This window comes from Ascaphus truei (assembly GCF_040206685.1).
Source record: "Ascaphus truei isolate aAscTru1 chromosome 12 unlocalized genomic scaffold, aAscTru1.hap1 SUPER_12_unloc_2, whole genome shotgun sequence".
Classification (NCBI taxonomy): Eukaryota; Metazoa; Chordata; class Amphibia; order Anura; family Ascaphidae; genus Ascaphus; species Ascaphus truei.
This window is the reverse complement of record NW_027453838.1, coordinates 902,662-974,225: the sequence shown is the minus strand read 5'-3', so window position 1 is coordinate 974,225 and position 71,564 is coordinate 902,662. Positions and strand designations below refer to the sequence as shown.

General features: G+C 48.9%; 5 protein-coding genes across 5 annotated transcripts; 3 read left to right on the top strand and 2 right to left on the bottom strand.

The window, feature by feature from the left end:
* Positions 1-7,572: 7,572 nt before the first annotated feature.
* On the top strand, positions 7,573-8,540 carry LOC142473554 (histone H3). The gene has a single exon (XM_075580712.1). It carries the CDS (start codon positions 7,797-7,799, stop codon positions 8,205-8,207), a length of 411 nt encoding a protein of 136 aa, XP_075436827.1. The 5' UTR covers positions 7,573-7,796; the 3' UTR covers positions 8,208-8,540.
* A 5,955-nt stretch (positions 8,541-14,495) lies between these two features.
* LOC142473553 (histone H3) lies at positions 14,496-14,952 on the top strand. The gene has a single exon (XM_075580711.1). The coding sequence runs from the start codon at positions 14,522-14,524 to the stop codon at positions 14,930-14,932; it is 411 nt and encodes a 136-aa protein (XP_075436826.1). The 5' UTR covers positions 14,496-14,521; the 3' UTR covers positions 14,933-14,952.
* A 429-nt stretch (positions 14,953-15,381) lies between these two features.
* LOC142473552 (histone H1-like) lies at positions 15,382-16,135 on the bottom strand. Its single transcript, XM_075580710.1, has one exon. The coding sequence runs from the start codon at positions 16,099-16,101 to the stop codon at positions 15,445-15,447; it is 657 nt and encodes a 218-aa protein (XP_075436825.1). The 5' UTR covers positions 16,102-16,135; the 3' UTR covers positions 15,382-15,444.
* Positions 16,136-41,366: 25,231 nt separating this feature from the next.
* On the bottom strand, positions 41,367-41,762 carry LOC142473531 (histone H2A type 1-like). Its single transcript, XM_075580692.1, has one exon. It carries the CDS (start codon positions 41,760-41,762, stop codon positions 41,367-41,369), a length of 396 nt encoding a protein of 131 aa, XP_075436807.1.
* Positions 41,763-44,753: 2,991 nt separating this feature from the next.
* On the top strand, positions 44,754-45,196 carry LOC142473551 (histone H2B 1.1-like). Its single transcript, XM_075580709.1, has one exon. The coding sequence runs from the start codon at positions 44,798-44,800 to the stop codon at positions 45,176-45,178; it is 381 nt and encodes a 126-aa protein (XP_075436824.1). The 5' UTR covers positions 44,754-44,797; the 3' UTR covers positions 45,179-45,196.
* The last annotated feature ends 26,368 nt before the right edge of the window (positions 45,197-71,564 follow it).

The following is a 71,564-nucleotide window of genomic DNA, read 5'->3' as shown; positions in this document are numbered from 1 at the left end:
CTCAGCACACACAGCTTTTTTTCTATCAGCTAGTGTATGGGAAGTTTAAGAATGCTAGCAGGGGGGAAAAAGCAACACGTACGCTGTGGGTGTTTTGAGCACATACGTTAAAAAATGGGCTCAAGGCCTTAGTGAAACGCGTCCCCGGCCTCACTTTTTAACGGACATGCTATTTTTTAACATTAGAACACAAACCCATTGAGCTTAGTGCATAGCCCCCATACAATACAATGAGGCTGGAGCTTTTCAGGCTTTTCATTCTCTCCCTTCATTTACATTTCACAAAACAATCTAACAGCTGTTTAGATTACAGATATTCAAAGACATACTAACATATGTTTTAGAAATATAAACTATATTTTAAACATGATGGAAGTTATACGATATGTAGCAAGCTGTGCAAAAAAATTCAGTATAATAAGGCAGAACTATGCTTATAGGAGATCATGTTAATATGGATATTAAGTTAAAGGTGACACTGTATGCTTATATGTGTGTTTATTTCCCAGAATCCATAGCTGCAGTGGAAACATGGTATAACACAAGATAATGGTGATATGCCAGGTTACAGACAATATACTATATACAATATTTCCTCTACAGAGGAGAGTAGAAAGATATGCAGATTGATACATTGAATCAAACACTGAATGTTTTCAATTTAGAGAGATACCTTCTCCCTGAGATTATTATTGTAGATTGGTTGCAACATATATCACTGTTACACTAGTTTATAAGAGTAGCTAATGATAGCAATTGTATAGGAGATAGTTACTTAGTAGGATTGGTTAGTGGAGATTTTGACACATTTGAGCACTAAGTAGTTATTTGCATAGAAAATGATCACACTAGTGTTATTAACTTGGTCGCTTGAGCACCTGTTTAGGTAAAAGTAATCACCATGTTGGTTTAGGCACATAATAATAATAATAATAATAATAATAATAATAATAATAATAATAATAATGTTATTGTTGTTGTTATTATTATTATTATTATTATTATTATTATTATTATTATTATTATTATTATTATATGTTAGATTTCATTCACTGAGGTTGTCACAAACAACGTATTAATTTTATTTTACTTATTTCTGTGGGGAAAAAAATTATGGTCTCCAAAAAATTAGAGTATTGAATGTATTGATTCCAATACATATGTAATGCATTTTATCTATAAATAATAAAAGAACAAAACAGCATTGGATACGTTATAGATAATATATTAATTAGAGGAGGTGAACTATTGGAAAAAAACAACTGTTTTTCTCTTTACCACTTAAAGTAAAGATTGGTAGGTTCATGTGTAATGTTTGTTCATAGTAATAGTGTGACAAGTATTAAAAGTGAAGGCTTATTAAGAAAGGGATATTGAGTGCAGCTTTGGGGAAAATATCTCTTCAATTTGTAGTTACAAATAACTAACTGACTTATTCAGGATACATAAGAAATCTATAGTTTAAAAAAGAATGAACAGTATGAGAAGATACATTAATTAATAATAAAAAAAAACATATTGAAACAATGGAAATATATCCTTATCCAGATCTGCCTAAATGGTGAAATAGTTTGACAAGCATTGGAAAAAAGATGCAAAAACACAGCAACAATTAATGCATAATTAAATAGTCATCTTACATGCTAATATTGTATCTGAAAAATAAAAAACAAGTCTTGATATAGTTCAGCTTCTGTTTAAATGTATTAGATAGTGTGTATTTACATTGGTAATTTTAATATTTCATATGCAGTGATATAGTTCAATAAATAAGGAATGAGGATACGTTTAATAGATATCTTTAAATACAGGCCCCTGTTCAGTCTAGTTATATTACTCTAACATCAGATGTTCATCTTTATTTAGAAAATACATAATACATTATGGAATATTTAATTTGTGCTTAAACTATAACACATTGTGTATACACATATACAGACTTGGTGTTTTAATTAAAAGCAAACTACTGTGACTGGAGCATTAGAGGGAAGCCAAAGAGCCCGGTTAGGAGCTGATCAGATCACACAGAGCAGTGACAGCGAGAAGACATTGAGGGAAGCCCCATTTATAGCGCAGCACTGCCACCGTGTGGTGCTCTGGGAACTGCAGGCATTAAGGAAACGAGCCGCGCGGTTCCGCTTCTTTGTGTCTCTGTGTTCGGGTTTATAATAATAACACAATGTGAACATTAGAAGAAGAGGAACCAAGAAAGTCCCATTGAAGCAATGATCTGGGAAAGAAAACCCCTCATATTACATTTCACCGATTAAAGATCATTTGAATACTTGGTATAAGTACATGTTCCATGTCAGAGAGCTCTGTGCTGTATCTGTGCAAACACTAATGTTATCACATTAAATCTTTTTAATTGTCCCACTTACAAGCACTAAATAAATAATAACTTTATTAGGACGATATCGGTCTGAGGCGGGATTTTTGAACATCGCAACGGCTTTCACAGAACCAATCAGAGCGAAGGGCGGGACCAAAGCAGCCAATCACAGCGATCTGCAGTCCATAAATACGCAGCTGCAGCGTTTTTTTTCTTTATTGATTTATTGAGATTGATTGAACTGACCGGAGAGGCTGATGACTCCTCGAGTGGGTCACTTCCAATCACAGCGCCCGCCGCCGACACCACTTTCCGGAGTTTCAGTCGGGGATGTATTGACTGGCCCGTTTGGAGAGCCGCTGCTGCCACGTGTGGGAGAGCCGCCGCTGCCACGTGGGTCATTGCCCATCGCTTTGCTTTATAGCTTTATTGCACTGTATGCTGAGTTCTGTGTGCAGTACTGAGCCCAGAGCTGTGACTTGCTGTGACCCCCGGCCTTGCCCCCCCCCCTGACTAGTGCTGTGCCCCCCCCTGTTTAGTGCAGTGCCCCCCCCGTGCTCTGTGCCCCCCCCAGTGCTCAGTGCCCCCCCCTGTGCGCTGTGCTGCGCCCCCCTGTGCTCTGTGTTGTGCCCCCCCCCGCGCTCTGTGCTGTGCCCCCCTGTGCTCTGTGCTGTGCCCCCCTGTGCTCTCTGCTCCCCCCTGCGCTCTGTGCTGTGCCCCCCCCTGCGCTCTGTGCTGTGCCCCCCCCTGCGCTCTGTGCTGTGCCCCCCCCTGCGCTCTGTGCTGTGCCCCCCCCTGCGCTCTGTGCTGTGCCCCCCCTGCGCTCTGTGCTGTGCCCCCCCTGCGCTCTGTGCTGTGCCCCCCCTGCGCTCTGTGCTGTGCCCCCCCTGCGCTCTGTGCTGTGCCCCCCCTGCGCTCTGTGCTGTGCCCCCCCTGAACTTGGTGCCGTGCCCCCCCCTGCGCCGTGTGCTCTTGCTCCCTGCGTTGCGTGCTTTGGGCCGTGTGCTCACCGCCGTGCGTGTGTGTGGCTCTGATTTGGGCCGTGTGCCCGCCGCCGTGCGGGTGCGTGGCTCTGATTTGGGCTGTGTGCTCGCCGCCGTGCGGGTGCGTGGCTCTGACTTGTGCCGTGTGCTCGCCGCCGTGTGCGTGGCTCTGATTTGTGCAGAGTGCTCGCCGCCGTGCGTGTGGCTCTGATTTGTGCCGTGTGCCCGCCGCCGTGCGGGTGCGTGGCTCTGGTCTGCGCCTTATTATGGCAGAGGCAAATGTGCCACCTATGGAGACTGCAATACATGATGCTGCAGAAGACATGGACTACACTTTAGTGAAGAAGAGAGGGCGAGCAAACTCTGATAGCTCCAATGGTTCTTCCCCTCCATCGGTAGCAAAGACAAAGATGCAGAAGCACAAGAAAGACCAAGGCATCAAAACATCAAACCGCTTCGAGCCACTTGCTAATGCCGATGACTGCTCAGGGCCCAGGTGCAACGATGAAGAGACTGCACTCCCACCCAAAAAGATTCGCATACCACCGGTAATGGTTAGGAATATGAAGACCCACAAGGACCTTGTCGACATCCTCACCGAGCACTGCACTTCCCCGTTTGTAGTTAAACCACGGGCGAACCACGCAAAGATCACTACCACAACTGTGGACGACTACCGGAGCTTAACGGACTGCTTTGCAAAGCAGGGCATAGAATACTACACCTTCCCACTGACGCGCCTAAAGCCCCAGAAATTTGTAATTCGCGGCTTACCAGCAAACGCCTCCGTGGGGGAGATCTCCCACGACCTCGCGGAACATGGACTTCCAGTCAAGAGCGTAGCCCAATTGACATCCCCGGTGGACAAGACCAAGAAGTTCCCTTTGTTTATTGTCACACTGGCAGAAACCCCGGAGAGCCAGCCTGCAGATCTTACCAAGATTACCAAGCTCTGTAGCTGTGTGGTAACCACAGAAGCGCCAAAGGGCAGAAAAGGCCCAACCATGTGTTTCAACTGCCAACGGCTCGGGCATACCTCTGCATTCTGCCACCAGAAGCCACGCTGTGTGTGTTGTGGAGAGAACCACAACTCCAAGGAATGCCCACGAGATAGGAAGAAGGAGCCGGCGACATGTGCAAACTGCAAAGGCCCACACCCGGCAAGCTACCGTGGTTGCCCGTACCTCACAAAAGCAAAGCAAGAGGCACGGGAAAAGCGGACACCCCACCTGATGGAGCAGGCACCAAGGAAGACACCCACTACTCAATACCAGCTTCCCCGCCTGGCGCCGGAGAGACAGAGGACCACAGAACACCTGATCCCAGACCAAGGCACGGCATCCACCCAGAGGATGCAAAACCCAGACGGACAGACCTACGCGGAAACTCTCAGGACACCATCCACCAACCCCGTTGAGGCGGCCAACCCGGACCCCGCAGGCGGAACCGCAAGCCCAACAAACTGGCTAGAGATCATCCTTAAAATAGCGAGCGCTATTGCGAGAATGGATATTCACCCCATTGTGACAATGATAGCAAATCTCATCCCGGCCCTTCTCAGGAGCACAGAAACTAACCACCATGGCAGCAACATCTAAACGCAGTTCTGTCATCGTGATGTGGAATGCAAATGGTATCAGCAAGAAGACAGATGAACTCCTTCACCTGATGGAATCGAGGAATGTATGCGCAGCTCTGCTCTCGGAGACCCACCTTCAAGGAAACCAAAAACTAAGCCTGGCGAACCACAGGGTATACCGTACTGACCGGGCAACAGGAGCCAGAGGTGGTGGGACGGCTGTGATTGTTAACACACGGGTCAGCCATAATGAGATTGCACTACCACCCCTCCGGAGTATTGAAGCCACTGGAGTACAGGTAAAGACTGCAACAGGACCACTGCGACTAATTGCCACCTACTGCCCCCCTAAGGTGAAGCTACATTTGGGAGACTTGGAAGCTCTGCTGGACTCCACTGTCCCAACCATCATCGGGGGAGACCTAAATGCCAAACACCGGTGCTGGAACTCAAGGACAGCAAATTCCAGAGGACAAGCTCTTCTTGCTTACTCAAAGGAGAGTGACTTTGTAGTGGCTGGCCCTACAGAACCCACCCACTACCCAGGCACTGCAAGCCACACACCGGATGTCCTGGACATTGTCTTACTGAAGAACGTGAAACATTCTGTCCAGTTGGAAACCCTGGCGGAACTGACCTCAGACCACAACCCAGTTACCATTACTGTTGGCGACGAGATGGAAACCCACCAGCAAACACCCAGGTACAACTTCACCAGGGCGAACTGGAGCCTGTACAAAGAAGAGTTGAGCAACATCACAAACCCCCGCCCCTTGGACACCAACGGAGACATTGATGATGCTGTTAACACCTTTACTACCGCAGTCCAACATGCAATAGAGCACAGCGTCCCAAAACAGATGCCCAAACGCTGCTCCATCTACGACCTACCGAGCGGGATCAAGCAAGCGATTGCTGAGAAAAACAGGGCCCGACGCCAGTGGCAGAAGTTCCGCACACCTGACCTTCTGGTAAAGTACAACTCACTTGCCAGACTACTGCGACAGCAAATCAGCCAACACCGGGGGGAGAGGTGGGAGGCCGCAGCAGCCAAGCTGAAGGAATCCGACAACTCTGTTTGGAGAATGACCCGACGCCTGACCGGGAAGAAGGAGCCTAATCCACCTATCCAGGGCCAGACCCACCTGGCATGTAGCAACAAGGACAAGGCAGAGGTTCTCGCTGACACACTGGAGACAACTTTTAGGCCTAACCAAGCCAGCAAAATAGCACGGGAAGTTGAGCAAGGAGTTAACAGGCATCTTACCGAGCACCTACCAGAGACCGAAGCGGAAACCCTTGAAGGATGCACCAGGACTGAGATAACGCAACTTGCAGATAAGCTGGCAAATGGCAAAGCACCAGGAAGTGACGGAATTACCAACCTGGCCATCAAGAAGCTTCCGCCGGCAGCCATGGAATGCCTCACAGAAATCTTCAATGCATGCATGCGGCTCCAGCACTTTCCTCAATCCTGGAAGGAAGCCAAGGTCATTGTATTTCCAAAGCCTGGAAAACCACGGAGGGATCCTGCAAACTACCGTCCGATAAGCCTGCTCTCTGGACTGTCGAAACTCCTGGAGAAAGTTATTCTTACGCGCCTCCGCCACTTTGCCTCTGGTAAAAACATTTTACTAAAGGAGCAATTTGGATTCCGGAAGGACCACTCAACCAACCATCAGCTGCTGCGAGTCGTTGACATAATAAGCCATGGGTTCAACATCCACAAATCAACTGGAGTTGTCTTCTTGGACGTGGCCAAAGCGTTTGACAGAGTTTGGCATGAAGGACTACTGCACAAAATGATCAACCTGAAATTCCCAAACTACCTGATTAAGCTGACTGCAAGCTACTTGCGGGAGCGCACATTCCACGTGGCTGTGCGAGAAGAGCTCTCAACAACACGCCCCATCCGCGCTGGCGTGCCACAGGGATCAGTCCTGGGACCTTTCCTTTTCAACCTCTTCATGAATGACATCCCCACAGACCTCCACAAGACTCAACTGGCACTCTACGCAGACGATGTGGCAGTCATCTCCCAGTCCTTCAGAGAGAAAGAAGTAGCTAAGAACATCCAGAAAGCACTAGACATGCTATCAACATGGTACAGCGACTGGCAAGTAGGACTGAACTCCAGCAAGACTACAGCTACACTGTTTACCAAAAAGAGGATCAAGGCACACCCGCCAATCACCCTCAACGGAGAGGCTGTCAAATGGGAGCCAAACAGCTCTTACCTAGGTGTAATCCTAGATAGCAAACTAAGCTGGAGAAACCACATTGAGAAGATTCAACAGAAGGCAACAACCAAGCTGGCAGCACTGTACCCTCTGCTGAAGACAAGGACCATGCCCATCAAGAGCAAAGTCAATGTGATCAAGGCGATCATTAGACCCACAATGACATACGCCTCCCCGGTGTGGAGTGGTTGCCACCAACATCAAAGATCATCTCTCCAAAAATTACAGAACAAGGCGCTGCGGATTGCGTCCAACGCTCCACTTCCTACAAGAATAGCAGACCTTCACAGGGAACTGGGTATCGAGATGTTAGATGAACATCTAAAGAAGCTCAACAAGAAATTCTACAAGGAACTGGACCAGAACTCAAACCCGCTGATCAAGAAGCTTGCTGCGATCTCTGCAAACCCATTTGACCGCTACCCACGACCCATCACAGCGCTGAACCTGTGAAACCAACTCAACTGTGGCAAGTAACACAGATCAAGAAGCTTCCTAAAAAGTGCGACAATACACTCAACAAGAGAACTTGGAGTAATGAGGCTCAAGCCTCGGTATCCAATATCACACTGACAGATTTAATCTGTCAGTCAGAACAGAACGGTCAGTTTTTTTCTTTATTAGTTCCCGACCGGAGACGCGCACTGACACAGCAGCACAGGATGGCCCGGACCAAGCAGACCGCCCGGAAATCCACCGGAGGGAAGGCTCCCCGTAAGCAGCTAGCGACCAAGGCTGCCAGAAAGAGCGCACCGGCCACCGGCGGAGTGAAGAAGCCTCACCGCTACCGGCCCGGTACTGTGGCTCTCAGGGAGATCCGCCGCTACCAGAAGTCCACCGAGCTGCTCATCCGCAAGCTGCCCTTCCAGCGCCTGGTCCGGGAGATCGCCCAGGACTTCAAGACTGACCTGCGCTTCCAGAGCTCGGCTGTCATGGCTCTGCAGGAGGCCAGCGAGGCTTATCTGGTGGGGCTCTTCGAGGACACCAACCTGTGCGCTATCCACGCCAAGAGGGTCACCATCATGCCCAAGGACATCCAGCTGGCCCGCAGGATCAGAGGGGAGAGAGCTTAGGCCGGCTGCACCCTGACTTCGTTTACACCCGAAAAACAAAGGCTCTTTTAAGAGCCACCACATTTTCAATGAAATTGCCTGATCAATATGAACACACGGATACTGATCTCAATATAGAGAATTAAAGAAGTGTGTTATCCTTGTATCAACATATGTACTTGATGTGTGACAATATAGATAAACGCAAATTCAATATTTGTATTCATTGTCATGTGATATATTGACTTGCATGCATAGTCACCATTTCATGCTGTATATGGCTGCATGTAAAGACAAACCTGTAAATGTCCCCCCTCCCATGTGTCACTGGTGATTATACTGAAGTGTTAGGGAATAGCGTGTGCTTCATGCTTTCAATGTGATGTAAACACATTTATTTTATAACATGGTGATAAATAAGTTTTTCTGATGTCAACTACACTATTTTAATTTTTATTTTCTATAAACCGTGTATGTGAACATTGTTTATGTAGACACAAACAAAACCATAATGTCACCTAATATGTCAGTTTGTCTGAGAAACATTTATTCGTGAAATAGGTTGGGGACTACAAACTTACACATGCACCTTACAGTGCTCGCAGTATCAATTCATATACACTTATGCTCTGGCAGTGTAACACAAACTCCTGCATGGGATAAGTGGGAGAAACATTCCCAGTTACACACCATGTGCACAGCTCTCTATGTGGGGTTGTGGTGGCTCTTAAAAGAGCCTTTGTGTTTGTAAGAGGCTGAAGTTCTCGGTCTCACTTCTTAGGAGCTGCCGCCCTCTTGGGCTTTGCTGCTTTGGGTTTGGCTGCCTTGGCCTTAGCTGGACTCTTAGCAGCTTTTGGCTTCGCAGCCTTTTTAGCCGCCGGGCTCTTCACAGCCTTCCGGGGCTTGGCAGCTTTAGACTTCTTCGGGCTTTTTGCTGGCTTCTTGGCGGCCGCCGGTTTCTTGACCTTTTTGGGGCTTTTCTTCACTCCCGCCGGAGCCTTTTTGGGTTTCTTGGGGGACTTGGCGGGTTTCTTTGCCACTGGCTTCTTGGGTTTCCCCACATCCTTTTTCTTGGCCGCCTTCTCCTTGCTCTCCAGCTGCTTCTTATTCAGCTTGAACGATCCGGAGGCTCCGCTCCCTTTCAGCTGGATCAGGGTTTCCTTGCTCACCAAGCCCTTGAGAGCCAGCTTCAGGCGGCTGTTATTCTTCTCCACATCGTAGCCTCCTGCAGCCAGAGCCTTCTTCAGAGCAGACAGGGAGACCCCGCTGCGCTCCTTAGAGGCAGACACAGCTCTCACTATCAGATCGGACGCGCTGAGCCCGGAGCTGTGACTTGCTGTGACCCCCGGCCTTGCCCCCCCCCCCTGCCTAGTGCTGTGCCCCCCCCTGCTTAGTGCAGTGCCCCCCCCTGTTCTCTGTGCCCCCCGTGCTCTGTGCCCCCCCCAGTGCTCAGTGCCCCCCCCCTGTGCGCTGTGCTGCGCCCCCCTGTGCTCTGTGTTGTGCCCCCCCCGCGCTCTGTGCTGTGCCCCCCTGTGCTCTGTGCTGTGCCCCCCTGTGCTCAGTGCTGTGCCCCCCTGTGCTCTCTGCTCCCCCCTGCGCTCTGTGCTGTGCCCCCCCCTGCGCTCTGTGCTGTGCCCCCCCCTGCGCTCTGTGCTGTGCCCCCCCTGCGCTCTGTGCTGTGCCCCCCCTGCGCTCTGTGCTGTGCCCCCCCTGCGCTCTGTGCTGTGCCCCCCCCTGCGCTCTGTGCTGTGCCCCCCCTGCGCTCTGTGCTGTGCCCCCCCTGCGCTCTGTGCTGTGCCCCCCCTGAACTTGGTGCCGTGCCCCCCCCTGCGCCGTGTGCTCTTGCTCCCTGCGTTGCGTGCTTTGGGCCGTGTGCTCACCGCCGTGCGTGTGTGTGGCTCTGAATTGGGCCGTGTGCCCGCCGCCGTGCGGGTGCGTGGCTCTGATTTGGGCTGTGTGCTCGCCGCCGTGCGGGTGCGTGGCTCTGACTTGTGCCGTGTGCTCGCCGCCGTGTGCGTGGCTCTGATTTGTGCAGAGTGCTCGCCGCCGTGCGTGTGGCTCTGATTTGTGCCGTGTGCCCGCCGCCGTGCGGGTGCGTGGCTCTGGTCTGCGCCTTATTATGGCAGAGGCAAATGTGCCACCTATGGAGACTGCAATACATGATGCTGCAGAAGACATGGACTACACTTTAGTGAAGAAGAGAGGGCGAGCAAACTCTGATAGCTCCAATGGTTCTTCCCCTCCATCGGTAGCAAAGACAAAGATGCAGAAGCACAAGAAAGACCAAGGCATCAAAACATCAAACCGCTTCGAGCCACTTGCTAATGCCGATGACTGCTCAGGGCCCAGGTGCAACGATGAAGAGACTGCACTCCCACCCAAAAAGATTCGCATACCACCGGTAATGGTTAGGAATATGAAGACCCACAAGGACCTTGTCGACATCCTCACCGAGCACTGCACTTCCCCGTTTGTAGTTAAACCACGGGCGAACCACGCAAAGATCACTACCACAACTGTGGACGACTACCGGAGCTTAACGGACTGCTTTGCAAAGCAGGGCATAGAATACTACACCTTCCCACTGACGCGCCTAAAGCCCCAGAAATTTGTAATTCGCGGCTTACCAGCAAACGCCTCCGTGGGGGAGATTTCCCACGACCTCGCGGAACATGGACTTCCAGTCAAGAGCGTAGCCCAATTGACATCCCCGGTGGACAAGACCAAGAAGTTCCCTTTGTTTATTGTCACACTGGCAGAAACCCCGGAGAGCCAGCCTGCAGATCTTACCAAGATTACCAAGCTCTGTAGCTGTGTGGTAACCACAGAAGCGCCAAAGGGCAGAAAAGGCCCAACCATGTGTTTCAACTGCCAACGGCTCGGGCATACCTCTGCATTCTGCCACCAGAAGCCACGCTGTGTGTGTTGTGGAGAGAACCACAACTCCAAGGAATGCCCACGAGATAGGAAGAAGGAGCCGGCGACATGTGCAAACTGCAAAGGCCCACACCCGGCAAGCTACCGTGGTTGCCCGTACCTCACAAAAGCAAAGCAAGAGGCACGGGAAAAGCGGACACCCCACCTGATGGAGCAGGCACCAAGGAAGACACCCACTACTCAATACCAGCTTCCCCGCCTGGCGCCGGAGAGACAGAGGACCACAGAACACCTGATCCCAGACCAAGGCACGGCATCCACCCAGAGGATGCAAAACCCAGACGGACAGACCTACGCGGGAACTCTCAGGACACCATCCACCAACCCCGTTGAGGCGGCCAACCCGGACCCCGCAGGCGGAACCGCAAGCCCAACAAACTGGCTAGAGATCATCCTTAAAATAGCGAGCGCTATTGCGAGAATGGATATTCACCCCATTGTGACAATGATAGCGAATCTCATCCCGGCCCTTCTCAGGAGCACAGAAACTAACCACCATGGCAGCAACATCTAAACGCAGTTCTGTCATCGTGATGTGGAATGCAAATGGTATCAGCAAGAAGACAGATGAACTCCTTCACCTGATGGAATCGAGGAATGTATGCGCAGCTCTGCTCTCGGAGACCCACCTTCAAGGAAACCAAAAACTAAGCCTGGCGAACCACAGGGTATACCGTACTGACCGGGCAACAGGAGCCAGAGGTGGTGGGACGGCTGTGATTGTTAACACACGGGTCAGCCATAATGAGATTGCACTACCACCCCTCCGGAGTATTGAAGCCACTGGAGTACAGGTAAAGACTGCAACAGGACCACTGCGACTAATTGCCACCTACTGCCCGCCTAAGGTGAAGCTACATTTGGGAGACTTGGAAGCTCTGCTGGACTCCACTGTCCCAACCATCATCGGGGGAGACCTAAATGCCAAACACCGGTGCTGGAACTCAAGGACAGCAAACTCCAGAGGACAAGCTCTTCTTGCTTACTCAAAGGAGAGTGACTTTGTAGTGGCTGGCCCTACAGAACCCACCCACTACCCAGGCACTGCAAGCCACACACCGGATGTCCTGGACATTGTCTTACTGAAGAACGTGAAACATTCTGTCCAGTTGGAAACCCTGGCGGAACTGACCTCAGACCACAACCCAGTTACCATTACTGTTGGCGACGAGATGGAAACCCACCAGCAAACACCCAGGTACAACTTCACCAGGGCGAACTGGAGCCTGTACAAAGAAGAGTTGAGCAACATCACAAACCCCCGCCCCTTGGACACCAACGGAGACATTGATGATGCTGTTAACACCTTTACTACCGCAGTCCAACATGCAATAGAGCACAGCGTCCCAAAACAGATGCCCAAACGCTGCTCCATCTACGACCTACCGAGCGGGATCAAGCAAGCGATTGCTGAGAAAAACAGGGCCCGACGCCAGTGGCAGAAGTTCCGCACACCTGACCTTCTGGTAAAGTACAACTCACTTGCCAGACTACTGCGACAGCAAATCAGCCAACACCGGGGGGAGAGGTGGGAGGCCGCAGCAGCCAAGCTGAAGGAATCCGACAACTCTGTTTGGAGAATGACCCGACGCCTGACCGGGAAGAAGGAGCCTAATCCACCTATCCAGGGCCAGACCCACCTGGCATGTAGCAACAAGGACAAGGCAGAGGTTCTCGCTGACACACTGGAGACAACTTTTAGGCCTAACCAAGCCAGCAAAATAGCACGGGAAGTTGAGCAAGGAGTTAACAGGCATCTTACCGAGCACCTACCAGAGACCGAAGCGGAAACCCTTGAAGGATGCACCAGGACTGAGATAACGCAACTTGCAGATAAGCTGGCAAATGGCAAAGCACCAGGAAGTGACGGAATTACCAACCTGGCCATCAAGAAGCTTCCGCCGGCAGCCATGGAATGCCTCACAGAAATCTTCAATGCATGCATGCGGCTCCAGCACTTTCCTCAATCCTGGAAGGAAGCCAAGGTCATTGTATTTCCAAAGCCTGGAAAACCACGGAGGGATCCTGCAAACTACCGTCCGATAAGCCTGCTCTCTGGACTGTCGAAACTCCTGGAGAAAGTTATTCTTACGCGCCTCCGCCACTTTGCCTCTGGTAAAAACATTCTACTAAAGGAGCAATTTGGATTCCGGAAGGACCACTCAACCAACCATCAGCTGCTGCGAGTCGTTGACATAATAAGCCATGGGTTCAACATCCACAAATCAACTGGAGTTGTCTTCTTGGACGTGGCCAAAGCGTTTGACAGAGTTTGGCATGAAGGACTACTGCACAAAATGATCAACCTGAAATTCCCAAACTACCTGATTAAGCTGACTGCAAGCTACTTGCGGGAGCGCACATTCCACGTGGCTGTGCGAGAAGAGCTCTCAACAACACGCCCCATCCGCGCTGGCGTGCCACAGGGATCAGTCCTGGGACCTTTCCTTTTCAACCTCTTCATGAATGACATCCCCACAGACCTCCACAAGACTCAACTGGCACTCTACGCAGACGATGTGGCAGTCATCTCCCAGTCCTTCAGAGAGAAAGAAGTAGCTAAGAACATCCAGAAAGCACTAGACATGCTATCAACATGGTACAGCGACTGGCAAGTAGGACTGAACTCCAGCAAGACTACAGCTACACTGTTTACCAAAAAGAGGATCAAGGCACACCCGCCAATCACCCTCAACGGAGAGGCTGTCAAATGGGAGCCAAACAGCTCTTACCTAGGTGTAATCCTAGATAGCAAACTAAGCTGGAGAAACCACATAGAGAAGATTCAACAGAAGGCAACAACCAAGCTGGCAGCACTGTACCCTCTGCTGAAGACAAGGACCATGCCCATCAAGAGCAAAGTCAATGTGATCAAGGCGATCATTAGACCCACAATGACATACGCCTCCCCGGTGTGGAGTGGTTGCCACCAACATCAAAGATCATCTCTCCAAAAATTACAGAACAAGGCGCTGCGGATTGCGTCCAACGCTCCACTTCCTACAAGAATAGCAGACCTTCATAGGGAACTGGGTATCGAGATGTTAGATGAACATCTAAAGAAGCTCAACAAGAAATTCTACAAGGAACTGGACCAGAACTCAAACCCGCTGATCAAGAAGCTTGCTGCGATCTCTGCAAACCCATTTGACCGCTACCCACGACCCATCACAGCGCTGAACCTGTGAAACCAACTCAACTGTGGCAAGTAACACAGATCAAGAAGCTTCCTAAAGAGTGCGACAATACACTCAACAAGAGAACTTGGAGTAATGAGGCTCAAGCCTCGGTATCCAATATCACCACTGACAGATTTAATCTGTCAGTCAGAACAGAACGGTCAGTTTTTTTCTTTATTAGTTCCTGACCGGAGACGCGCACTGACACAGCAGCACAGGATGGCCCGGACCAAGCAGACCGCCCGGAAATCCACCGGAGGGAAGGCTCCCCGTAAGCAGCTAGCGACCAAGGCTGCCAGAAAGAGCGCACCGGCCACCGGCGGAGTGAAGAAGCCTCACCGCTACCGGCCCGGTACTGTGGCTCTCAGGGAGATCCGCCGCTACCAGAAGTCCACCGAGCTGCTCATCCGCAAGCTGCCCTTCCAGCGCCTGGTCCGGGAGATCGCCCAGGACTTCAAGACTGACCTGCGCTTCCAGAGCTCGGCTGTCATGGCTCTGCAGGAGGCCAGCGAGGCTTATCTGGTGGGGCTCTTCGAGGACACCAACCTGTGCGCTATCCACGCCAAGAGGGTCACCATCATGCCCAAGGACATCCAGCTGGCCCGCAGGATCAGAGGAGAGAGAGCTTAGGCCGGCTGCACCCTGACTTCGTTTACACCCGAAAAACAAAGGCTCTTTTAAGAGCCACCACATTTTCAATGAAATGGCCTGATCAATATTAACACACGGATACTGATCTCAATATAGAGAATTAAAGAAGTGTGTTATCCTTGTATCAACATATGTACTTGATGTGTGACAATATAGATAAACGCACCTTCAATATTTGTAGTCACCATTTCATACTGTTTATGGGTGCATGTAAAGACAAACCTGTAAATGTCCCCCCTCCCATGTGCCACTGGAATGAAATGAAACATTTATTCGTGCAATAGATTAGGGACTACAAACTTACACATGCACCTTACAGTGCTCGCAGTATCAATTCATATACACTTATGCTCTGGCAGTGTAACACAAACCCCTGCATGGGACAAGTTGGAGAAACATTCCCAGTTACACATTGTGCACAGCTCTCTATGTGGGGTTGTGGTGGCTCTTAAAAGAGCCTTTGTGTTTGTAAGAGGCTGAAGTTCTCGGTTTCACTTCTTAGGAGCTGCCGCCCTCTTGGGCTTTGCTGCTTTGGGTTTGGTTGCCTTGGCCTTCGCTGGACTCTTAGCAGCTTTTGGCTTCGCAGCCTTTTTAGCCGCCGGGCTCTTCACAGCCTTCCTGGGCTTGGCAGCTTTAGACTTCTTTGGGCTTTTTGCTGGCTTCTTGGCAGCCGCCGGTTTCTTGACCTTTTTGGGGCTTTTCTTCACTCCCGCCGGAGCCTTTTTGGGTTTCTTGGGGGACTTGGCGGGTTTCTTTGCCACTGGCTTCTTGGGTTTCCCCACATCCTTTTTCTTGGCCGCCTTCTCCTTGCTCTCCAGCTGCTTCTTATTCAGCTTGAACGATCCGGAGGCTCCGCTCCCTTTCAGCTGGATCAGGGTTTCCTTGCTCACCAAGCCCTTGAGAGCCAGCTTCAGGCGGCTGTTATTCTTCTCCACATCGTAGCCTCCTGCAGCCAGAGCCTTCTTCAGAGCGGACAGGGAGACCCCGCTGCGCTCCTTAGAGGCGGACACAGCTCTCACTATCAGATCGGACACGCTGGGACCGGACTTTGCTGGGCGGCTTTTCGAGGCTCCGGCCGCTTTCTTCGGCTGCTTCTTCTTGGCGGCGCTTTCAGCTGGAGGAGGAGGAGCAGGAGCGGTCTCGGCCATTGCAGCTGCAGGTAAAATATCCCAACACACTGACAGAAAGTTATACTGGGGGCGGGGACCTGCCGGGACTTATATAGAGAGCCTGCTGCTCTGTGATTGGTTAGTTATCGGAGTGAGCTTCTTTCTCATTGGGTATAATCACTAAGCCCCGCCCCTGACTCTCATCCTCCCGGATCACACACACTGCTCTGACTTTGTGTTTCTGAGGCTGCAAGAAAAGGGCATTTTATCCCCTAATTATTACTCACATCCCCCCTTCTTGCATGCAATTTATAAGGAATTATATTCTCTTCACTGCTGTATCATTTTTCTGCTGGGAAAGTACAAACACAATTAGGAATAATGGGTGAAAGTTCGGCTCTGTAGCCCGGGATTTGCCAGATTTCATTCATATCTGTCTATTTCTGTCACTTTTACTTTGCTCAGACTAAATGTGCAACCTCCATCCTCATACAGTGACACTAAGGACATATTATTCTACAGTATCAGTTTAAAATAATGTGCATATAAATATATAAACATGGTCTGGGGATTCACTATATATGTACAAGTAGCACAATAATTCCTGAGCAGCGTACATTGCTATTTCATGTTGTTCCATTTCCCCGGTACTAAGCTCTGTATTATTCCATTGTCAGTTATGAATATTGGTTATTAAATGGGAGATTCGAAAAGATTTGTATTCCTTCTGTTCTGCAAATGAATAGTTTAGAATTATATGTATGTAACATTATGTTTTCTAAAAACAAAATCATAGTAACATACACATCATGTGAATGACAGTAAATATATTTTAATGTAATAATCAAACATCAATTTTGTTTAAGCTTTATAATACAATTGGGAAGTGTTAAAAATATGTTTATTTGTCGGTTACAAAATATATATATATGTGATATTAATGGAAGATTAGGTTATTAGTCACCCTGTGTGTTACATAACTATGTAATGTCACTATTAGCACTATGTATAGGAACTGACATGTTTTGTGACCATTGTCACCAGAGACCAGAATTTTTAACATCTTTACATCAGGATCACTATCAACAGAAAATAATAATAATAATAATATAATAATAAAAATAATAGTACGTTCTTGTATAGCGCTGCTAGTTTTATGTAGCACTTTACAGGGACATTTTGCAGACACAGTCCCTGCCCCGTGGAGCTTACAATCTATTTTGTTGGAGCCAGAGACACAGGGAGATAAAGTGACTTGCCCAAGGTCACAAGTAGTTGACACTAGGTGTTGAACCAGGCTTCAAACTCACTCTCAATGCCAGTGTGTTTTACTCAGTGTTTACTCACGGAGCCACTCCTTCTCCCGAATGACACACTAGTTGAATAAACAAAAGTTTATTCTGGCAAGCCAGGAAACACACAACATACATGTGACGGTAGGGGTAGCCAGCCTCACATAATAAGGTAAAGCCTGGCTGGCTTCCCCTAACACCATGTTTAAAGGCCGCCTCATTTGGCCTGTGTATAATGTATTGTGTGTAAACCCCTTCCAGAAAAGAGCTAATCACTGATACACTCACTTTCTGGGAGTAAGTCACTAGCCTCAACAAGGTGCAGGGCCTGCTTCCGGAAGGCTTATCCTGACCGCTTCTGGTATCGTTGTTCGCAGAGCTTCTCTCAGCTGTGTCTCCGTAAAACTCCCACTTGCTCCGCTGACCGGGCTTCTCTGGCGCTTCTCAGCTGAGATCAGTGCTTGTGTATGCTCTATAACACAAAGCACTTTTTAAAAGCCTGCCAGCGCGTCTCCGATCGCCTCCATAGGTTGTCTGGTTCCCTACACCGGCCTCACTCCTTACATAGACCCTGCTGGATATCCTTAACATGGAGCAGGGGCCCTTGACCAATCACAACATGTATTGTGACGTTGCCGCCAAACACAGGATGAGCGCTCGCCCTGCTGCACAAATGGGGGAAGGGGATCAGCTTAAGTGCTCGAGACCAACCCTGCTATAGGTCCCCCCGGTCAGCCCCAAATATCCCGCTGGGAAGGCGCCACCAGGTCTGCGGGAAACAAAGTCTCTAGCCCAATGAAAGCCAGACCCCGGACCTTATATCTAGCCCTTTCCTGCTCACCATTTTTTTCACCATGAGCCTTAATGATCTCCAGGCGTGTCAGAACCTGTGAAATCACTAAGTGAATCCTGAAGTACTTCCATGCAGAGACTATGTCGAGCAAAGACTGAGAGCAGAGAGGAGCTAGATAAAGCAGGAAGGTCCAATTAGGAACGGAGGCGGGACAGTAAGAGCTACAGGGAGACACTGCAGATTGGTGCAGGCATAACAGACCAGGTGAGACTTGTTGGTAACCTGAGTATGCTTCAAACTCACTCTCAATGCCAGTGTGTTTTACTCAGTGTTTACTCACTGAGCCACTCCTTCTCCCGAATGACACACTAGTTGAATAAACAAAAGTTTATTCTGGCAAGCCAGAAAACACACAACATACATGTGACGGTAGGGGTAGCCAGCCTCACATAATAAGGTAAAGCCTGGCTTCTCTCAGCTCTGTCTCCGTAAAACTCCCACTTGCTCCGCTGACCGGGCTTCTCTGGCGCTTCTCAGCTGAGATCAGTGCTTGTGTATGCTCTTTAACACAAAGCTCTTTTTAAAAGCCTGCCAGCGCGTCTCCGATCGCCTCCATAGGTTGTCTGGTTCCCTACACCGGCCTCACTCCTTACATAGCCCCTGCTGGATATCCTTAACATGGAGCAGGGGCCCTTGACCAATCACAACATGTATTGTGACGTTGCCGCCAAACACAGGATGAGCGCTCGCCCTGCTGCACAAATGGGGGAAGGGGATCAGCTTAAGGGCTCAAGACCAACCCTGCAATAGGTCCCTCCGGTCAACCCCAAATATCCCGATGGGAAGGCGCCACCAGGTCTGCGGGAAACAATTGGCTCTAGCCCAGTGAAAGCCGGACCCCGGACCTTATTTCTAGCCCTTTCCTGCTCACCATTTTTTCACCATGAGCCTTAATGGTCCCCAGGCCTGAGCCTGGGGTGGGCATGCTTTCCCCCGATGGGGAACAATGACAGCCCTTGTGCTCTCTTCTCCTCCCAGCACAAGACTGACTAAATGTGATACTGTGAGGATTCACCGTTCTGCTGCTCCTGCCCCTTTAACCCTCACTTGCCCATTGGACTACCATAACACTCAAGAGTGGCAAACTGGGGTGGAACTTACGCACGGTGCGCGGGTTCTGTGCAGTCCACTTTGGTCTCTGGGCATGGGGCGCGTTCTTGCTCCTCCTGTCTTGATGCACAGCGCGCATGCGTGGTACACGGTCTTCCCAGTGGTCTGCGGTCTCCGCCCCTCTGTCCCGCCCCCGTCCTGGCATCACCCCTATGCAGCGTGGTTACGCCCCTCACTCCGCCTCTACCTCAGCGGGTCCTGCCTCTGGTACCCGGCCCTGTCCTGATATCACTGTTATGCGGCGCACTTGCGCCCCTCCTCTATCTCCACGGGTCTCACCTCTGGTTTCCGCCCTCATGGCGGTGCGGGTGTCGTGGCGCACGATGACAGCGCGTGACCAGGTCACCTACGGGTTTTGCGGGGGGCATGCACAAATTCTGACGCGGTAGCTATTGGCTGTGTAATAGGACACACCTGCATGATCCAGCAGCCTATCCTGTCCGCACGTCTGCTTCCTGGTTGCCTCCCATTGGTGGGAGGTCCTATAAATATGTTCTCAGAGCTCCCAGTCATTGCCGAGCATAACCTCTGTTTGTGTGACGCTGCACTCATCACCTAGTTCCTGTCTGCCTGAACCCTGCTGCCTGATCCTGCATGGATACTACTCTGTGATGCTCTCCTGCACTGACCTTGGCTTTGGCAATGACTACTCTACTCTCTCCTGCACTGACCCTGGATTTGGAACCACGGCGACGCCACTCTCTCCTGCACTGACCCTTGCTTGGCTCCACGACTACTCTACGCTCTACAACCCTGACCCTGGCTACGTACCCCAACAATCCGCTGCTCTATACTCCAAGATTCGCAAGTACCTCACTTACCCTGTCTTCAGTTACCCTGATCCGGCCTGTACGACTGTCCTATACTCTAGATGTGCCCTCGTGGTTGTGGTTGGCATTCTATACAAATCTCTACTTCAGCCCCACGGTCACGCCTCGTTTGTAGTGAGCTACGGGTTACAGATACTCCCACTTGGAAGTCTCTGCAAGGGGCGGGCTCATGGACTGTACCCATCTTGGATAGGCTTACACATGCCATGAGTCACCACCTTACTTCCTTCACTTACAAGTGTAATGGGGGGTCACTGGCTCATAGATTTACCTGTTAGTGCTCTGAACATAATAGGGACTTACATAATAGATACACTATGTGGGAAAGAGAGGTATTATGGGACATACCCTGTTACACTGGATAGGGGTAGTTTGGGCAGTTAACACGCAGGTGGCCCAGCCAATTACACAAGGAGCACTGGCCCTCGTGGGCAACCTCCATCGGCTCTACTTCAACACCCCAGGTTTTTGACTTCTTCCCCCCTGGTTTGGTGGCCTGGGGAGGGTCAGCTACCTTAGGTCTTTTGACCGCCAGCACTGGAGTAAGGGAAAAGAAACGCTTTTCCAACTGTGGCCGTGTGGCCACTGTAACGATGGATGGAACGTATCAACAATTTTATATTTTAGGGAAATAGATTGAGCACACAAGTTGAGCAAAATAAACTGACATTTATTTCCTTAATAGACAGACACACGACAACCTTAGAATATACTTGACAAAACACTTACTGAGGAAGAGAATGGGATAGAATGTCCAGAAGTAAAACAAAGCACCAGAATATTGTCTTTTAAAATGCTGTCCTTTTGCAAGGGGCATAAATTGCCAGCCCAATAAGTCTGTGAATATTGCAAAGTTCTTTCTGGTCCATTGGGGTTCGTTAGATAACCCCCAGCACTAACGGAATCCTGAAGAAGAGTTATGTCCTTGGTTCTGATGTAATTAACTTGTTGCGTTAGGAAATTGTTGCTGCTGCTCTTATCCACTTGTAGAAGCAAAGTGGAAATTTGTTCACATTGTAAAAGGGAAACGAAAGACAATGGGGATAGCTTAGGGAGCATGTATATAGGGTCGGCTAGCATATCTATAACATACCCGCCCAATCCCCTTCGTGGGAACCTCCATCCCACCAATCTCCATCTTGCTCCCAGTTTGCAGAGTGGGCACTACAGGGATTTCCAGTTGATACACCGCCTGTGCAACTCTGACACCTGGGCTGCTTACCATATGGGTACTCCCCTTTTTACCTGGTGTCTCCCAGGCTAGGAGTTGGACCCAAGGTGTTAACTAGCCCAGCTGACTAACAGGATCTCCTGGTCAGCGAGCATCCCGGCTAATTCACACTTTGCGGCTCTGGGGCTTTCATCCGCAACACTTCCCTAGACCCATAGCCATTGCCCTAACAGGGGGTCTCTGAAGTTTGCAGAAGGAAGTGCCCCCAGCTCATCGGTGTAAAACATGTGGTTACTGGTTGCATTACAAAGGCAAGTAGAAAAAGCCTCATCCTGCCTGTACATTTAAAACTGCAGCCAGATAGGCACTTTATTAAAAATATATGTTCTATTTGTCCTAAAGTCATCACTGGAGATATCGGCATTCGGCCGTGCCTGGGATGTCTGCCAGCAAGTAGGCAAGCCAGGTGACAGTGCGAAGGCTCCCCTTAGACCACCAGCGGGCCTAGGTAAGCCCTTTCAGCACAAGGCTGTTCAGTGGGACGGCGGCATTCACTTTCTGTAGCCCATCGCTGGGAGTTCTGCAGAGCCGGATCCTGCCTGATGTCCTTGGAGAAGCAAGGCAGGGAAGCTCAGTGTAGCAGGCCAGGCTCTGCCCAACGCCCTGGCAGTAGCAATAGGAGAAGGCTTAGTGGAGCAGGATGATATAGATCTGAAGCTCGCAGCTCCCCAGTGAGAGTGAAAGCAAAGCACGGCTCCCCGGTGAGAGTGAAAGCAAAGCACGGCTGACTACCCCGATACCGTGTGCAATGGCCACCTCTACCAGGCTTATTGTGCCCAATGTATAGGTTTTTTTCTTTGTGTAACCCTTCCAGAAAAGAGCTAATCACTAATGTCTGGAAGTGGAAAACTGTATAAAGTGGGGATAGGGATGTGGTAACTACACATCAACACACACATTTTATCATGTCGTGATGGTCTCCAGCTCTGCCTACTCGCCGCTGCGGGCGGGATCTCCGTTCTCCTCCGCTTCCCACGGCGGCTTCTGATCTCGCGCATGCGCGCGCACGGCAGAGGACTTTTACGTCCTCCCTCAGGGGGAGTTCCCGCCCCCAGCTTTATCTTATACTCCCAGACGGTTCCAGACGCCTATTTTCCACTTTCCAGGTGTGTCCCCGTAGCTGTGGGTGCAGTTTGTTACCCATCTCACCTCAATTTCGGGGTCCCTCCTTGTCCGTGGTGAGCACAGCGTAACATTATGCTCAGCCCCACAGACATGGACCCCGAAGAGGTTGAGCAACCAAGCCCCATGCAGCGACTTCTCCAGCTAGAGGCGCAGCTTGCCTCCATGACACAGGAGCTCTCTAGACTCTCCTCATTGCAGCCTTCCCCAGGCTCCTCTGCCATGGCAGCTGTGGCGTTTCCCTCCCTGGTTCTTCCCGTGGCTGTGGATCCTCATCTCCCGGCTCCCAAACGCTATGCAGGGGATCCCCACAAGTGCAGAGTGTTTCTTAATCAGTGCGAGAGGAGTACCCTGACGAAGCTGTTGCGAAACGCGTAGAGTTAGAGTTCTGAGAGATTCTGCGCCTGGAAGGACTGGCAAACCACTGCTGAGATCACTCCTATTCTGGCTTCCCGCCCTCACCCATGACGCGAAACCGGAAGTGACGCGACGGCATAGATTGACATTGAACTACACTGTGAGGGGAAAGTGAAGCACCGAACAGCAGCCTGCTTCTATCGGCGGTTCTCTCCACCACCCAACCTTATAATGGAAAATGTGAGTTTCCTGATAACCTGTGTATAATACATTTGTATAGTTCATACTATTTGCACTATTTGTGGTTTTCTTTATTTTTCATATCATCCACTTCACTGAGAGGATATAGACTCTAGTAACACAAAGGGCTCCAGTCAGAGAGAGAAGGATCTCTGACATGCAGTGATTTTATACGATTTTTGTGAGTTCATTTCTTATGTTTTACATTGTTTAAAGCAGTGAATTACCATCTGCACTATATATATTTATATTTTTTTACATATCACGAGATCCAGCGCTCCTCCTCAACCCCAAGAAAAAAAGTATTCGATACACCTGGTCGTCAAATTACGGCAGATTCTTCTCTCTTCCATATTTCCCAGGGTACTCGTCCTGTCGCCGAGTATGTTTTGGACTTCCAGACCATCGTGGTGGAGACCTCCTGGAATGATGGCTCACTATCAGCAGCCTTTTGGCAGGGTCTGTCGGATGCCATCAAGGACCAGCTGGCCACTATGGAGAGACCCACCAGATTGGAGGATCTCATTGCGATCTGCATCCGCGTGGACCAGCGGCTACGAGAGAGGAGACTTGAACGCGCTCTTCCTCGTACCAACTCCTCTCGATCTTCCAGCCGCAGTCTCATCCATCACGTCCCCCAACCCATGGATGAGCCCGAACCTATGCAGCTCAGAGGTCATTGTCTATCCGCGTCTGAGAGACAGCGCCGACGAGATGGTGGACTGTGCCATTACTGCGGTCATCCCGGTCATCTGCTGGTAAGCTGTCCTCTGCGACCGGGAAACACCAGGACCCAATAAGGTATGAGAGGGTCTCGTTGGGTATAATCTCTTCTCCTCTTTCTTCTTCTAAAGTACTTCCCAATTGTGTAATGCTGCCTATTTCTCTGGCCTGGAATAACTCCCTGATCCCCGCCTCTGCATTTATAGATTCTGGGTCTCAGGGGAACTTTATTGATCAGAGTTTTGCCTATAGGAATGGGATTCCCTTTCGATCTAAGGCTGTTCCAGTTGGTCTGGAGGCCATAGACGGGCGTCCACTCCAACCAGCCTCTATTTATCTGGAGACTTGTTCTCTATCCCTCTCCACGGAGGACTGTCACCAAGAGAAGATTATCTTGGACGTTATCCATACTCCGTTGGTAGATGTAATTCTAGGACTCCCCTGGCTGCAACTTCATAACCCACAATTAGATTGGGTTGTAAGGAGCCCATACGATGGAGCCCCCAGTGCCTTAAGACCTGTCTTCCCCTCAAACGGACGTTAGCCGGAGTGGAATTACCCGCAGAGTATAAAACTTCCCTTCCAACGGTCTACTGGGACCTGGCGGATGTTTTTGATAAGGTCCGTTCTGAAGTGTTACCTCCCCATAGAGACTTTGACTGTCCTATTGAGCTTCTTCAAGGTGCTACCTTACCCAAGAGCCGTTCTTACCCCCTATCCATACCTGAGACCAAGGCCATGACCGAGTATATCCAGGAAAATTTGAGGAAGGGTTTCATCCGCAATTCTTCATCTCTAGCTGGAGCTGGATTTTTTTTTGTTATGAAAAAGGATGGTTCCTTGTGCCCCTGTATTGACTACAGAGGTCTTAACAAAATTACGATCAAGAACCGTTACCCCCTGCCACTTATTTCCGAACTCTTCAATCGTTTACAGGGGGCAACAATTTTTTCCAAACTTGATGTCCGCATCCGTCAGGGCGACGAATGGAAGACCGCATTTAAAACCCGGGATGGGCATTATGAATATCTAGTCATGCCTTTCGGCCTGTGCAATGCCCTGGCGGTCTTCCAGGAGTTTGTCAATGAGATCTTCCGTGATCTCCTCGACAGCTTCGTTATCGTATACCTTGACGATATCCTTATTTTTTCCAAATCCCTCTCTGACCACATTCAACACACCAATATAGTCCTGTCCCGCCTTCGGGATAACAATCTCTATGCTAAACTAGAGAAATGTTCTTTTCATCTTTCTTCCATTCCCTTTCTTGGATATATCATTTCTAGCACTGGCTTCTCTATGGACCCAGTCAAACTCAAGGCTGTCTTAGAATGGCCACAACCCACTTCCCTGAAAGCCATACAGCGATTCTTGGGATTTGCAAATTACTATCGTAAATTCATCAAGATTTTTTTTTCTACCGTGGCCCCCATGACTGCCCTCACCAAAAAGGGAACTAACACAGCAGTCTGGTCTTCTGTAGCTCTCCAAGCTTTCGACTCCCTCAAAAAATATTTTGCTTCTGCTCCTATTGTGCGTCACCCTGATCCCGGGCTCCCCTTTACCCTAGAGGTAGACGCATCCGACGTCGGTGCTGGCGCCATTCTCTCTCAGAGACAGTCCCCACAGGCAAAACTTCATCCCTGTGGGTTCTTTTAAAAAAAAAATATTCGGCAGAACGGAACTATGACATCGGAAACAGAGAATTCCTGGCTATTAAACTCGCCCTTCAGGAATGGAGACATCTTCTGGAGGGAATGGAGATCCCCATTTCGATCTTTACTGATCATAAAAACATACTTTACATTGAGAGTGCACGTCGCCTTGGGGCGCGTCAGGCTTGATGGTCTCTTTTTTTTTAGAGATTTAATTATCTCATATCTTACATTCCTGGTTCAAAGAATCAAAAGGCAGACGCACTCTCACGTCAATTCCTGTTTGAATATAATTCTGTGATTATCTCCGAAACAATCTTACCCTCCAAATATATTGTTTCGGCCAATTCTTTTGATATCCTGGATCAGGTCATGGCAGCACAGTCTAATCTCCCGAGGGGCCTTAAGGTGCCGGTCGGCCGTCTGTATGCAGCTCCACGCTTCCTTAAGAAGATTCTTGAGTGGGGTCATTCTTCTAGGTCAGCCGGTTATCCAGGCATTAGCAGGACTTCTGACCTCATTGGTCGTACCTTTTGGTGGCCAACCATGTTGCAGGACATTTCAGCATACGTAAAAACTTGTCCAATCTGCGCCAAGGTTAAGACCGCTCGTAAAAAGCCGTACGGCCTACTACAACCCCTCCCTATACCAGAACGCCCATGGAGTCATCTGTCCATGGACTTTGTGGTGGAACTTCCAACCTCTAAAGGGATGAAAACCATTTTGGTTGTCGTGGATCGTTTTTCCAAACAGGCCCATTTCATTCCTCTCAAAGGCCTTCCCAATTCCCCTACCCTGGCAGACATTTTTGTTAAGGAAATATTCCACATTCACGAAGTTCCTCTTTCCATCGTATCCGATCGAGGTAAACAATTTGTCTCAAAATTTTGGCGAGCTTTCGCTCGCAGGATGGATATCTCCCTCCATTTTTCGTCCGGGTATCATCCCCAAACTAATGGGCAAACCGAGAGAACGAACCAAACTCTGGAGCAATACCTCTGATGCTTTATCGCAGACAGCTAGGACAATTGGGTAGATTTTCTTCCGTGGGCAGAGTTCTCCCATAACTCTTTAAAGAACAGCTCCACGTTGAAATCCCCTTTTTTCATTAATTATGGTTTTCACCCGGGTCAGCTGCCCATCACCTCAGTTCCTTCCGGGGTTCCAGCGACCGATGACCAAATGAAGGATCTTCAGGAATCCTGGAAAAGGATCCAAGAGGCTTTGAGAAACGGAACATATAGACAAAAGGCACAGGCAGATCGTCACCGTCGTCAGGCACCAGTCTGCAAACCAGGGGATAAGGTCTGGCTCTCCTCCAAGAACATTAGACTGAAGACTCCAAGCCACAAACTGGTCCAAGCCACAAACTGGCTCCCAGGTTCTTGGGTCCATTCTCAGTAGTAGAACGGATCAATCCTGTGGCATATCATCTGGAACTTCCCCCATCCATGAGGATACCCTCCGTGTTCCACGTGTCACTGCTGAAACCTGTGTCCCAGAGTCCACGGTTCCATAGGACACCTATTGACCCTAGACCAGTCATAGTTCAGGGTCAGGAAGAGTTCTAAATCCAGTCTATTGTGGATTCCAGGAGGACAAGGGGTTCGGTACAATACCTGCTTCGGTGGAAGGGCTTTGGCCCAGAGGAAAGATATTGGGTACCCTACCATCAAATACATGCCCCCAGACTGCTGAGACCCTTTAACTCCCTTTAACTCCAAATTTCCCCAAAAGCCATATTGGAGTAGTCCTAAGGCCGCTCCTCAAGGGGGGGGGGGTACTGTTAGGTCCGCGGGAACACCTCTCTATAAAGGGGCTCCCCCCGTGACTTTTCTCACCCCCGCTCCAGCTCTGCCTTCTCGCCGCCGCGGGCGGGATCTCCCTTCTCCTCCGCTTCCCGCGGCGGCTACTGATCTCGAGCACGGCAGAGGACTTTTACGTCCTCTTTCAGGGGGAGTTCCCACCCCCAGCTGAGGCCGCGCACGCCTCTCCCGCGCGGCGCACACGCCTGATACGCGTGCACCGCTCACAAGCTGCACATCTAGCACAGCTGTGGTGAGTTTCTCCCTACCACTCCCTATCTTCCCTGGGGCCGCTCCCTCGTTACTCCCCCTCTCCCTATTGGTCCTTCCTCCTACTTATACCTTGCTCAGCCATTCATTCTTTGGCTGAGTATAGCTTTATATGACCTGTGTTAACCACGGTCGTGCCTGCCTCAGTTCCTGTCTCTTTGTCTCCTTAGTGATCCCTTGCGTACCGAACCGGCCTAGCTGTGGATCCGCTCTGGTCTTCTACCCTTGGTTTGTATCCTGACCTCCTGGACTCCCCGACCCCTTCACCTCGGTTTGCGGATTCCGACCTACGTCCCGGCTCTGGACCCCAGGCTCTCGGTACCACCTATCTTCTGGAACCTCCCTTCTCGTCTGGCGAGTATCTTACTTTATCTTATACTCCCAGACATTCCAGACGCCTATTTTCCACTTTCCAGGCGTGTCCCGTAGCTGTGGGTGCAGTTTGTTACCCATCTCACCTCAGTTTCGGGGACCCTCCTTGTCCGTGGTGAGCACAGCATAACATTTATTTAACACAGATATGATCGCACAGATTAATTTACATTAATGTTTTACAAAGTACAAGTAATTTTATTAAAATCTATCCCTATTAAAAATGTATTCTATATTTTATCAGTGAGTAATTATATACATTTTGTTTACCCATTACACCTCTACAAGGGTTCACAACACAACACACACACCATACAGCAAAGTGGTTAGGGATAAATGCATGCAACTAATTTTTTTTCCCGCTGAGGACCTGATTTTGTGGCATTATGTGACTATGTTTAAATAGTCTGGGAGTGTTACCTTGCTAACATGCTTCCTCACCTTATTTCCCTTTCCAACATATGTTCTTATCAGGAATTGCACCTTTATAGCCAAGAAAAGTGCCTGGTGGCTGTTTGCCTTTAGCTGGATTTGCACAGCTTGTTATAGTTTAGGCTAAGCACTGCATGCAGGCGGCACGCTGAGAGGCAATTCAACCTGCGGGCTGTAGGGAGCGGGGAGCTTGAGCGGGGGGGGGGGTGTGGTTTGAGCGGAGTGCTCTCCGTGCTGACCCTCCTCCCCCTCCCCCTTATACCTCCCCAGTCGGTCCGTACACACACACACACACACACACACTAATATATATATATATATATATATATATATATATATATATATATATATATATATATATATATATATATATATATATATATATATATATATACACATATATAATCAAAAAAATAAATAGATGATACCGTTCTGTGGCTAACGAAATGCTTTTATTTGTGCGAGCTTTCGAGATACACTGATCTCTTCTTCCGGCGATGTTACAATGAATGAAGCAAAAGGTAAACTTAAAAACAGTGTCTCTTGGAATGTTATCTGTGCTGTTCCTTCCCCCGGTGTGGATGTGTTTTATGGCTAGAGGTGTCAAAAGGTTACTGTGAAAGCAAGTGAAGAAAGAGTGTGTATGTGTATCAGTGTGAATAAAAATTAATGGAGAGCCCACAGTATATACAGTGCTTTACACAAGAGTGTGTGGAGTGGGACTGGATATAAATGGTGTGGGTGGGTGTGGAAATGTGAGAGTTAGTAGCACAACTAAAAGTGTGTGTGGATACTTAGTGGTCCCTATTGGTGTATAGGGATGGAAAAACAAGGAGTATTAGTATGTGTGAGAGACAGCTGTGTGTGCATACATATAGCACAGTATGTACAGACATGGCCTTTAGCGCTTATGGGACGAGAGTTCACTACTGTCAGTAATGACTCATAACATTTCGATCTCTGTTTAGGCCACTGCTAAGTGTCCCGAACAGTTGCATAAATTTGTATTCATGCAACCGTCTCTCTTTCGGGGTTTTAAGATTACCTTTGAGTATGGCAACCCTCAGATCGTTCATCTTATGGCCAGAGTCCGAGAAATGTTCGCCAACAGGACTGGCTCTTGTACCGCGTGTGATGCTGTGGCGATGCAGGTTCATTCTCTTGTTTAGCCCCTGCCCTGTCTCACCTATGTAGTAGCAGCCCCCTGGGCATTTCATGCACATGATGAGGTACACGACATTGCTGGAAGAACAGGTGAACCTTCCTCTGATTTTGTATTCCCGATTCCTGTGTGGTATTTGTATTGTGTCCGCTGTGTAGAGCATTGCGCAGGTTTTGCATCTTGGGTCCTGGCATGGTTTTGTCCCGCATTCAGTTGTACTGCTGAATACTTTACTCCTCACCATAATATTCTTGAGATTATGGGGTTGTCTGTATGGTAATAAGGGTGCTTCAGGGAAGACCTGTTGCAGTCTTGTATCTTCCTGGAGGATGGGTTGTAGTTTCCTGGCGATCTTGCGTAGGGCTCCTAGGTGTGGGTTATATGTGACCACCAAAGGTACCCTGTCGCTTGTCTCCTTCTGCGAGAACATGCGAAAACTCAACAGGATCATTAAAACACTCCCGATCCGCACAAGAGAACACATTCTGGATTGCTCCCACTCCTGTGGGGTTTGAGACTGCAGCGCTTTCAAACCTGTTTGCTTTCTGAGACTCTGTCCCGCAGCACGGAACCGGTTTCACATCTCCCGCTGGATGAAGCTCCCAGCGCCGTGTGAAGGTGTCTCTGGCGCAGCCTTGGGGCGCACCGCTTAGTTCCCTGCACGCTGGGATCACACTGACCCTGAGCGCTGCTGGGTTCCCCTTACATACAGTCCCCGCTGCTATAGGGCATCGCTGTAGATGGAGCCGCGACCATCATGTGTGGATACTGCATGGGAGACAGGACGTGAGGTCACATCTGCATTGGCCAATCATGGCTGGGCGCGGGGTGGGTGAGAGTTAAAGGGCTTTTGGAGAAATATGAACGTCCCTGTGGGAGCGGCGCCTCTCAGTGGGAGCGGCGCCTGTCAGTGGGAGCAGCGCCTGTCAGTGGGAGCAGCGCCTGTCAGTGGGAGCAGCGCCTGTCAGTGGGAGCCTGGCAGCGGCTTCCCGGCCATCAGGAATATCTCCCGTGAGCATCGGCGATATCTCGGGATATAGCGCAATGCTGCACTTTTAGGGTGTTTGCCCGTCAGCCCGATCTCTTCCCCAGCCACTCTCCCTTTGTTCCTGCCCCTCTCCTCCCCCTCCACTCAAAGCAATAGCAGTTCTCCGGACATGTGGGCTGCTCAGTGGGATTCTCAGCCCATAGACCTTGGCTATGCTTTATATATGCACACACATCCGTGTACAGTTTTTGCCCAAATGTGTACCGGAGGTGCGGGAGTGGGTCATAGAGCATAAGCTGAGAATGCACCAGACGACCGCCATAATGGCAGATGAATTTGTAACCATGCGGCCACAGTTGAAGAAGTGGGTCCTGACCCCCGCTACAGTACCGGCGACAACACCACCTAAGGGAGCTGACCCTCCCAAGGCCACTAAGCTGGGATGGAATAAGTGGAGTGCCGGAGGTGCTGCAGCCAAAGCCTGCAGAGTTTGCCCATGAGCGCCGGTGCTACCAGTGCAATCGGCTAGGCCATCTGTGGGTTGACTGCCCCAACACACCCTGCTCCAGTAACCCTAATATGGGGCAATGCTCACAAGCAGCGAGACCAATCCCCTACGTGAGATTGGCCCCAAAAGCATAGCAAGTGGAGGCCGTGCAGAATGTGCAGCAGCAGACCTAGCAGCAGCAGTCAACGATGCAGAAGTGGATCTGGAGGGATATGGAATCGCAGCCATCGGGCTGGAATCCAATGATGTCCGCCAACAATATTTGTGCCCGGTTACCATAGGCCATCTCCGGGTGGCCAGCCTGATGGACACCGGTGTTATGGTAATCTGGTGCGACCTGATATGGTCAGCCCAGAGCACCTTCTCCGAGGCACAGGGATGCTGGTGAGAATGCCGGACGGAGCCCCCAAGTTATTGCAAGTTGCCCGGGTGTTACTTGATCAGGGCACTAGTAGAGGAGTCTGGGATGTCACAGTGTAACCCGGCTCGGACACCAACATCCTGCTGGGCAATGACTTGGGGCACTTTATTTGCTCCTACTCTGAGGAGAATGCACCAGTGGCTGCGGTCACCCCGAGCAAAAGTCAGGCAGTTGCCCAGGTGGAAGTGCCTTTGGCATTGCCGCACACCACCCAAATTATCTCTTCCCAGCTTTTGGAGCCAAAGAGAGCTGAAGTCCCGGTGGACACCAAGCAGGTAAGCCAGCACACGCCAGACATTTGTCCCGAACCCTGTCCCAACATTTCCTCTGAATGTTTGACAGAGCCAACCTACCAGAACTGAGCTAGGAGTTCATGGACATTGTGTGATCGGACCCCAAACTGGAGGGCATGATACTTCGGGCGACCGAGTCTGACTCCAAGGGTGTGTCCCATCGGTTCCTTTGGCACCACAGTGTCTCATAACAGGAAGAATCCAAGAGTGCTCTTGTCAGACCAGGGACATGAAGGCGACAGATAGTTGTTACTCGTAAGTATAGGGCACAGTTGATGCAGATATCCCATATGATCCTACTGGTAGGGGCATCAGATAGTCACTCATACTAGAGCCCGGCTACTACAGACTTTCTACTCACCAGGATCATGACAGGATGTATTGGCGTTCTGCCATAACTGTAATCCTCGCCAGCTAGTGGGCAAGTCGAGTAACCGCACAAAGGCTCCCCTGAGACCGCTACCGGTGATCGGTGAGTCCTTCCAGCGTGTAGCTGTAAATATAGTGGATCCGCACATGATCCCAGTTGCTCTGTCCTTGATTGAAGCACATAAATTGGCAGAGTCTTTGATTGAGATATTCACTAGGGTAGGTTTCCTAAGTGAGATCCTGGCTGATCCGGGGGCACAGTGCATGTCCGAACTGCTCCAATGTCTCTTGGCAATGTGCGAGGTCAAATCTCTCCGCACAGCCCCCTACCATCCCCAAACGAATGGATATGTGAGCGGTTCAATGGGACCTTAATGTCAATGTTGCGAGCATTTGTGGTAGCTGAAAGGGTGAGACTGACAATCTCCTTTACATCACCTGCTATTCGCGTATCTAGAGGTGCCAAAGGAGTTTACCATATGTTCCTCCTTCAAGCTCCTCTTTGGGTGCCATGTCCGTGGACCACTCAATCTGTTTCATAAGGGCTGGGAGGGGGAGATACTGATGCTTTGGTGCTACATTACGTGGTGGGGCTCAGGGACCAGATAGAGGAACACATGGGGTTGGCACAGGCTAAACTTGAGGTGCTTGTTCTGAAGCCCACTTGGCAGAACAAGCTACTTGCCGCCTGGGCGGGCCCGTACACAATTCACCGGTGGGTGCATGAGTGTAATTATGTGGTAAACCAGGATCCAGAGACAGGTAGGCACAGAACATACCATATCAATATGCTAAAGGATTATCACAAGAGTGGGCCGGAGGTGTTTGCTATTTGTAGCCCGCCGCTGGGGGATCCGGCAAGCCAGGCTCTGCCCGATCTCCTGGGAGAAACCTGGCAGGGAGGCTTAGTGGAGCAGGTGGAGATGGGTCCCCAACTCGCGGTTCCCAAGCGGGTGCGAGAGATGCTAGAGCAGTACCAGGTCATGTTTACAGATAATCAGGGCATTGCCCATCTAACCGATCACCCGGTCAACACCGGGGATTATTGGCCCCTCCTAAAGAAGCGTAATGGGTCTCTGCGGAGGTAAAGTGGAGCATTAAGGGGGAGGTTGAGGAGATGATGGTATTAGGGGTAATTTATCGTGCTCAGTGTCCTTGGGCTTCACCGGTATTCGTGGTGCCAAGAAGGGTGGGACCACTTGGTTCTGTGTAAAATACCGGCAGCTTAATACTCAGACCGTGGCAATTGCCTATCCCTTGTCCCACATGGATGAGCTCTTAGATGAGCTCATCGGGGCCAGGTATCTGGCCACCATGAATCTGTACAGATTCCATTGACCCAGCAGGCGTAGGAAAGGTCGGCTTTAATCATCCGTAGTTTGTAAGAATGTTTGGTCATGTCATTTGTGATGAAGAAAACGCCGGCCACGTTCTAGCGCCTTGTCAACCGGTTGCTGGAAGGGATTAAGGGCTATGTTATTGCTTATCTGGACTACTTAGCCATTTGTATTAATGACTGGTACACTCATCTGGTTAATGTAGCAGCAGTCCTAGATATGATCAGGGAGGCTGGCCTGACACTAAAGCCATCCAAGTGCCAAGTCGGCATGGCGGGGGTATTGTACCGCAGCTACCGGGTAGGCCGGGGACATCTCAAGCCTGAGCCCGCCAAAGTTGTGTCAATAGTGGACTGGTTAGTCCCCCACACTATAAAGCAGGTAATCACTTTTATAAGTACCACCAGCTACTATAGAATGTTTTTGCCCCAGTATAGTGCCCTGGCTCAAGCCATGACTGATTTAACAAAGAAGATGCTGTTGGTGCTAGTTGCCTGGTCTCCTGAGTGTGGGCAGCGTTACAGGCTTTCAAAAATGCTCTAGCCAGTGCTCTGATCCTGGTTGTCCTCGATAACATCAAGCGATTCTTGGTGCAAACCAATGCTTCAACTTATGGCATCAGTGCTGTGCTAAGCCAGGTAGGTGACTATTGCAGCGAGGATACGTTCACCTACCTAAGCTGCAAGCTGTTGCCTTGGGAGGTCACCTATGCCACAATCGAGAAAGAGGGTCTGGACAATGTGTGGTTCTCATGAAGTTATAGGTCATGTTTACGGGAAGCCTTTCACTGTGATCACTGATCGCAACTCCCTTAGCTTGTTGCAGCGGGTGTAAGGTAAAAATGGGAAGTTGGTGTGACCTCCAGAAGTTTAATTTTACCATTCAACACAAAAAAGTGCAATTAGCACAGCAACGCCAATAGTCATTCCCAGCACGACGATCCCAGCCCCGACAAACGGACTTTCAGGGTCTTCAGTCTTGGAGAGACACCTGATGGGGTAGCTTTCCCAGAGCCTTCATCTTAAAGGGGGATATTTGATGGTATGGGGTAGCCAACCTCACATAATAAAGATTAAGCCCGGCTGGATACCCCAAAACTGTGTGTAATAGCCACCTCGGTGAGGCTCGTTTGGCCTAAGTATAATGTATTGTGTGTAACCTCTTCCAGAAAAGAGCTAATCACTGTGTAATCTCTAGAAGGGGGAAAACGGTAGGAATTGGGAACAGGGATTGTATCTGTAAAAAAAAAGGCACTTTTGTGCCCTGTAGTAGTATGTTCCCCATACATTTAGTAAGGCAGCCAGCACTGCCTTTTGTTTTGCTAGCATTTCGGAGAAAAGCTGCTTTGTGACAGAAGGTGGGGTCGGTGTGAGTATGAGGACAATGGTGAGCAGGGAAGGGATGGTAATCAGGTCCGGGGAACTGGTTCTCGTTGGTGCAAATACTTTTTTCACCTGATAGGCTGAGGTGCCTACCCAGCGGGATGTATGGGGCTGGCTAGTTCAACCGTTGCCGGGTCTGAGTCCCATAGGCACAATTTCCATTGGCTATTTCAAATTTCCCACTCGCTAGACCCTCCCTACTCGAGGGGCGGTCAAGAGTGGCTAAGCCGGCCCCCTCCTCTGATTTGTACAGCCGGACAAGACATCGTCCTTCGATTGGCTGGTGGCTCCTGCTCCATGAAAAGTATAGGAGCCCGAGAGCTATGTAAGGGGAGAAGCCGATCAGAGTACCAGACAAGTTTTGAAGCTGATCGGACAGGCGACTGGCGGGATTTTAAATAGTGCTATTGGGACAATAGCACTGAGAAGGAGCTGTACAGGGCAAATCTACTGAAGCAGTCCCCTGCACCTAGTTGAGGCTAGATTCTTCTCCCTCAGACCCCAGTTGGCGAGTGTACTTTGTGATTGTGTATTTTTTTGTGTTTCCTGGCATGCCAGAATAAACTTTTGTTTATTAAACTATTGTGTCCTGTCTGGTGACTTTGATCTCGGGAGAAGTGTGTTAAAAATTCTGGTCTCCCGTGACAGGCTTCTTCCCCAAGCTGCGTGGGAAAGAAATGGAAGCCTATCAAGCAATGGTTTTGGAGGATGCTGGTGACTACCAGGTGGTAAAAGCACTGCTCTGGTCTCAGTATGAGATCACGCCCGAGACTTACTGGACCCAGTTTCATGCCATGCACAATGGGTCCACGGATTTGCACACTGACTCTGAGGCCCGGTCAGCCCATCATGCAAAGAGGTGAGTAACTGTGTGTTCAGTGAGTACCTTCAATGTATTCCTTAACCTAATCGTGAAGGAGCAATTTGTACTCAAACGTTTCCCAGAGGTGAGTGAATGCATTATGTCCAGTTGGAAACCCTGGCGGAACTGACCTCAGACCACAACCCAGTTACCATTACTGTTGGCGACGAGATGGAAACCCACCAGCAAACACCCAGGTACAACTTCACCAGGGCGAACTGGAGCCTGTACAAAGAAGATTTGAGCAACATCACAAACCCCCGCCCCTTGGACACCAACGGAGACATTGATGATGCTGTTAACACCTTTACTACCGCAGTCCAACATGCAATAGAGCACAGCGTCCCGAAACAGATGCCCAAACGCTGCTCCATCTACGACCTACCGAGCGGGATCAAGCAAGCGATTGCTGAGAAAAAGAGGGCCCGACGACAGTGGCAGAAGTTCCGCACACCTGACCTTCTGGTAAAGTACAACTCACTTGCCAGACTACTGCGACAGCAAATCAGCCAACACCGGGGGGAGAGGTGGGAGGCCGCAGCAGCCAAGCTGAAGGAATCCGACAACTCTGTTTGGAGAATGACCCGACGCCTGACCGGGAAGAAGGAGCCTAATCCACCTATCCAGGGCCAGACCCACCTGGCATGTAGCAACAAGGACAAGGCAGAGGTTCTCGATGACACAATGGAGACAACTTTTAGGCCTAACCAAGCCAGCAAAATAGCACGGGAAGTTGAGCAAGGAGTTAACAGGCATCTTACCGAGCACCTACCAGAGACCGAAGCGGAAACCCTTGAAGGATGCACCAGGACTGAGATAATGCAACTTGCAGAAAAGCTGGCAAATGGCAAAGCACCAGGAAGTGACGGAATTACCAACCTGGCCATCAAGAAGCTTCCGCCGGCAGCCATGGAATGCCTCACAGAAATCTTCAATGCATGCATGCGGCTCCAGCACTTTCCTCAATCCTGGAAGGAAGCCAAGGTCATTGTATTTCCAAAGCCTGGAAAACCACTGAGGGATCCTGCAAACTACCGTCCGATAAGCCTGCTCTCTGGACTGTCGAAACTCCTGGAGAAAGTTATTCTTACGCGCCTCCGCCACTTTGCCTCTGGTAAAAACATTCTACTAAAGGAGCAATTTGGATTCCGGAAGGACCACTCAACCAACCATCAGCTGCTGCGAGTCGTTGACATAATAAGCCATGGATTCAACATCCACAAATCAACTGGAGTAGTCTTCTTGGACGTGGCCAAAGCGTTTGACAGAGTTTGGCATGAAGGACTACTGCACAAAATGATCCACCTGAAATTCCCAAACTACCTGATTAAGCTGACTACAAGCTACTTGCGGGAGCGCACATTCCACGTGGCTGTGTGGGAAGAGCTCTCAACAACACGCCCCATCCGCGCTGGCGTGCCACAGGGATCAGTCCTGGGACCTTTCCTGTTCAACCTCTTCATGAATGACATCCCCACAGACCTCCACAAGACTCAACTGGCACTCTACGCAGATGATGTGGCAGTCATCTCCCAGTCCTTCAGAGAGAAAGAAGTAGCTAAGAACATCCAGAAAGCACTAGACATGCTATCAACATGGTACAGCGACTGACAAGTAGGACTGAACTCCAGCAAGACTACAGCTACACTGTTTACCAAAAAGAGGATCAAGGCACACCCACCAATCACCCTCAACGGAGAGGCTGTCAAATGGGAGCCAAACAGCTCTTACCTAGGGGTAATCCGAGATAGCAAGCTAAGCTGGAGAAACCACATTGAGAAGATTCAACAGAAGGCAACAACCAAGCTGGCAGCACTGTACCCTCTGCTGAAGACAAGGACCATGCCCATCAAGAGCAAAGTCAATGTGATCAAGGCGATCATTAGACCCACAATGACATACGCCTCCCCGGTGTAGAGTGGTGGTTGCCACCAATATCAAAGATCATCTCTCCAAATATTACAGAACAAGGCGCTGCGGATTGCGTCCAACGCTCCACTTCCTACAAGAATAGCAGACCTTCATAGGGAACTGGGCATCGAGATGTTAGATGAATATCTAAAGAAGCTCAACAAGAAATTCTACAAGGAACTGGACCAGAACTCAAACCCGCTAATCAAGAAGCTTGCTGCGATCTCTGCAAACCCATTTGACCGCTATCCACGACCCATCACAGCACTGACCCTGTGAAACCAACTCAACTGTGGCAAGAAACACAGATCAAGAAGCTTCCAAAACAGTGCGACAATACACTCAACAAGAGAACTTGGAGTAATGAGGCTCAAGCCTCGGTATCCAATATCACCACTGACAGATTTAATCTGTCAGTCAGAACAGAACGGTCAGTCAGAGTACCAGACAAGTTTTGAAGCTGATCGGACAGGCGACTGGCGGGATTTTAAATAGTGCTATTGGGACAATAGCACTGAGAAGGAGCTGTACAGGGCAAATCTACAGAAGCAGTCCCCTGCACCTAGTTGAGGCTAGATTCTTCTCCCTCAGACGCCAGTTGGCGAGTGTACTTTGTGATTGTGTATTTTTTTGTGATTCCTGGCATGCCAGAATAAACTTTTGTTTATTAAACTATTGTGTCCTGTCTGGTGACTTTGATCTCGGGAGAAGTGAGTTAAAAATTCTGGTCTCCCGTGACAGGCTTCTTCCCCAAGCTGCGTGGGAAAGAAATGGAAGCCTATCAAGCAATAGTTTGGGAGGATGCTGGTGACTTCCAGGTGGTAAAAGCACTGCTCTGGTCTCAGTATGAGATCACGCCCGAGACTTACTGGACCCAGTTTCATGCCATGCACAAGGGGTCCACGGATTTGCACACTGACTCTGTGGCCCGGTCAGCCCATCATGCAAAGAGGTGAGTAACTTTGTGTTCAGTGAGTACCTTCAATGTATTCCTTAACCTAATCGTGAAGGAGCAATTTGTACTCAAACGTTTCCCGGAGGTGTGTGAATGCATTATGGACGGCAAACCATCAATGGATCAGCAAACTGCCAAGATTACGGATGAGTTCATGGTGGCTCGACTCCTATTCTGGCAACAACCCCAACCGAGTGTTCCAGTTCCTGGCCACCAACCTCCTCGGCACACATAAACCCCAAGGTCCGATGCATCTTTGTGGAGCTGCCCAGTGCCCCCTAGTTCCAGAACCCGACCACTAAGTTTACCCATAAGTGGCAATGCTTCGGTTTCAACAGGCGTGCCACCTGAGGATGGTTTGCCCCACTGCACTTTGTACCGATCCACCTGCGATGGGACCCACAACCCAGCTCCTCAATTAAACGTCAGGGTAAGTCACATTCCCATGCTCGAGCAATAGCAGGTGACCCACCATATCACCCAGGCAACCCAGGTCCCAGTCTCCGAGGCTGCCGAGATTGCTGCCGGTGCTGCAACACAAAGAGGAGCCACCATTGGGCTAGAGCAGATCATTCTGCGGTTGAAATATTTGTGCCCTTATACCATCAGCACTATGATGGTGGCCAGCCAGTTGGACCCTGGCACGGTCATCACTCTTGTCCAACCTGATATGTTTGGGCCAGAGCATCTGCCACCTGTCCGATGGTGCCCCTAAGTCCCTGCAGATGGCCCGTGTTTTCATCGATTAGGGCATGGCCCAGAGCATCCGTAATGGCAGAGACCTCCCAGGCCATAACACCAACATGTTGTTGGGAACTGATTAGGGTAATTTTATGTGCCACTGATAGGGGTAGAGTGTGTCCGTCGAGTGTGCCCTATTGTGGGAGAGAAACGTGTTAGTGTGTTTCTCTGGTTGCCAATAACTATGTTTTTACCACACCCTCTTCATCTGTTCCTGCTCGTGGTGCGACGCTATCCTTGGCTATTTGCCAAATTTATTTCCCATTGTGGCTGTGACCTGCTGTCAGACTTGAGACCTTGCCACCTCTGACACTATGTTTGTTCAGGGTCCCAAGAATGAAACCATCACTCCCCGGACATTGGATTTCATTCCTTTGGATGTCCTGGAGGAGACCAGTAAAGTAAGCTGGGTGTAACCTGACCAAACTGACAACCCTATCCCTGCCAGTATGACTAGGGCCAATGAGCCAGAGCACAGTCGGCAGTTCCGCAATACCTTGCTGTCAGATCAGAGCTTAGATGGCATGTGGCAGCACGCTGCCAAACCGGTCATTGAGTCCAGATCCGATTGGCTTGTGAGTGCCGCCAGCTCCCATACAGGGAACAGAGCCCAGGGACTCCGGACTGACCATGGATGGGGGTATTAAAACATTCAATAAGTAATGTGTTGGGGCTCAGAATAAACTGGTGCACGCTTTGTACAGAGTATTTTCATTGCCTGCTACATTTAGCTAAAACTGATTGTGTGTTAAGTGCACATTTTTTTTTTTTTTCTATAATGAACAGGGACCAGAGACTCTGGTAAATAATTACATATTTTGCCTACATTATCCAGTGATGTACGCACATAGATGGGATTACAATTGAGTAATGGGTTAATATAAACATATTGAAAGTACCTTGTGCATGAGAAAGGTGAGTTGGCTAGAGTAGCCTTGTGTATTAACCCTGGTTGCGTATCACATGCTCACTTGTGTGCGGTCTGTGACAGATAGTATATGGGCCACATGCTCACAGATGGACCAGGGACAGGTTCTGTAATTTTTAGTTTATAGCACAGAGTATATTAGTGGTACAAAAATAAATTCTGATTATTGTTCTTGCTCATAAAGGAATTCATTTGATAAATTGTACCTCCAAAAAACTTGTGCTGTTTATTTCGAAGACCAGATGCTGTAATTATGTGTTCTGCCTTTTGGTTATTGAATCTTTCTATACCATTATGCTATTTTATTTTCTAACATGTCAACATTAATTATATTATGACTTGATTTTGCATGTTCGAGGGCAATCTGTAAACAACGTTGGTTGAATAAAATTATTTTTTTAAAATTGTTCTTGCATCAATATTACTCACTTGTCTTTAATGATACATTATATACATTTTCAGTATAATACACCTACATGGCTTGCGAATTTGTGTCCGATATAAAAACAGGTTTTAGCCTTTACAAGCCAAGTAATGAAGATACCGATTTCTAATCCAACAGCGCCACCGTGTGGTAAATTGTTTCAAGAATAGACTCCTAATACCAACACGTTGCGCCTTTTGTATAATCACAAACAGAAATAAACACTACTTTATAGTGTATTAGCCATGCTACACTACTTTGTTTTAATTTATTTAGCGATGAACTAGAAACAGTTTTTTGTTTAGCTTTATAGTTATGGTTCCAGCAAACTAAATGCACTTTAATCAATTAATCAGTTTTATGGGATTTTTTCCGAAAAATCATCATGTCGGTAATTAAAGTTCACCCCCAAGTTATATATACAGTAGGTGCCTTTATGGTATTAAATATTGATTTGCTTTCTGCAGTGTCGTATCAAACGCAGTACTGTTTCTAATGACAGAACTGACACCTCCACATACATGGACTTAATTATACATTACTTTACAAATGAAGAGAACTATTATCATAAACAATTAAAGTGACTTAGAATGGAGATAGAAATATAATAAAAAAATGTCCTGCAGGAAATGTGAAATACTATAACGCTTTTTTGATGTTGTGGGTGGCTCTGAAAAGAGCCTTTGTGTTGGGTATGTGGGGATCTCTGCTCCTGGTCTCGGGGGTGAAGCTCACTTGCTGCTCTTGGCCGGCTTGTGGCTCTCGGTTTTCTTGGGCAGTAGCACGGCCTGGATGTTGGGAAGGACACCCCCCTGAGCGATGGTGACCCCTCCGAGCAGCCTGTTCAGCTCCTCGTCGTTCCGCACAGCGAGCTGCAGGTGCCGGGGGATGATGCGGGACTTCTTATTGTCCCGGGCGGCGTTACCGGCCAACTCCAGGATCTCAGCGGTCAGATACTCCAGCACTGCGGCCAAATAGACCGGGGCTCCGGCTCCCACACGCTGAGCATAATTTCCCTTCCGAAGCAGCCTGTGCACACGGCCGACTGGGAACTGCAGCCCAGCCCGAGATGAGCGCGTCTTGGCCTTAGCGCGAGTTTTCCCGCCTTGTTTGCCTCTTCCAGACATCGTGTATCACTCAGACAGCAGCTCGGGTAACAAGAGAAGTGACAAACCCCGCCCCCTGTGCCCTTATTTATACACTCAGACAGCAGCTGAACTCCTCTGTGATTGGTCAGTTTTGAAAACAGCCAATCAGTTCCATAATCCTGAAACCACCAATCGTCTAATTTGAAAGAAAACTGATGATGTCATAAACGGTCACATGATAAAGTCAGCCAATAGACGAACAGAATGCTGGGGCTGCTAGTTTGCATAGGACTCCTATAAATAGAGCTGCTGGAAACCAAAACCAAAAACTAAGCCTGGCGAACCACAGGGTATACCGTACCGACCGGGCAACAGGAGCCAGAGGTGGTGGGACGGCTGTGATTGTTAACACACGGGTCAGCCATAATGAGATTGCACTACCACCCCTCCGGAGTATTGAAGCCACTGGAGTACAGGTAAAGACTGCAACAGGACCACTGCGACTAATTGCCACCTACTGCCCCCCTAAGGTGAAGCTACATTTGGGAGACTTGGAAGCTCTGCTGGACTCCACTGTCCCAACCATCATCGGGGGAGACCTAAATGCCAAACACCGGTGCTGGAACTCAAGGACAGCAAACTCCAGAGGACAAGCTCTTCTTGCTTACTCAAAGGAGAGTGACTTTGTAGTGGCTGGCCCTACAGAACCCACCCACTACCCAGGCACTGCAAGCCACACACCGGATGTCCTGGACATTGTCTTACTGAAGAACGTGAAACATTCTGTCCAGTTGGAAACCCTGGCGGAACTGACCTCAGACCACAACCCAGTTACCATTACTGTTGGCGACGAGATGGAAACCCACCAGCAAACACCCAGGTACAACTTCACCAGGGCGAACTGGAGCCTGTACAAAGAAGAGTTGAGCAACATCACAAACCCCCGCCCCTTGGACACCAACGGAGACATTGATGATGCTGTTAACACCTTTACTACCGCAGTCCAACATGCAATAGAGCACAGCGTCCCGAAACAGATGCCCAAACGCTGCTCCATCTACGACCTACCGAGCGGGATCAAGCAAGCGATTGCTGAGAAAAACAGGGCCCGACGCCAGTGGCAAAAGTTCCGCACACCTGACCTTCTGGTAAAGTACAACTCACTTGCCAGACTACTGCGACAGCAAATCAGCCAACACCGGGGGGAGAGGTGGGAGGCCGCAGCAGCCAAGCTGAAGGAATCCGACAACTCTGTTTGGAGAATGACCCGACGCCTGACCGGGAAGAAGGAGCCTAATCCACCTATCCAGGGCCAGACCCACCTGGCATGTAGCAACAAGGACAAGGCAGAGGTTCTCGCTGACACACTGGAGACAACTTTTAGGCCTAACCAAGCCAGCAAAATAGCACGGGAAGTTGAGCAAGGAGTTAACAGGCATCTTACCGAGCACCTACCAGAGACCGAAGCGGAAACCCTTGAAGGATGCACCAGGACTGAGATAACGCAACTTGCAGAAAAGCTGGCAAATGGCAAAGCACCAGGAAGTGACGGAATTACCAACCTGGCCATCAAGAAGCTTCCGCCGGCAGCCATGGAATGCCTCACAGAAATCTTCAATGCATGCATGCGGCTCCAGCACTTTCCTCAATCCTGGAAGGAAGCCAAGGTCATTGTATTTCCAAAGCCTGGAAAACCACGGAGGGATCCTGCAAACTACCGTCCGATAAGCCTGCTCTCTGGACTGTCGAAACTCCTGGAGAAAGTTATTCTTACGCGCCTCCGCCACTTTGCCTCTGGTAAAAACATTCTACTAAAGGAGCAATTTGGATTCCGGAAGGACCACTCAACCAACCATCAGCTGCTGCGAGTCGTTGACATAATAAGCCATGGGTTCAACATCCACAAATCAACTGGAGTTGTCTTCTTGGACGTGGCCAAAGCGTTTGACAGAGTTTGGCATGAAGGACTACTGCACAAAATGATCAACCTGAAATTCCCAAACTACCTGATTAAGCTGACTGCAAGCTACTTGCGGGAGCGCACATTCCACGTGGCTGTGCGAGAAGAGCTCTCAACAACACGCCCCATCCGCGCTGGCGTGCCACAGGGATCAGTCCTGGGACCTTTCCTTTTCAACCTCTTCATGAATGACATCCCCACAGACCTCCACAAGACTCAACTGGCACTCTACGCAGACGATGTGGCAGTCATCTCCCAGTCCTTCAGAGAGAAAGAAGTAGCTAAGAACATCCAGAAAGCACTAGACATGCTATCAACATGGTACAGCGACTGGCAAGTAGGACTGAACTCCAGCAAGACTACAGCTACACTGTTTACCAAAAAGAGGATCAAGGCACACCCGCCAATCACCCTCAACGGAGAGGCTGTCAAATGGGAGCCAAACAGCTCTTACCTAGGTGTAATCCTAGATAGCAAACTAAGCTGGAGAAACCACATTGAGAAGATTCAACAGAAGGCAACAACCAAGCTGGCAGCACTGTACCCTCTGCTGAAGACAAGGACCATGCCCATCAAGAGCAAAGTCAATGTGATCAAGGCGATCATTAGACCCACAATGACATACGCCTCCCCGGTGTGGAGTGGTTGCCACCAACATCAAAGATCATCTCTCCAAAAATTACAGAACAAGGCGCTGCGGATTGCGTCCAACGCTCCACTTCCTACAAGAATAGCAGACCTTCATAGGGAACTGGGTATCGAGATGTTAGATGAACATCTAAAGAAGCTCAACAAGAAATTCTACAAGGAACTGGACCAGAACTCAAACCCGCTGATCAAGAAGCTTGCTGCGATCTCTGCAAACCCATTTGACCGCTACCCACGACCCATCACAGCGCTGAACCTGTGAAACCAACTCAACTGTGGCAAGTAACACAGATCAAGAAGCTTCCTAAAGAGTGCGACAATACACTCAACAAGAGAACTTGGAGTAATGAGGCTCAAGCCTCGGTATCCAATATCACCACTGACAGATTTAATCTGTCAGTCAGAACAGAACGGTCAGTTAGGTGACATTGTTTCTCTGCTGTTTGGAGAGGAAGCATCGCCCGACATGCCTGAACCAGCCAAGTCTGCGCCAGCGGCCAAGAAGGGCTCTAAGAAAGCCGTGACCAAGACCCAGAAGAAGGATGGGAAGAAGCGTAGGAAGAGCAGGAAGGAAAGTTACGCGATCTACGTGTACAAAGTGCTGAAGCAGGTTCACCCTGACACCGGCATCTCCTCCAAGGCCATGGGCATCATGAACTCCTTTGTGAATGATATCTTCGAGCGCATCGCAGGGGAATCGTCCCGTCTGGCTCATTACAACAAGCGCTCGACCATCACTTCCCGGGAGATCCAGACCGCTGTGCGCCTGCTGCTGCCGGGAGAGCTGGCCAAGCACGCCGTGTCCGAGGGCACCAAGGCGGTCACCAAGTACACCAGCGCCAAGTAACCCCGACCTCATCACTGACCCACAAACACAAAGGCTCTTCTAAGAGCCACCCACTTTATCAATATAAGAGATATGCTCATATGTCATCTGTGCTCGGGATAAAAGGGAAGTGTTCTATTATACATTGCACTTTCTCAGTTATTTGCTTTTGTAGCTATTATATATTATAAAGTATCTTATGTGATGTATTTATTTTTAGCTCTTTATGGCTTCCTACCCAGCCACGTGTTTGCTGCACTTGTGGTGTTTTGTTAGTAAGAGGCGGGAGAACCGCAGACAAAGTGACAATCGCCGAGAATCCCCTTCAGATAATCTGCAGTTCACACACATCCCACAGGGTGGCGCTGCTGTGTTAGTAATGGAGTTCGTGCTCAGGAAGTGGGATTTCGGGTTAATAACCTGCGATTATTTTCCCTCATTTACTTTTTTTGAGCCTCACTAAAATACAGATTATATGTGCACGTGTCAGAATAAGTGTGCATGAAATGATGCCCTCACACCCGCATGGTATATAACGCATCTGATCGGGGAAAATCCTAGTGCAGTTTGGGATTAGTAACAGACCATGCAATCCGTGTTTGCCACATGCGTTAGATACGAGCACATTCATTTGCATATACAGAATTGACCTTTTATAGTTTGTCGCACATTTTTTATTCCATTTACATAAATGTAACAAGTGATATTTCTCATTGTCCTGTTGGGTTGGACATTAATTTAGAAATCGGTCAAATCTGCATTAAATAGGCTGGGATGTGTTACATTAAAGGCTTCTATTGTCACCTTGTTCAACCTGTTATCAGGGATTGCACCTTTTTAGTATAAAAACAAGGCTGAGCAACATGTATTCCCTCAGATTTCAGTAGCAGTTGATGTGGTTTTGTGATAACTTGTCAGAACTCTAAATCGCAAATATTTATCACGTCCTGTTTTTTTTAATCCTAAAACTACACAAAAAAAAAAAGCAACACAAATATACAGAGAAGGTAAAAAGGGCCAAAGGATTTAATATCTGCCATTCACACACACACCACACGGTGGCGGTATTGCTTTGGCACTAACGTGTATCCCGGAGACCTGGATTTCTCACATGATCTGAATCAGGTTTCACCCCCAGATAGTTCTGTGACACACTGCACGTTGTGTGGCTTCCCTTAATAGAATTGGTGTGACTTAAGTCCAAATCATTAGGACTCTGACATTGCTGCATCATTCTTGTTACATTTAGGTTTAATCTCTTGAATAGCCCATAATGTAATGAAAAACATTGCGTAAAATCCTGAATTTGCAAAATGATCACTGAGCAAAACACACAAATACATGTACAGGTGCTGAGACTGCCAGAGATGCCACAGTCCCCATAACATCTATAGAGGGAGAAAGGCAGCAAAACACAAATGTATAACTCGCATTAATAAGAAACACTTGGGCTGTTCCTTCACTATCCCAACATCACTTGTGAAACTTTTACATCTATTCAATTACTGTCTCTATTCTAAATCCAAGCTCCGTAATATTCATTCAAAGATCCCATATTATTCCAGTCACATTGTTTTGCACAGTTTGGTTGCCTCATTCCTCTGCCCTTAGTTATCATTACACTCAATGGGATCTGCCCAAAGTAATCATGGCCGCCGAGTGCATCGTCTATCATCTCTATGGTGACCGAGACTCTTTTTAATGGGCATGCGCAGTAAGGTCTCCATTGCAATACATTACTATGAATGTCCCTGACTCCCAGCTTCACTTCCCCGGAACTACATCTCCCGTGATCCCCCGCGCACCGGGCTTTAGTTCGGAGGCTGCACGGTGGGTGAATGTGGTTCATGTAATAAGACGGAGGAGCAAGAGGAGAAGCAGCGGCGGCCATGTACCTAGTGCTGTGCGGAGGGGGTGGGAGGAGGTGGGGTAAGGGCTCTGTGATAGCTTTCTATGTGACCTCATAGTTTAATGTCATCCATCATTGTCAGGAGGATAATGATTTCTCTGCTAATTAGTCTCCACAAATCCCCCACTGTAAGGTGATCCTGGTTAGGCAGCTTATCCCATCATCGTCACTACAGACACATAATGGTGAGATGGAGAAGTGAATGGACTCATTATACAAATCTGTTATCTGAGATGTAGGTTTTGCCTTTTTATTTAAATTTATTTTTATATTACATTTTATTTTGAATTCCTCAATGTTTCCTCTTATGGAGAAACATTGACATAACATTGTATTTGAAACTCTTAGAAAACTCTTATTTTTATAGGAGCTGTTTATCCTTAATCACAGCAACATTGGGGAGTAGCACAACCATAAACTAGGAACCTGTGGGTGTGCAAAATATCTCCCCCTCCCCACCCCAAAATAGTGGGGTTTAAAAACTCCCAATAACACGTTTCTATTTAATTTTCCATTGTCTAGGAAACGTAACCTTGAGAAACGAGATGCCAACGGTCTACTGTGCATGCAAAGCCCAGGAGAGAAACAGACGCACTCCCAGGAAAAGATCCGGCCCTCATCTCACAGCTGGTCCTGTGGAGGTGAATATTATTTGCAGGTTGTGATATCAGTCACAGGAGACAAGGACACTTAACATCGGGAACACACACACACACACACACACACACACACACACACACACACACACACACACACAAACATTTTGAATGAGGTCGACAGACGGCGCTACCCACAGTTTGGGCACAAATACACCCAAACAGGGAATCCTTTCTCAACTAGGTGCCAGGCGCCGCTTCCAAGTCTGACCCGGGAGGCTTCCACGCTCCGTCCGCTGTGGGTAGCGCAGTAATCCAGGGATGATATTTGCACTATAGCAAGTTCAAATCGCCTGCTCGCCTCCACTTACACGCCTCACTTTGGTTTATCTCCGGCACAAACCTTGGATGGCATAGTAATGAGAAATTGGCAGCTCTTTACAGGGTATATTTCACAGAACATGTATATGCATTTAGCATAGGGACCTGCTATTGAGACTTATCTTGAAGTTGGTTACCAAGCTTGGCATTATTTGATCAAAGGATGTAACCACAAGTCTCCTTTGTCTTCTAGATTTAGTTTTCACTATTTATATTTATTTCCCCATTTATTGCTACCCAATGATTGAAGTGCAGGGAGTAACTTTCTGTCTTTACATAGGTTACCTGTCTTAATAGCAAAGCATGGAAGACGGGGTGCTGACTAATCACCGAGCAGAGGGTCGTCTGATCGGCCAATCCGGGACACAGGAGGTGACTGTGCCCCTAAGACACCCCACAGAGGTGGGTTTGAAGAGGTGTGGGAAATTCAAACTGACAAATAGAAATTGTACCTACGGGGCTTATACCCAGCAACGGTTCCCCAAGACAACCCAATATATCCCTCAGAGATAGGCGCCTCAGAATCTGGACTGAACAATAGCGCCACTCGGTGAGACATTGTTCCCCAGACCTGAGTCAGCGCTCCTCCCCACTCCTAACAATGGCTGGGGCACTTCCCCACCCACATTCCTGATAGCAGGACCCTATCTCTGTGTGTGCAGGCTCGCTGAGTGATTACCAGCCCTGCACACATGGGCAACAGCAAAACATACTCATTCTAATCAGGGAGGTACATAAACCCAATCACATTATTCTCTGGGATACTGGGTTAACCCCCTGAGGATCCCTTAAGATAGGTAGGGACAATGGGTTAACCTTTATTAATATGATCCCCATTGGCCCATCTTTTAATCATTGTCTTATAATCGGAAATTAGCAATTACACCAGACAGAATAAGGCACAGGGGAGAGGAATATACACTGGCGATAATTGTGCTATGCTAAAACAATGGTGTGGTAAATTATGGTACAATGCACAGTTGTGAAAAGTTTGAGCTATCATTACATATCCTTATAGGAAATGTAGGATTATGTTGCAAAGTTACCACACTTCTTCATGCCTCAGAAATCTAAAAAAAAACTATAGGAGGTGCATAGAAACTGCAATAATAAGCAGGATAGTGGTATAATTGGAAGTATGTCTCCCTGAACGCCCTTCAACAAACAAATATAAGTCTCACCTAATGCACAATTACAATGTTGTTTTGGTTCAGTCTCCATAATAGGCCATAGGGGACTTTCGGTGCCAAGTAATCCGCCCCACTTGTTGAAGTATCTTGAGCTGTTCTGAGTTCATAAAGTATTTGTCTGCATTATAACAGTTGTGATCAAGCTCTTGGAATGTCCATACCCCTTGGACGTATTGTCGTCTCTCTGACAGGGTAATGAAGCTTGTATGTAATACAAGACATTCATTGTAAATGGCATTTATAATGGAAGGTGTGCTGCTGAAGATTACACGGTCTACCGGCAATACTCAACCTCCATTGTGGAAGTCAACAAGCAGTACCAGTGCCACTACAAATAGGGGTCAGCAGCTCTCGCCAGCCAGGAAACAATTGGTTGCCAAATCGGCATTGCATGGTGTCTGTGAGTATGCCTCAATACAACTGTATCTGTGTATGATGTGCATCTGTAACGTAGTTGGCTGACCACTGGGATATGGAAATCTATGCCACACTTTACTTGCTGCATTGCACATAAACCTTATTTACCTCTGTCTGAGAGACGACACCTAGTTGTGGATATTGCAAGAGCTTGATGGGGACGTGTTTTCTGCATATGCATTGTCATGACCCGCATGCAGATCACACCATTTCTAGGGGGACGAGGTAATAGTACAGGCCTAGCCCAATAGAAATTAAAAGGGGAAAACATAGAACATAAACTCTTACTAGAGTTCATGATGTCGCTTAAGCTTGCTTATCCTGTGGTTTAGTTCTTGCAGACTGTGAGGCCTCTGGAAGAAAGAAAGGTTTGGGTGAGGACCTCCAGCAGCTGGAGCATGTTGCTTCAAAACAGTCAACAAACGGTTCCACCGGACGCAGAGTTTCTCTGAATCTCTGGAAGTCTTGCTGGGCTTATATAGGTTTGGTTCTCATACAAAACCATGGAGAGGGGGCGGCTAGGCCATTCAGCATTGTCTCTTTAATCAGCTGTCCAATCCGGAGAGTGTTTGAAGCTGAGATGGACCATGCACACACATGATTATGGCCAGTGTTCGACACATGCAACCCCTGATTGCCTGGAGGAGTGCATTTAACCCCCTGTAGAGTGCCGTTGCTGTGCTGTGGCTCATTTCAGGATGCCGGGACACGATCAAGCGGGTCACCTAGCAACGCGGGACGCCGTAAGGATAGCCCAGCCGAAGACATCCCTTGGAGGCACTGCAGTGACGCTACACCACACACCAACGCAGACGCATACAGGCACGCCCTCCCGCACTAAGGATCTCCTAGCAACTGCCGGGACCAGAGGCGGAGAGAGGCCTGGAGATTGTGGCTTTAGCTGAATGTGTCTGCGGAGCGGCGCTGTGTGGCTGGAGGAAGTGCTGCTCGTGTTGCTGCTGCTTCCATGTGTATCGCGGGCGAGGCGGACGGTGGGAGCCCCCCAGGCTGGATTTCCTCACTCTCATGGCAGGTAAGAGGGTGGGGGGGGGGGGAGAGGGAGATGCAGCATACCACTCCAGTGTGCCGGCTTCAGACATAAGAGCATCCCCCCCCCCCCCCCCGTCACTGCTGTATTTCATCTCCTGTCGGCACCGCTGATAAGAGGGAGAGAGAGGAATTTGAGTGGGCGGACACTCGCTCTCGTGTAGGGGAGGGGTTTGGTGTCTGTGTGTGTGTAAGTGGGAGAGAGAGAGTGTGGTTGTGTGTGAGGAGGGAGATGCAGCATACCAGAGTGGAGTGTGTAAGTGGGAGTGTGTGTGTGTGTGTAAGTAAGTGGGGGAGTGTGTGTGTGTGTGTGTAAGTTGAAGTCTCGCCCTCTGTCTTGCCCTCGCGTGAATAATAGGGGGTGGGGGACAATGATTACATGAATACTAGGGGGTAGGGTATAATGGTTGCACAGTATATGGGTAACAGTTTCTCACAGGGATGTGGAGGTTAGTGGATGTCTCTCAGCCTGTGGCAGGTGCTGACATAGTGTGCAGCCAGTTCTGCTGTGGTTTCATCTTCTCCCAGGAGGATCGCTATTTTTTGGTTCTCCTCTATATTATTAAAGTTCTGGATAAGTGCAGTGAGTTTCTCTAGATGGGCACTCCTCATTTCAGAGTATTGTGTGCAACGCAACAGGAAGTGTGTTTCATCTTCTACCTCTCCTAATTCACATCTTTGGCACAGTCTCATCTCCCGCGGCTTCCAGTTCTGTCTGTGCCTGCCTGTTTCTATTTCTAGGCTGTGGGCACTTATTCTGTACTGGCCCAGGGTCTGTCTCTGCTTTGGGTCTTTTACCTTCAGTAGGTAGGGTGCCAGAGTGTATTCTCTCTGTAGGCTGTGGTAGGTTTCCAGCTTCTTTGAGCGCTGGATTTCATTGTCCCACCTAGTCACATACCGCTTCTTCATTTCGTTGGCGATTGAGTTGATTTATTTTTTCGGCAGGTTGTTGATCTGTGTGGGGTTTTGTCCTTGGAGTGAGAGGACAAGTTATTTGATGGCACAGGGTTTAGTGAGGAGGTCCTGGCTTCTCATTGCTCTGTAGCAGTAAGACTGTGGATGGCTGGTGTTTAGGTGGGCCCAGCATGTCAGTGCTCTCTTCTGTCCAGTGAGCAGTAGAGGAAAGCGGCCCAGCTCAGCCCGGCATGCATTGTTTGATGTACTCCTGTGTACTTGGAGAATGTGTTTTGCAGAATTCCAGATGCAGTATTTCTGTTGGGCTGGTATCCCATTTTGTGGAGTCTGGGAATGTTGCAGGGCCGCACACCTCGCTGCCATACAGAAGGATGGGTGTGATGATGCTGTTGAATATTTTCATCCAGATTCGTATTGGTGGTTTGAGGTGGTACATCTGTTTCCCTATTGTGTAGAATGCTCTGCGGGCCTCCTCCTTCAGTGTATTTATGGCCAGGCTGAATTTCCCTGATGAGCTGATTGTTAGACCTAGGTATGTGTAACTCGCTGTCTGTTCCAGTGCATTGTCGTCCAGTGTGAATTGCGATATGGTTGGATGTTTTTTATATTTTTTCTGGAATACCATTATTCTGTTTTTTTCTAGGTTCACAGAGTGCCCAGGCCTGGCTGAATTTTTCTAGTATTGCCAGTTTCTGTTGGAGGCCTTGTTCTGTTGGAGACAGCAGGAGCAGGTCGTCTGTGTATAGAAGAGACTTAACCTCAGTTCCAGCCAAGTTGAGCCCAGGTGCTGAGGAAGATACTAGGGCTGCTGTGAGCTCATTGATGTAAATGTTAAAAAGTGTGGGACTCAGACTGCAGCCCTGTCTAACTCCACGGCCTTGATGGAAGAAGTCTGTCCTTTAGTTATTAACTTTCACGCAGCCTTTGTTTTCAGAGTACAGCTAAACCCCGTTATAACGCGGTCCTCGGGGTCCTCCCCGAGACCACCGCGTTACTAACGGGGTCGCGCTAATTTTTTAAAAAAATGGCCGCCGCATCAGTGCATACAGTATTTACCCCGCGGTCCCGGCTTCCCCCTGTCAACGCGTGATAGGAGATGGGAGGGGGGATTCCCCTCCGGTTCCGGCTTCCCCTGCCACCGCGTGACAGGAGATGTAAGGGGGGATTCCCCTCCGGTCCGGCTCCCCCCCGCCCTGCCGTAGCGCAGGGTCGTCCTGCCCTCCCCTCCCCATGCCCCCCCCGCGCTGCACCGGGCCATCCCACCAGCCCCCGCAGCATCGGGGGCCCCCGCAGCAGCCATCATCCCCCTCCACCGCAGCACCACCCCCACCGGCACGCCCCCCCCCCACCCTGCAGCCACATGCCTCAAAAATCATCCCCAAGGTAAGGTAAGGCTGATTTATGTATATGTGTAGTGTGTGTGTGTGTGTGTGTGTCAGTGTGAGCAGTGTGTGTGCAGTGTGCAGTGTGAGCAATGAGCAGTGTGTGCAGTGTGAGCAATGAGCAGTGTGTGTGCAGTGTGTGTCAGTGTGTGAGCAGTGTGTGCAGTGTGAGCAATGAGCAGTGTGTGTCAGTGTGAGCAGTGTGTGTGCAGTGTGAGCAATGAGCAGTGTGTCAGTGTGTGCAGTGTGAGCAATGAGCAGTGTGTGTGCAGTGTGCATTGTGTGTCAGTGTGAGCAATGATCAATGTGTCAGTGTGTGCAGTGTGAGCAATGAGCAGTGTGTGAGCAATGAGCAGTGTGTCAGTGTGTGCAGTGTGAGCAATGAGCAGTGTGTGTGCAGTGTGCAGTGTGTGTCAGTGTGAGCAGTGTATGTGTGCAGTGTGTCAGTGTGTGCAGTGTGAGCAATGAGCAGTGTGTGTTCAGTGTGCAGTGTGTGTCAGTGTGAGCAGTGTGTGTGCAGTGTGAGCAATGAGCAGTGTGTGTGTGTAGTGTGTCAGTGTGTGCAGTGTGAGCAATGAGCAGTGTGTGTGCAGTGTGTGTGCAGTGTGTGTGCAGTGTGTGTGCAATGAGCAGTGTGTCAGTGTGTGCAGTGTGCAGTGTGAGCAGTGTGTGTGCAGTGTGAGCAATGAGCAGTGTGTGTGTAGTGTGTCAGTGTGTGCAGTGTGAGCAATGAGCAGTGTGTGTGCAGTGTGTGTGCAGTGTGAGCAATGAGCAGTGTGTGTGCAGTGAGTGTGTGCAGTGTGCAAATTTTTTTTTTAAAACGGGAGCCATGGGAAAACCGCGTTATAACCGAATCGCGGTATAGCGAGGCGCGTTATAACGGGGTTTAGCTGTACATACTTTTGATTGTGTCGTATGTTCTCCCCCCTATTCCGCTCTCTAGTATTTTCAGCAATAGGCCTGGCTCCCAGATGGAGTCAAAGGCTTTTTTGAAGTCCACAAAGCAAGCAAAGATTTTGCCCTTGTTGGTGTTGTGGACGTGCTTATTAATCAGGCTGTGTAGGGTATAGATGTGATCCGTGGTGCGGTGGTTTGGCAGGAAGCCTGTCTGGCTCTTACTCAGTACACTGCTCTGTCAGGAAGGTGAGGATTCTGCTGTTCAAGATGCTGTTGAACAGTTTCCCCAGGGTGCTGCTGACACGGATTCCTCTGTAATTGGATGGGTCCAGCCTGTCTCCTTTCTTGTGCATAGGGGTTATCAGTCCTTCGTTCCATAGTTCAGGGAAGTAGCCAGTAGTGAGGACCAGGTTGAACATTTTCAGTATTGCTTCTTGTATAGATGGATTGCTATACTTCAGCATCTCTTGTAGAATGCCATCTGGTCCGCTGGCTTTCTTGGTTTTTATTAGTTTTATTTTTTTCTTTCATTTCCTGGATTGTGATTGGTATGTCCAGAGGGTTTTGGTTATCTTTTATAGTGTTCTCCAGTGATGTTTGTTTGGTGAAGATTTGTTTTTGTTCTTGTGTCAGGTTTTCTTCTGGGATTTCTTGGTAAAGGTCCTTGAAGTAGTTTTTCCAGATGTTGCCATTCTGAATGGCCAGGTGTCTGTTATTCTGCTTTGTATCCAGATGTTTCCAGGTGTAACCCTGCTTCCTATCGCTTGGCAAGCTGTTACTCTGTGCTGTGTTACCTGCTGACTCACAGGGCCTGAGCCTCTGCCACGGAGAGCCCGGGGTATATATATGTGTATATGTGTATATGTGTATATGTATATATGTATATATGCAGTGGTTGACAAATCACCAAAAAATCTACTCGCCACACAAAAAAATCTACTCGCCACCTAGTAGCAAACGTGTGCTGCTTGGGCCAATATTTACTCGCCCGGGGGTTAAATCCACTCGCCCGGGGCGAGCAAATGTATAGGTTTGTCGAACACTGTATATATGTATATGTTCGGTGCAGCGCCTCCACCTGCGACAGATCCTGCCAAAGGGGGAGTTAGTCTTCGCAGGACCTCTATACAAGAATTTCTCTCACACGACCATGTTATAAAACCAATCTTGTTTACTGATAAATCAACCTTACGATACCTTGCATGCCATGACATTCCAATCCGCTGGTACACAACATTTAACACGCCACGGAGGACGTCCACAATTATGCGCCTCGGCGGACGCCAACAATAACTTTCCCCCAATCCCACCACCGGGTGTTCCCACCCCGTGTCCAAATACGTTAATCAGTTCTCTCGCTTCCAGCGGCCGTGTGTATGTGTATGGGTGACTGCGCAGCCACTAGGTCTTAGGTGATTGAAAGGGTAGAGTTGGTGCACTTGATGAAATACCTGCCGAGCACTCCGGTGCTCGGAACTGCTACGGTTCTTCAAAAAGAGTCTCTGGGGATTCCACGCTGCGATATGGGGCGCTTCTCCCCGACAGGATAGTCCCGAACACAGCAGTAGTTTTAGGGGGGGTAAAACCCTTACTAAGGGTGTCCCTAGCTCCGCTTGTCTCTACGGTGACTCAGGGCTAACTGGGCCGGGGCACCTTGACTGCGCCTGGGGGGGGTACAACCTCCCAGCGCAGTGTCTCCGTCTCCTCGTCTCTCCACGATGCTCTAACTCCACGTGCGCGCAACCACTGCCTATATCTCTGGCAACTCCTCCGCCCATAGGCTAAACGCGCTCACCTGACCCTCCCCGTGGGGGCTGCTGGGTCAAGGGACCGCTCCTTTCCCGCCAATATGTATCCTCCTCCTTTGCGGGCTTCTGCAACTACTCCTTGCAAGCGCAACCTCTCATTACTCGGGGTGAATCAAGGGTCACGGCTACACAGGTTTGCCAGAAAGTATTTTCATCTAATGCTTCTTCAATTCTTTCTAATTTTTTGGCAATGTGGTTTTGTTTTTTCTTCCTTAGGGAGCGCCTGTAGTGCTTCAGGTGTTGGTGGTACCTCATTCGTAGTTCTGTATTGTTTGGGTCTCTGTGTTTTTGGTTTGATATTGTTCGCAGGCTTTTTCTAAGGGTGTTGCATTCCTTATCGAACCATTTTTCTTTGATTTTGTCATTTGTTGTTGGTCTGTTAGGGATAGTTTTTTTTCAGGTTTGATATTTTTGCTATTAAATGGAATATTTTGCTGAGACTTCTTACTGCCAGGTTTATATCATGTTTGTTCTGCTCCCTGCCCCCCTCTGCCGCACCCTGCCCCCCTCTGCCGCACCCTGCCCCCCTCTGCCGCACCCTGCCCCATTCTGCCGCACCCTGCCCCCTCTGCCTCCCTCTCTCTACCTCTACCTCTCTCTCTCCCTCTCTCTCTCTGCATCTCTCTCTCTCTCTCTGCATCTCTCTCTCTCTCTCTCTCTGCATCTCTCTCTCTCTCTCTCTCTGCATCTCTCTCTCTCTCTGCATCTCTCTCTCTCTCTCTGCATCTCTCTCTCTCTCTCTCTCTCTCTCTCTCTGCATCATTCTCTCTCTCTCTCTGCATCTCTCTCTCTCTCTGCATCTCTCTCTCTCCCGCCCCCTCTCTCTCTCCCGCCCCCTCTCTCTCTCCCGTCCCCTCTCTCTCTCCCGCCCCCCTCTCTCTCTCCCGCCCCCTCTGTCTGTCTCTCTCCCGCCCCCTCTGTCTGTCTCTCTCTCTCTCTGCCCCCTCTGTCTCTCTGTCTCTCTCAGTCTCTCTGCCCCCTCTGTCTCTCTGTCTCTCTCACTCTCCTATACCTGGACATTGAAATACTGCGGATCTCTCTCTGTGTCTCTCTCTCTCTCTCTCTCTGTCTCCCCCTATGTCTCTCTCTCTCTGCCGCCCCCTCTGTCTCTCTCTCTGCCGCCCCCTCTCTCTTTCCCTCTCCCTTTCCCCCTTTCCACCTCTCTCCCTTTCCCTCTGTCTCTCTCTCTCTCTCTCGCCCCCTGTCTCTCTCTCCCGCCCCCTCTGTCTCTCCCGCCCCCTCTGTCTCTCTCTCCCGCCCCCTCTGTCTCTCTCTCCCGCCCCCTCTGTCTCTCTCTCACGCCCCCTCTGTCTCTCTCTCCCGCCCCCTCTGTCTCTCTCTCCCGCCCCCTCTGTCTCTCTCTCTCCCGCCCCCTCTGTCTCTCTCTCTCCCGCCCCCTCTGTCTCTCTCTCTCCCGCCCCCTCTGTCTCTCTCTCCCGCCCCCTCTGTCTCTCTCTCTTGACCTCTCTCTCGCCCCCTCTGTCTGTCTCTCTATCTGCCCCCTCTGTCTCTCTGCCCCCTCTTTCTCTCTGTCTCTCTCACTCTCCTATACTTCTTTCTTCCAGATCTGACTCAAGCTTCACACGGGAGACATCGGAATCCCTCCTAACCCAGAAGACAGGTAGGGAACACCTCCCCTCCAACATATAACATTGCGGGAATAAGGGTACCTGGACATTGAAAGACTTCGGATCAGGTAAGATTCCAGGTGAGATTGCTGCTTTAGATATTGTGAAGCGGGGACGTCCAGACACTGCTTAAAGGGTGAAGAAACTAGTCATTCACACCTGGCTTTTTTTTCTAAATCTGACATATACATACACACACAGATACAGATATACACACACATATACACACACTTAACAAGGACTAATTGTAGTATAATGTAATACAATAAATAAACTTATGTCAACAATGAATGTTGTTCTTACTAGGAATTTATTCAAAACATTTTTTAAAGCGGGCCTGGGGGTGGGACTAGTGGTGGGGCGAGACTAGGGCAGGGCTAGGTGGCGAGTAGATTTTTTTGGTCCGGCAAGTAGATTTTTGGGTGATTTGATGACCACTGATTATGGCTGTTCACACTGCCCAGAGCGCAGGGCCAGGAGTGGTGGTTGCTGTGCAACATCTGCACTGTGATTGGTCACAAGGTAATCTATGTAAGGGGATAGGGACCTTCCAGACCTCTCTGGTGCAATATGTGGCAGAGAACTTTCAAATTCTCCACTTTAAAATCCTGCTCTCTGCTTCTCCGGCAACTTGGCACAGAAGCACTTATAATGTCCCACTCGGTTAGACTCCCAGTTCGGTTTCAGGTGTCTCCAGCACAGCCTCGGAGCACACCACTTAGTTCGCCTCCACGCTAGGATCAGACAGACCTGGCACTCTGATCAGGTTCCACTAACATAGATACACCCCGGCCATATGAAATTTGTTATAGGGTAAATTACAACGGTAACGGGAGACCAGAACTTTCAATGCAGGACACAATAGTTGAATAAACAAAAATGTATATCTTGCAAACATACAAAACACACCATGTACACTCACCAACTGGGCCTGGAGGAGAATATAGACTGAACTATGTGCAGGGGCCTGCTTTAGCTCCTCCTCCTGCTTCTCTGTGCTATTTGTCCAATAGCACTTTCAAAAAACCAGCCAGTCGCGTCTCAGATCAACTCCAAAACTTGTCTGGTACTCTGATTGGCTGCTCCCCTTACATAGCCCTCGGTTGCCTATTGTTTCCATGGAGCAGGGGCCACCGGCCAATCAAAGGGCATATTGTGACGGTGCAGCCAATCAGAGAACAAGAGCTCGCCAGGCTGCACCAATCATATAAGGGACCGGCTTAAGGACTTTAGGGCGCCCATCGTGGAGTGAGCGTCTGGCGAGCGAGAAATTCAAACTGACCATTGGAAATCGTGCTATGGGGCTCAGACCCGGCAATGGCTCCCTGGCCAGCCCCATACATCCCGCTGGGTAGGTGCCTTAGCGTCTCGGGTAAACAAAGGGTCTGCACTGCCGAGAACCAGTTCTCCGTACCTGAATCACAACCCGTCCCCACTCACCATAGTCAAGGTACTAAGCCGCTCCCGATCTCTGATACAAACCGGCATTTCTCTGCATGCATCTTAGCTAAGTGAATTACTGTGTCTGCATGCAGAGAAATGCTAACACAAAAGGACAGTGCTGGTTGCCTTACTAACTGTATGGGAACAATCCCTGTTCCCCAAGACACAGTTTTCCCCCTTCCAAATATCACACAGTGATATAGCTCTCATTTGGAATAGGTTACACACAATACTTTACATTCCAGGCAAAAGGAGCCTTACAGAGGTGACCATTACACACGGCTTTGTGGCAGCCAGACGGGCTTCACCTTTATTATGTGAGGGGTGCTGCACTGGAACCAATCAACAAACTGGTCAATGGTAGCAGCGGCTACAGGCGGGAGCTCGGCAATGGATTCCCCGGATAGCAGAATATCCCCCGCTGGGCTTGGTGCTGTTATATCTGGAGGAACATTCAAATACTCCGATTTTCAGGCAGATGCCTCCCCCCCTCCGCCCCCCCCCCCCCCGAGTTGTGTGCAGGGCTAGTAACTCCTCTATGGACGTGGCCTTAGCCAGCATGCACACACAGAAATCTGGGTTTTTTATCCAAATGGGGGTGGGTGAAGTGCTTAAGACATTGTTAGTCAGGAGGGGTGTGTACTCTGGTTTAGGGAACGATGGCTCGAGGAGCGGAGCCTTTGTTCATCCCAGACTCTTAGTAGTCTTTCTCTGTGGTAGGTATCAGGCCGGCCCTGGGAGCCGTTGCTGGGTATTGGCCCTGTCGGCATGATTCCAGGTGGTCATTTTGAATTTCCCATTGTGCTTAAGCCTGCACCTTTGGGCTGTGCTTGAAACACTTTGTCACGGGAGACCATGACAATTACACCGGGGGATCCGTACACTAGACAGAACTGCAGAGTTGAACAAAAGGCAATGCATTAGAATATTTCACAAACCTCTAGTACAGGCCTGCACAACTCCAGTCCTCGAGGGCCGCAAACAGGCCAGGGTTTCAGGATATCACTACTTCAGGATTTCACTGACCGCAAACAGGCCAGGGTTTCACAAGAACAGGGCACATTCCCGGCAACGGTTCCCTATGTCCACTCAAAAGCCCCTGAAGGTTTAGGCAACTCAGTGTCTGGACCAAACACTGGTACCCCTGCGAGGAGCCACTTTTCCCACACCTGAGTCCAGAGCCCTGCCACACTCGATAATATTTCAGGCCACTCGCCTTATCTTGCCCAAGATCTCTTGTGTTTAGATTGGATACTGATATACCAATTAGCCACACATTTAAAATATTTCACATCGGTTAACTCCTGGTTCCAAAAGTGCTGAATCCAGGCTACAACATATAACATCAGACCAATGTAGTCACAGTATAAAGATATGTGACTACAGGCGGGCCCCGCTAATACGGCAAGTTCTGCTCTACGGTACCCTAACCGGATATTTTCTGTGCATCTGCAGACCTGCACATCCACCTTCTGTGCATGCGCGACCTCATGCGCAGACATGGCGGCCCCCTTCTCTGTACCACAGTATCAGCGGAACACTGAAAAGTGGGGCCCTACTGTATTCATACATGAATAAATATAGCATATTATTGACAGGTAGGGATAATGGTGTGTTTGACCTTTATTAAAGAGCAGCCACATTTACCCCTACTGTCATAGTCTCTTTGTCAGGCTAACATATTTCTTATTACAAGAGCATTTGATAATATAAACCACATATGTGGTGTTGCATTTCAAATGGCATTATGTCTTCATGTTCTCAATGTGCTGTTCTTCTGTCTCTGTAACATCTTAAATTCAAGTGAATGTCTATGTTAGGGTTCTGGTCCTGGCTTTGGCTGCAATTCACCCTTACAAGCATTCAGAGCTTCCAGACAAAGGCCTCCTTATACTTGGCAATTGGTATCACCTGGGTCTGGACTCACACTGCAGTCTGCTTCTTGCTGCCTGCTATGCAGCTCTGTCCCTATTGGCTGCCTATGCTATTTAGGGTCAGCCCTTCCCCCAGGAAGTGGCTGAGCATAATCCTTTCTTGGTGTTACTGTGCTGACCACAAGCTCCTTTGCTTATCTCTTCTTTGCCTTCCTGTGCTTAAGCTTCCTGTATCCTGGAGCCTCCTTTGTCCAGAGTCCATTCCTGTGCCGAAGCCCCTGTGCTGAAGCTTCCTTGTTCTCTTAAGTGTTTGCCTTGTTTACGCTGCAGCATCTATGCTGAAGCACCCTTGCCAAAGCTCTTCCTGTTTCTGAGGACCTCCTGTGCTGGACCACCTGCTGGACCCCCTGCACTGCAGGATTCCTGTCCCGGAGACCTCCCCTTGCACTGCAGTGCCTATGCTGAAACCCTACACTGACGCTCTCCCTGATGCTGACCCCGGTCTGTGACCTCAACCTATTCTCCTTTTGTCACGCTTGTGCTCGCCACAAACCAAGACCGGACCGTGGTGCTGAGGTGGGGCTGTGAATACACGGACCTTAAGCCAAAAAGCCTGTTCTGGATTGCGCAGTTCGTAGTCGTTCATAGCAGGTTCAGGGCTGGAGAGGCATGGGTAATCCTTTGACACGCATGGGTCTTGGTTGGAGACAGTAGAAAAATTGTTATCCAAGCAGGGGTTCGGCAACAGGAAATCAGGTGCGCTCCACTTTAGCGTAGGAGCAGCAGCAGTGCGGGAGTGGCCTCTGTGCGAGGAGTGGGAATGGCCCATGGTACCGGTCGCAGCAAAGGGAGAAGGAGGCCGGAACAGGCACACCTCCGGGCAGCGTTGGCGAACCAACGCTTCAGCACGGAAGTCCAAAACAGGCCTCTGCGAGGCGAGAGCAGCAGACCTTGGACTCAGTAGGCAGACCTCTGCTATGGGAAAAGGCAGCAGGTCACAGGAACAGGGATCAGGAACAAGAATACAGGAACAGGGCGGCCAAACAGGTAGCTTGTGGCAAACACAGTAACATCCTAAGTGAAAGGACTATGCTCGGCACTGAGGCAGTGTGAGAGCACAGTATAAGAAGGCCAGCGGGCTAATCCCAGGAGAGAGGTGTGAGGGCATTCCTCCACTGAGAGCACCGAGGCAGGGCGAAAGTAATTGTGAGGGGAGGTTATCTGGAAACAGCACAGTTCTGTAAAGAAAGGGTTTCCACCAAACCCAGAAACTAATTCCTTACAGTAACCCTCTCCTCCCCTTTCAGGTGAGAACTCTGGGCGAACAGGACCACTCATAGATCTGGGAGACATATCATTGTCCCTGAACTGTCTTGGCGAGGAGTAGATCCATAATCCCACAAATCATTGGCAAGCGCCATCTTTAGATCAGAGAGCAGTAGCACTGCAATTCTTGGTATATGGAAAGCAACACAAAATGTCTTGGAAATCCAGAGCTGTGGAAAAGCAGGTGATTCCCGAACAGGGAAGTCCAAAGTACACCAGCCAGGTGCCCGGTCCCTAGTAATAGTCCGAGAGTATAGGACAAAAACACTGATTGTTGGTCGGATATAGCAGAGAGGCCTTCTAGACAGGCAATTTTTTTGCTGGAATCGGTACGTAGAAGCTTGAGAGAATCTTTTGCTCCCCAGGAATTCCGGACCGTGGTTAGCAAGGGTATAGGGCTGGAGGGTTCACTGCAAGATATTGACGCAACCCCTTTGTTACAGTCCAGGCCTGTTCCCCCAAAGAAGTCAAAAGTGGAGGTTATAGTGTTTAAGTAGTTTCCTGCCGTGGCACTGGCAAACGATAGGTCAGCATTCCTGGGCATCTGAGGTCTATGAAGCATCCGGTCCGAAGTCTGGACATCCGGGAAGGGAGCAGTAGGCACCAAAGAACAAGCAGAGAAAAGCATGCCCGTATTCACCGTGGGAGGACAAGAAACAGGAACGGACACCACAGGGGTGAAACAGTCCAATAGGGGTGTTTCAATCTTTGGCGAGGGCAACATGAAATCCAGAGGAAACACCTCAGCCGCCACACGGGGCCCTGCAGACATAGGATCTGCTAGCAAAGTGAGAAAGCTTGGATCCATACAGACTTTATCCGGTACAGCAGGAAGCAAGGTGAGCAGTAAACCTGATTTAGAAACAGAAGTCTTGTATTTAGAACTGGGTATTTCAAGCACAGAGGAAGGATCGGGAGAACATGTACTTGACTGAGGAGTGGAAGTCCCAGAGTCAGAGGCTTCACGCGATACTGTTGGGGAGACAGTATCAGATATCTCTATTTCGAACACAGGGTCCTTGAAAGCAGTAGATACATTAGGTACTAGCGAAACCTCACTGGAAGGTAAGCCTGAGTTTGCAGCTGAAGTAGAGCGATCTGTAGTAGGTACCCCAAATATTGTGGAAAAATCAGAGAAGTGTAACTTGGTTTTGAACCCTGGGTTCTTTGAATCTGTAGGATAAACAGTAACTACAGAAGATTCCAAGAGAGATACCCATTAGTTGGTTGTAGCAACCATGTAGTCTGTAGCGGATACCTCGAATACTGTGGGAAAAACAGCGAGAGAGTATTATCTGAGGAGTCGGAATGCTAGACTCTAAGGCTAAGCGTGGAGATATAGGAAAGTTAGGAAGAAAAAAAGCGTTCTCAGCAGTGAGGAGCTTAAAGTCATTCTTGGTTATCACAGAAGCTGCGGGAAAATCAGTGGAGAAACAGTTTGTTCCTGAACCAAAGGATTGAACAGCAACAGTGGTTATACTAAGTACAGCACCGGAGTCCGAGGAAGGTATACTGGACACTGCCGAGAATACTTGAGGAGTCAGACTGGGTGTTTCCATGGGGTCCAAGGACATTGTGCTTGTCTCTGAAATGGGTGGTTGGGAAATAGCAGAAACCGGACCGAACACTTCAATTACATTCTAAGAGAAAGAACTATGCTCGGCACTGAGGAAGTGTGAGAGCCGAGTATAAGAAGGCCAGCGAGAGAGGTGTGAGGGCATTCCTCCAATGAGAGAGCACCAAGGCAGGGCAACACTAATTGCCAGCACAGGTGGATGTGAGGGGAGGTTGTCTGGAAACAGCACAGTTCTGTAAGGAAAGGGTTTCCACCAAACCCAGGAACGGATTCCTTACACCTATGCCGCCTGCCCTAACCCCGGCCTGGATATATATTGTTAACCCTGACTTCTCCAATCCTGACCCGGCTACGTTTGACCACGGAATTCGCACTCCGGACCCGTCTTTGTGGTCTAAGGTTGGTGTATAACCATCCCCACCTCAGCCCTGCAGTCCAGTCCTGGTTTGTGGCGAGCACAAACCTGACAGTCTACTACTTTGCATAATACACTTGTATGTTTCCCTGAAGATCCTGGCAGACTTACATGGTCACTGTACCTTATAATTTCAATGCTATTTTTTCTGGTGTCCTTTGCAAGAATTGTGGCAGGGTGAGCGTGCACTTTCAGAGAGAGATATGTGGGTCTGAATACCAGAATCCTTGTCTAAATGAAATAATATCTGGAGGCTGAAAAAAAAGAGGATGCTCTGAAGAAGTAAACGTGGAAGCAGACTTGTGAGAGACGAAATGTGACCACTAAGTTTAGAGTTGTGTATCTGAGGCCCTGAATTTTGTCAGCCTCCAGATTGTGCTACTAGCAAAGATTGTGCTACTGGCTAGAGCCACAAACAAGTGATCTAAACATCCGGGCCTTAGAGCCAGGATTTACAAGCATAAAGGCCCTTCTCAAAGTCAAACACAATGTCCATAAAAAGCTTTGTCACATTGGACCTTTGAGTAAAAGCGTAAATAAAAAAACACAGTCTGAGGTTTTTTTGAAAACAGAATAACACGTGAATTTATTCAAGTCAAGTGCACAACGGAGACAGCTTCAAAACAAAAGCTCTCTAAAAAATAAACATGGTATGCCATATATTTATACCCTAAATCCTAAAGCTCCACCCCTTTATGGGGGGGCTTGCACGTCACTAAACATTTCCTCATTTTGTAATACATAACAATACTAAAGATGATGTCATTTTGTAATACATAATAATATTGTATAACTGCCTGTCAGCTAGAAACCATTATGGGGTTAAATGGGATGTGCCTATTCTGCCACCTGGTATTTCTGTGAGAACTAGTTTATCTCATGGGTTCTCACAACCTTTAGCCTGTTTACACTTTCAATTTGAAGCTGATTGGATGAGGAAGGGTCAATAAATTCAGCTAAGAGCGAAAACATTCCATTTTCTGCTTCACACATTTGTTTATACAGAAATGTAACACAGAAATTAAGACTCACAGAGACAAGACAAGATGGCGGATTGAAATATTCACACAAAATGGCTTCATCCTAAATGCTGTTATGTTGTTATGCCAGACCCCCTAATGTCTCAACTTTGTCACCTTCTATAGGAGAATCTCAACTCTCTAAACATTGAATAAAAGTCTGAGGCAAGAAGACTTCCATTTTACCCAACCAACAGTGGTGTGAATATTTATGGTATCCTTTGTGTGGTTATTAGACACTTTGGGGCCTATTCACTAAACTTTGATAAGTTCAGTGCATTGCTGAACGAGTTTGCATTTTTGTTTGAGTCTATAGATGTAAGGCTGCCTGTCTATATGCCAGGGGTCCCAAACGCGCACCAAGATGCCTGTCAAGCATTTGTTGGTGGCCGTGACTAGCCATTTCATAGATCAGGGGTCGCAAACATGTTGATCGTGAGCTACGGGTAGCTTGCCGGCTGCCAGTGAGTAGCTTGCCGCAGTGCCGCCAACAGCTGTTGTGCTTCTTGCTCTTTCCTTCTGCTCCGGACGTCGGGCACAACTTCTGCATCTGTGACACTGGAGGCCACCCCCAAGGTAATTGTGTGTTTGTATGTTAATTGGTTGCTGCCTGCTACTCTCCTGGACTCTCAAGTGTGCGCCTTGGACACAAAAAGGTTGGGACCACATGTGTAGTGAAAAATAGGGTAAATGCTACACACCATAAAATGAGGGGGAAAAAATCTGATACTAATATCTGTGGTCCTGGTTCCACGGACAGCCTGCCAATAATCCAGAATGAATCAAAACTAATGTAGCTGAAACATAGCACTATGGATTTTCATCAAGCTAAATGTATTGTGCCAAAACGAAACACATTGTTTCTGCCTCTAACTGGCCTTTCACTTGATAAAAGCCAGTTCGAGGCCGAAACATTGTGTTTCCTTATGGCACAATAAATGTTACTTGATGAAAATCTGTAATGCTCTGATTCATCTACATTAGTTTGGACCCCAAGTGTAGGACATTCAAGTACCAGCAAACATGCCATGACTCATTGACTAGAATTGGCTGCAACGTGTCTTCAGGCACCAGAATGTGTCATATGGCCTGTCACAAGAGACCAGAACTTATCACTGTGACCAGACAGGACAAAGCAGTTCAATAAATGTTTATATTCCAGCCAGAGCCAGCAACCTCAAAACAAAAAACATAATTGAGCTATTCTCACTAAAACAGGGGCATACGGAAGGGATCTGAGCTGGCTGGGTGCTGAGCACCACATTGAAGGCTTACCCGGGACTTGCTTCCACTCTCTGTTGAGGCAAATATCGTCTAGACTTCTCTGGTACAATTTACAGCAGAGACCTTTCAAAAGTAATGCTTAATAGTCCTGCTCTCCACTTCTTCTCTGTCAAGATACAGTTCATAGTACAAAAGTTCTTTTGAATGTCCCACTGGGTTAGACTTCCAGGCTCATGTCTGGGTGTCTCCAGCACAGTCTTGGAGCTCACCGCTTAGTTCACTTCGACGGCAAGATCAGAGTGAACTATGGAATGCTGATTGGGTTCCCCTTTCATAGATTCCCTGCTTCCATAGGAAATCATGGTAGAATTGCAGGTGACCAATCAGTAGGTGAGGGTTCATCTGTAATTGGCCAATCAGATGAGGTGGGGCTAAGAGATGTAAGGGCCTGTGGAGGGAAATGCAAACGAGTCAATGGGAGCAGCACCTATCAGTGTGGACTCAGCAATGGCTTCCCCCAGCTGGCTGGAATGATTTCCCCCCCTTGGCTGGCACCACTCTGGCTGGGGAGGTAAAAAAATGCTCCACTTTTATGGTGGATGCCCCCCCCCCCGCCGCAGTCAGATGTCCGCCAATTGCCACTCTCCTTTCTTTCTACACTTCACCTGCTTCTCCAGTCACAGCAGCAGCCATTTTCCCCAAACATGTGGTCTGCACAAAGGGTTTCTCATCCCCACATGCCCAGACTCTGGATATGCTTAACTGTTGCATAAAGTAAAGAAAAAATAAAATTTCTACACTTGCAGTTGAATAAAGAGTATATTTTACATAGGATGCATAGGCTACCGGGCTTTTAAATACAGGGTAGCTAACGTGTCTGATGGTTAGATGAGCCCCAGGTAAGGACGAACCCCAGGTATTAACCTTTATTATACTTGTGTGTGTGTGTGTATTATAGTACAGTATATGCAAGTGATACAATGCTAGGTAAAAAAACATCTCTAAATCCTCTCATTGAAGCCTTTGCTGTGTGTATTATAATATATGCAAGTGATACAATGCTAGGTAAAAACTATCTTTGAATCCTGTTTCATCCTACCCTTAATTAAATTAAGCATTGAAACCTAGACAGGGAACACCCTGTGTAGAAAACCTTCTGTTTGAATGTGCCTCAGATGTGCTAATTAAGCAGACAAAAGTTTAAAAGGAAGTTCAGAAGAAGTGGACACCCCCAACTGGCCCTGATTCCTGCATTTGAATTACGCTGGAAAGGAGGATGTCATCTATACCAGATTGCATCATTACTGCTGTGATGCTGCCTTTACCATTTATATTTGCTGTGTGTTCACTTCTTCTCAAATTATGCACTTCTTTTTACCAGCCTCAGTATGTCTCTAACTCCATTCATATATCTCCATCTCTCCTTCCTTTACCACTTCTCTGTTCACATGAACTCCTTTCTTACCTGCGTCCTCTGGCACCACACAGCTATATCCCCTGCACTAAAAAACACCCCTACAAATCATCCTCACACATCCTCTTTCTATCCATGCTTCTCCTCCTTGCTTCTGGGGATATCTCTCCCAATCCTGGTCCCTGCCTTATTCCTACATGCTCTCGTCCTCGCCTGCCAATTACAACCTCTACTCCTTCTGGTGTGAACCCCTCCAACCTCACACCCATCCCCTGCCACCCTCCCTCCTCTCTCCCTTTCTCCTGTGCCCTTTGGAATGCTCGCTCCCTTACTCACAAGTGCCTCTCTGTGCATGAATTCTTTCTCTCTCACTCTGCTCCTATTTGCTATAACTGAGACCTGGCTCACTCAGTCTGACACTGCTCTGGAAGCTGCGCTCTCCTATGGTGGCCTTTCTTTCTCCCACACTCCGTGTCCTGACGGCAGGGGTGGAGGTGTGGGACTCCTGCTCTCTCTCTGCCGTTACCGAACCATTCCTATTCCTCCATCTCTTGCTTTTCCCTCCTTTGAGGCTCACACTGTCCAGATCTTCTCTCCCTGTCCATGTGGTGGTCATTTATCGCCCACCTACCTCTTCTCACCCCCCTTCTGCCTTTCTCACTTTGAATCCTGGCTCTCTTTCTCTCCTCAGACTCCCCTGTTCTTCTCCTTGGGGACTTCAATTGTCATATTGATGGCCCCTCTCTCCCTTGGACATCCCAATTTCTCTCTCTAACCTCTTCTTTTGGCCTTCAACAGTGGTCTGCAGCCAGCACCCACAAGGATGGCCATTACTTAGACCTGGTTTTCACTAAAAACGTCTCTCCGATTTCTCCATTTCCTCTTTTCCTCTCTCTGACCATCACCTCATCTCATTCTATCTCGCTTCTCCCTTTCTCCACCTCCATCTAACCCCCGGTTCTGCAGAAACCTGCGCTCTATTCACTTTCCTGACTTTGAATCCACGTTACGCTCCTCTCTCAGCTCTGCTACAGACCTTGACAACCTGGTCAGGAACTACAACTCTGCCTTGTCCTCCTCTCTTGATCTTCTTGCCCCGCTTTCTCTCTGCCGCCCTCGCCCTTCTAACCCTAGACCCTGGCTAAATTCCCACATGCTGCGTTCCTCCACTCGTTCCTCTGAACGCCTCTGGAGGAAATCGCATACTCTCGCAGACTTCCTTCACTACAAATTTATGCTATCCTGTTTCAACTCTGCCCTCTCGCAAGCTAAACATGTCTACTTTTCTTAACTAATCAAAATGCACAAGTCTAACCCACGCCGACTGTTCTCTGTCTTGATGCTCTACTCAAACCACCCTCAGCTGCCTCTCCTTCCTCCATCTCCGCTCAGGACTTTGCTGACTATTTTAAGGAAAAGGTAGAATCCATACGTCAGAACATCCCCTCTGTTTCTTCCTCCCATCCTACACCACTTTCTAACTCTCCTCCTGCCTTCCTTGACTCTTTTTCCACTGTCTCAGAGGAGGATGTGTCGCTCTTGATCGCCTCTTCTCCCTCTACCACTTGCTCTCTTGACCCCATTCCCTCCCATCTCCTAAAACCTCTTGGTCCTACTATAATCCCTACACCCACACACATTTTTAAATCCTTCCTCTGCTCTGGAACCTTTCCATCCTCCTTCAAACATGATACAGTTATACCATTACTGAAAACAGCAAGCTTGACCCTACCTGTTTGTCTAACTATTGACCGGTCTCCCTCCTGCCTTTTGCCTCTAAACTCCTTGAACATCTTGTATTCTCTTGCTTGCTCCATTTTCTCAACACCTATTCTCTCCTAAACCCTCTACAATCTGGCTTCCACACTGCTCACTCCACGGAAACAGCCCTCACTAAAATAGCTGATGACCTCCATGTCCATGCTGCCAAAGACAGAGGTCATTACACTCTGCTCATATTACTCGACCTCTGCAGCATTTGACACCGTGGACCACCCTCTTCTCCTCCACATTCTCCATACTCTTGGTATTCGGAACAAAGCTCTATCCTGGATCTCATCCTACCTCTCCCATCGTACTTTCAGTGTCTCTTCTGGTAACACCTCCTCCTCCTCTATTGATCTCTCTGTGGGGGTACCCCCGAGCTCTGTACTGGGACCTCTTCTCTTTTCTCTGTACACACTCTCTCTAGGTGACCTAATAACATCTTTTGGGTTTAAATATGACCTCTATGCTGACGACACACACATGTACTTTTCCACACCCGACCTTACACCTGCTGTACAAACCAAAGTTGCTGAATGTCTCTCTGCTATATCATCCTGGATGGCCCTCTGCCGCCATAAACTCAACATGGCAAAAACCGAACTCCTCATACTTCCTCCCAAACCTGGCCCTACTACCTCCTTCCACATTACTGTTGGAACTATGATCATTCACCCATTAGAGCAAGCACGCTGCCTAGGGGTCACACTCGACTACTCCCTCAAATTCAAAACATATCTAAAACTTGTTGCTTTTTCCTCCGCAATATAACACAGATGTGCCCTTTCCTCTGTTGCTCGACTGCTAAAACTCTGACTCAGGCCCTCATTCTCTCCCGTCTTGATTACTGTAACCTCATGCTGTCTGGCCTTCCTGCCTCTCACCTGTCTCCACTACAATCTATCCTAAACGCTGCTGCCAGAATCACTCTACTCTTTTCTAGATATGTCTCAGAATCTCCCCTCATGAAATTGCTCTCCTGGCTTCCGATCAAATCCCACATCTCACACTCCATTCTCCTCCTCACTTTTAAAACTTTACACTCTTCTGCCCCACCTTACATCTCAGCCCTAAGTTCTCGTTATGCACCATCCAGACTCTTGCTTTCTTCTCAAGGATGTCTTCTTTCTATCCCCTTTGTATTTAAAGCCCTCTCCCGCCTTAAACCTTTTTCACTGACTGCCCAACACCTCTGGAATACCCTTCCCCCTCAATACCCAACTAGCACCCTCTCTATCCACCTTTAAGACCCACCTTAAGACACTTGCTTAAAGAAGTGTATGAATAGCACTGTGGATATTACTGGACACATGTTACATAAAGCTTAGCCCCCTGCAGACTCACTTACCAGAATTCCCTCCTACTGTCTCTGTACATTCTCCCTACCTACCAATTAGACTGTTAGCTCCTCGGAGCAGGGACTCCTCTTCCTTAATGTTACTTTCATGCATGTAGCACTTATTCCCATGACCTGTTATTTATATTATCTGTTATTTATTTGATTACCACATGTATTGCTACTGTGAAGCGCTATGTACATTAATGGTGCTATATAAATAAAGACATACAATACAATACTTGTTCCTGGTTACCTTTCTGTCACACCTCTCCCTCTAACCCAAGAGTTCATGGGAAAGACCCATCCTGGGATGACCCCCCCCCCCCAAGATTAAGGCCAGCTGGGGCTCCAGAGTCATCCTCTCCAGTATACCTGGAAGTCCAAGTCCTCTGGGGTTTTGGTAGCAGGCTCGGGACCGTGCTAGGACCCTATGGCACCCACGATCTACTGGTGGGCCTGGGTGAACCCCTGGTTTATCCAGGTACGCAGACTCTTGGGATCAGCCTGGGCAGCATGGGAGTTGATCCTGGTAGGGTTCAGGATTTATCTCCTACTAATTTGAGACAATCTCCCCTGGTATAGAGCAGGGTGTTACAGTTGTGATTGGGGCCGCTAGAAGGTCCTTTGGAACATACAGAAATAATTTCCCAAATCAGAACCGAGCAGCATATCAGTATTGAGACGGGGCAGCACACCTACCTTGCAGATCCCATTGCCAACGGCCCAGTCCAGGTACTACTGGGCAGTACCACACACAAATGTACCGGGGCACAGGATGAGAGATTTGACTGGGCCCCCACCCCCATGTAAGTAGCCTTACAAGAACCCCCATCCTTTTCAGAC

Excerpts from the sequence above, each read along its gene's own strand:
- LOC142473552 (XM_075580710.1), bottom strand. The coding sequence starts at position 16,101 with ATGGCCGAGACCGCTCCTGCTCCTCCTCCTCCAGCTGAAAGCGCCGCC.
- LOC142473551 (XM_075580709.1), top strand. The coding sequence starts at position 44,798 with ATGCCTGAACCAGCCAAGTCTGCGCCAGCGGCCAAGAAGGGCTCTAAG.
- LOC142473531 (XM_075580692.1), bottom strand. The coding sequence starts at position 41,762 with ATGTCTGGAAGAGGCAAACAAGGCGGGAAAACTCGCGCTAAGGCCAAG.
- LOC142473553 (XM_075580711.1), top strand. The coding sequence starts at position 14,522 with ATGGCCCGGACCAAGCAGACCGCCCGGAAATCCACCGGAGGGAAGGCT.
- LOC142473554 (XM_075580712.1), top strand. The coding sequence starts at position 7,797 with ATGGCCCGGACCAAGCAGACCGCCCGGAAATCCACCGGAGGGAAGGCT.